Here is a 72,089-nt window from a genome sequence, read left to right as displayed (position 1 = left end):
TTGTTTTTACATTTATCAAGTCCTCTCTCTCAAAGGAGAAAGAGGGAACTTGTCCCAAGGCTACCCTTGTTACTTGATTTACCTCCTGCTTGTGATTGGCTAGGCCTGGAGGGGTCCAATGAGCTTCAAGCATGAGCTACAAGGGGTTTTTGACCAAGGAAGCTAGGGGCATGCTTGGGGGATATACTCTCCCACACACACTCACACACACTCTCATTGTGTGAAGTGCAAAGTGCAAGAGCTCCCTCTCCTTCTCCAAGCAAGTAGAGAGGTTGAGATCCTACACCAAGACTCTTGGCTATGGAATGCAAATCCAACCAAGAGCCATGCTTCAATGCTTAAGCTTGCCATCGTCTCCATCTTCATTACTATGCTATTATGTATGCTAGCAAGAAGAGTGATGATAAGTGAGGAACTAATTCTTTCTTCTATAAAATGTTTCTTCCTCCTCTTCCCTACTCTCATTCTCTGCTAGCACTCTCCACCTTCGAAGGTGTTTGAGGTCTTACGACCAAGGCTTGAGATAGTTAAAGATTTCCACAAAGATTATGTTATGTTTGTGATGCATGAATCTTTCCATCTTCATTGCATCACCTAGGTCAGAAAGGAACACAAAGATTGTAGTGTAACAAGTCTCTCTTGATGGGAGAAATCATATTACAAATGTCTATTGGAGAGGGGACCGCCATCTCCACATAAATCTGGTCCTCAATTGTTTTCACATTCTCTAAATTCTCTCTCTTGCAAAAGTATTATTCATGCCAAGTTAACTAAATGCTATGTTTATGTTGCTACAATCAATTATGTTCACCATTACATTCCACTTCTTGTTCAGCTTGGCCTTGAGCCCTTCATCAAATTAAGGTAGATGGAAGACCTTGTTGTAGGCCTCCTTTGCAAAAATGAGAAGAAAATCCATTTTGCTCTTTCTATTGTTGACCAAAATGTAGCTTTGGGAAAAATTTGGATCCTGCAGACAACTTCAAGCAACAGACAAACTAAAAGTGCTAGGAATTTCTTGAAGAGCCATGAACACTTTATTCTTGTGGACATCATGCCAGGATCTTTTCCTTTTTTGTAACACTTATGTGCCCTTATGTGGATCTTGGCTCATTGTCTATATTGTAAGTGTCCAAACCAGATGTAGTCATGAAGCAAAAATTCTATTTTAATATAATAGTGTCTATGCATCTTCCACTTAGCTCTCACTTCAAACCACCTGGTCCACATTGAGATAGAAATGGTTTTTTTGAATCCTTTGATCTACTTTGGTGAAGTGATAAGGTCCCATTGGGTCAGGTTTTTGTTTTTCCATGCTTTGTACTCCTACAAACTAAATTGGTTAGTGTCTCTTGTACGGAGGCCCAGTTTAGTCAATGAAATTAATGGACCTTTCGATCTATTTTAGCTGCCAACTTCATACCTAAGTTCTCTACACTGAGGATACCTTGACCCGCCTGGATTTGTTCTTGCAACATATAGACAAAGCCACTTTTGGTATGTTTGCCCCAATCTCATTACCTCCCCACAAGAACCTTCTTTCCAACTGTTAACCCTCACGGCACACGGACACCCTTTGATCTATAAACATTGTATTGTTTAGAGTCAAGTACCGGGCTTGTCGGACCAATAGGAACAGGGTAAGGGTGATCGCCGATGACAGGCGCACTCTAACTGGAATATTCAAGGAGTTAGTTGGCTAAGTATGGGCGCCCAAGTGTGAATGGGGTGAGCTCATATAAAAGCCACTAAACCTAATTTTTCCTCATTCTCTCATTGTGCAATAGAAGCCGCTCTTGCTCCATCTCCACCTTCTCCTTCACCATCTCCTTGTGTGTGTGTGTGTGTACGTGTGTGTGTGAGAGAGAGAGAGAGTGTGTGAGAGTGTGTGTGTGATCGAGCGTTGCAGCGGCACGACGGCGGCAAGGCGGTTGAGCGCGGTGTAGCGGTGTCTCCCTCTTCTTCGCGGCGCGAGAATCCTTCATTCGCAACTACGCAGGAAGGTGAGTGACACACCATTCTTCCTTGTGAGCTTGTCTGTTGTATGACTGTGTGCTAGGAGCCTTTGTGGCTCGCACACGGCGCATAGCAAGTCCCTAGCCGTGACATTTTTTGCACCGCTGTCGGGGAGCTGCTGCGCGTGAAGCTCCAATGGCGACCTGTAAATTGTATTGAAGCTATTTTTTATGTAGGGAAGGCGCGGCTTAAGTTTGATTATTGTTGTTATGCAAAAACAGTAGAGAAAGACACAATGTTGTTGACTGCATTCAAGTTTTCTGTGTTCTGTTAAGCTCAGATTTCAGCTTACACAGTTAGAATTTCTTGCGTTTCTGCGTTTTCTGCATTTTCTGGTTTGCACTGCACAGTTCTGTCAAGTTTCAATTTTCTGCATTTTCTGTGTTTTTTGGTTTGTGCACAGTTAGGCGCACAGTTAGTTAATTAAGTAGGTTAGTAATTAGGTGAACCACTGATTAGCAGGTCAGTAGGTAGGTGAGACAGTAAATAGTTAGGTGAGGTCAACGCGCACCAAAACGCGTACCAAATAATATCCCAAAAAAAAAAATTATATTTAAAAAAAAATCAAAAAATAAAAACGTGAGTGAGGGGGAGGTTATAAAAACGGACGGGTTGGTTTGTATAAAAGTGAGATCGGGATGGGGATCATTTGACCCAATCCCAATCCCAATCCCAATCCCAAGCCCAAACCCCAAGCCCAGGCTCTGTCTCTGCCTTATGATATAGGGTAGTCTCACTCCTATATATATAGGCTAGACTCACAACGAGGGAGTGAGGAATGTGGGATAAGTCCTACACTCTCCTCTCCTTCATTGCACACTAGGACTTGCTATTTGGAGCCTAGTTTCCCAGCTAGGAAAAGACTGTTTCGGGCTTTTCTGGAGCAAAATAGAACCAAACGGTGGGCTGTAAAGCACAACGCGTCCCTTCTAACAATACGCTCGTTTCGAGCTATCACACGCCCATTCCACGACACGCTCTAAAAAATCTAGCAAGAAAAACAAACAAAAAACACGCAAAAAACAAGTCACAAGGCCTCCTAGAGCAGCTTTTTGACACCTTAGGGTATCAAAAGCACATGCACTTATGCTCTGAGCAGGTGCTAGAGCACGAGCATATTGAGGGTGCCTCTGTTCATACGGACACCCATTACCCATCCACGATAGGCTCTAGACCCTCAGCGGGGACACAAGGTAGCACCACCCAAGACCCTAAAATAGCCGCTAGTGATTCCTCCTCCGACTCAGAAATCATGGAAGCATACCCTACCCAAAACACTGAGAGAGAAGGCCATGCACCTCCCGAAGCTCCACAGCCTAGTACTAGTATGTTTAGCCGTTTCATGGAAACATTAGGTAGAGCTACTCGCTCGAAACCTGATGCAAATGAAGCACACGAAGGAGGTGGAGAAGTGGACTCTCCTTTCACATCGCACGTGGACCCCACACCCCCAAAGAGTGTCCATGTGGATATCCTGCCAACTTCTTACCAAGAAGGCCCTGTTGAGCTGCCTCCTTCAGAAGTTCCCTCTAGAGTGCCGTCGGTGACAAGTAAAACCACGGGGAGCAACATTGCTTCTACCTCACAAGAAACCGTTAACACGTCGACTCTAGAAGGATTTTTCATTAATGATCATTGGACATACGACCTCCACACTGAGGTGTTGACGGATCTACACTCTGGCCACGCCTACCATGTAGGATGGAGAGAGATTGTACGATCCACCTCTAGTGCCACGAGCATTGAAGATCAACTGAAAATGATCTGTAATGTTATCCATGGCATTATTCAATCAGAAAGGCAAAACCGAGGGGTAAATATACTCTCAACTGGCCCCATGATATTTCTGGATACGAGCAAGGCTCAACAGCCTACTCTATCACAAATGGAGACTCCTCTAATGAGTCCCATGGACCCATCTTACATCATTTCACCTGGAGTCTCTATGCAATCTGAGCCTCCGAGCGACAACTTTAGCTTCCCTAACTTGGCTCAACCCTCTATTAAGGAAAACCCAGTGCTCACTCCAGGGATAAGCCTGACAGAGAATGTACCGATGACATCTACGGTTAGCGCAGTGCCACTACCTAGTGTCGTAGTACCTAATATGGGGCCTCGACCGTATGTGCCTCTAGCCCCTTATGCACACATGGCCCCCACACCTCCAATTGTACCACTTGTTTATGCTCCTCGAGTGCCGCTCCCTAGCCCTTATCCGAGTGGACCTATGCCCGGTTATGTTCCATATCCTACATCATCCACACATATGCCAAGACCGGTACCCGTCCCTCTCCCACATATGATTCGAAGAGTACCTCCACCGGCCCTGCCTCCTCACATAGGTGACTTGGCAGCGTTTGCTCAAACCATAGGTCGATCTATCGCGGAAAATATGCGTCATGCATTTGATAGAGAGCCTAGAAGTAAGGTAGTACAAATTGCCAAACTCACGCAAAAATTCAATGGGGACGAAGATGCTAGAAAACACATTGAAGTGTTTGAAAAAGTATGTGATTCCTTAGGGGAACGCAACGAACTACATAAGTGCAATGCCTTAAGCTTGACATTAAGTGGGAAGGCTGGAGATTGGTATAGAACCCTAAGGGTGGACGAGAAAACAATCTACCCTACCCTTCGAAGGTTGTTTCTAAAGGAGTACATACGAGAAGGTGTGCTTTGGGGTGTAGCATCTTAGCTACAGAAGGCCGAACGTAAGGAAGGAGAGTCAGTAAGGGACTTCATTAGTCGTCTAAAGCACTTAAACTCTCGTTGCCCTGTAAATGAGCGCTTCAACAATAACCAACTGCTTGATCGATTCATTCGAGGGTTGAGGAATGAAGGAATCTATAATGGACTAGTGATTAGAGGTATCACAACCTGGGAAGATGTCACTGCCAATGTAATCCAATTAGAGGACAACTTGATGATAGCAGGCATGAGGGTGTCTACTGACACGAGATCCACTAGCTCACAAGCCATTGAGTATAAACCCATGACTGCAAAGCCCATTGCCAATGAGCCAAAGGTATTTGAGACATTCTTGACAGACCTCACCAAGGCAATCCAAGAGTCTCTTAAGGATAATCGACCCCCTCAAAATAGTCACATGTATCCAAGAAGGGAGCAACAAAGGTGTTCCATTTGCTTAGGTCCACATAGCACTAGTGAGTGCCCTACGTTTAGAGTAAAATTTAATGGAACTTGCAACGCATGTGGTAGGTATGGTTACCAAGCTAAGGATTGTTTAATGATCAAACGTATGATGGCAAATAGACCACCTGTAGCCTGGACGGATGCCCCTCGAGCTCCTGTATTGATGCCTCCTCCACTTGTTGAGCAACTACCGCAACACATGGTCCCTAGATCTCAAAATGTTGTACAAGCTACACCGCTACCACCTCCTGTGCTAGGACCGCAGCCCCCGCATCCAAGAGTCGCCCCTATGAACCAAGTGGGTTGCGAGCCATCTAATGCTTATGCAGATGGCTGTGAGGAGGAAATAGACACTAGTATTGCCTACGGACTTGATACATTGGAAGAGTGTCCTATATACTACATGGAAGATTGTTGGGGGCAAGTCAAGCCGGTTTATCAAGCTGCTGCTCTCGCATCCAGAGGTCAAAATATCAACACCCAGGCTAGGAGGCCACCTCTTCAATGCTACGAGTGTGGTGGACCACATCGGGTAGCGGAGTGCCCTATTAGGCTGCAAAAGAATGCTGCACAGATGCAAATGAATCAAGGGAGCATGTCTGCAATGTCAATACTCACATGTAATCGTTGTGGCATAGATCACTTGATTACCCAATGCCCCTATAACCCAAATGCGCCTAAAATCACACCCCTAAATTTGGTTGAAATTGCTAGTGTGACATCGCCAATACCACCCATCGCACCCGCTTATGCGATTACACGGTCCATGCTTCAAGGGCCAGGCCATATCCTTGAAGAGAGAGATACCGCGTCAGTTATCCAAGCAAAGAAAAAGAAGACACGAAGAAAGAGGTCGCAGAATACGGGAAATTCAAAGCCAAGTTCCAAAACAAACATAGGAACAGGAGATGACCCCGTGTATATGAATGACCTCGAGGATGATTCAGATTCAATCGAGACAATGGAGACTAGAACCAATACCAGAAAGGGAAAGACCGACAAAGAAAACCGTAACATGGAACCAAATGAAAACCGAATAAGAGAAAACCATAAAGAGCCTCTGAAAACACCACAAGTGTTTCCAAATCCAATCCAAGACCCCCAAGATAAACTGCAGGGGCAAAAAGGGAAGAATCGTAAAAAGAAGATTGGGACGTACCCAAACCCAGTAGACGAGATTGAGAAGGTGAAACATCTAAGAGGTTTAGTGGAGGAGACTCAAAGGAAACTGGAACCAGAAGCCATGCATGTCAAAATTCATGACACAGTGTTTCCCACGCAAGTTCATCCACCCCACATGAACCATAGACCGTTATCCATACCTAGTATCATCCAAGAAGGGAGTGAGGACGGGACATCAGAAAGTGAGCATACACCTTTCTTGTTGGAAAGGATGTTTAACGAAGGAATACTTGATCCCATTGAGGAATATGAGATTCCATCCTCACCAGTTCCTAGTCAAGGACCTACACCCTGCAAAATGCCAATGAATGTTGCCAAACTAGTGGACTTCATGTCTTCTGAGGTCCGAACCACGATCATAGCAAAGCTGTATGGAGATCCTGAGTTATTCTTTGCACTTCGAGCAGTCCTTAACGGAGAGCTACAAACGGGATTACTGCAGTTTGCGCAAACAAATAGGCCTGACTCGATTATGATTGATGAGGAAAATCATGTGCAATAACTTGACTTAGATGGACACGAGTCTGTGATCGAGGTACCCATTAACGAATTAGGGCAGTATTTTGAAGGCGACGAGTCTAATGCGACCCTACCCATCACTACCAAGGGATTAACTATAAAGGGAATTCTTGATGGTGGAGCGGGAGTTAGCATCGTTACAAAAGATTGTTGGGAATCCATGGGAAAACCCCGCCTCAATGTTACTAACATTGTGGTAAAGATGGCAAATGGTACCATAGCCAAACCTATGGGGATGCTCAAGGATCTTAAGATCAAAGTTCTAGGACACAAGGTACGACATACGTTCATTGTAATGGATTTCTCTAAACACCTTATGTCATATGAAATGATTTTAGGACGACCATTCATGAGGGAAGCACAAATGGTTCATGATTGGTCTAAGAATCATGTCTATTTGCAATTCCAAGACTCTGTCCTTAGAGTGGATTTGGTGACTGGTAAGGTACACCCCTTAGGGAGTAAAACCATTATTGATCATCGCTCTGACACCACAGTTCACTCGGCCCCACTACAATATTGTTACACTTGTAAGAAGGATACAGACATTCGCCAAGATTCTCCTTACATGGATGTGTTACCGGGTATGACGGAATCAGACAACGTGGATTGGGTACACCTAGCTGCAACCATAGATACCTGGGGAAATAGAGGAACCACTTGGGTCACACCAAAGGGGGAAGAGGTACCACAAATTGCACCTCTGAACATGATAAGTTCCATACATGCATCTTCTAAGGGCAAGGCAATTGTAGACCAATCTGACAGTGACACCGATAGCTCAATAGAAGACTTTGACCAACAGGACTCAGACACGGACTCCCAGAGTGAAACGGATTCTGAATCTCATGAATTAGAGAGTGGAGCAAGTTAAGAGTCAAAACATTCGGAAGGACCGAGCACATCAACCGATGATAGCTCCTCCGAGAGTGAAGAGGACACCAACGAGGACTCCTTTAGTGAGCCAGATCTAAATGAAAATCAAAAGCAGGTCTCAAATAAGAAAAAGAAAAACTTTAGGAGGCGTCAATATCGAGCCAATGTATGTGCTAGGATAAAAAAGAAGAGATCCTCAGCAGAATGGCTTAGTTATATAGGAGCATGTGATGCTCATCGAAAATTGGTAGACGATTGGGGTGAATATCTCCAAAATGTTATGTGGTGTAGACCACGACCCCATGACATAGCCCAATTAGAGATCATAGACAAGCCAAAGTTGGTCGCACTGCAAGGAGGCGTCAAAACCAAGAGTTAGCTCGACAACACAAGAAAGCAGAAATAGAAGCACAGACCAAAGCACAACCAGAATCCACAGACTTGCATCCTGCACCAGAACATTTCAAATCTTACACCACAGGGGAAGCAAAGGTTGTGTACACAAAAGCCCAAAGAATACCTATCGATGGGAATAATGGAATCTATGATGGTCCGGCAATAGTTAAAGAAATAGAATTAGCCGACCCCGGTGAAGAATCAAAACCTGTTTTTATTGCCCAAGACCTCACAGAAGTTGAAGAGGCGGTCCTCAAAGAGCTTCTCAAGGAATTCAAGGACATATTCGCTTGGACATACCATGATATGAAAGGTGTTCCACCTGCTGTGGTCCAACATACAATCCCTATGATTAACACTGCGAAGCCCATACAACAAAGACCCTACCCGATGAATCCTAAGTACGCAAAGATCATTCAAGAAGAACTAGAAAAGCTTATCAAATGTGGGTTCATATATCCTATTGAACACTCTGAATGGGTGTCTCCAATAGTTATCGTGCCAAAAAAGAATGGGAAACTCAGGGTGTGCGTGGACCTCAAAAAAGTTAATGTAGCTACTAGAAGAGACCATTACCCCCTACCATATTCCGAACATGTACTCGAAAGAGTTGCAGGCAAGGAAGCTTATAGCTTTCTAGATGGGTACTCAGGCTACAACCAAATCACGATAGCGCTAGAGGACCAAGCTAAAACTGCCTTCATCACAAAATTTGGCGTGTTTGCATTTCGTGTGATGGCTTTTGGCTTAACAAATGCCCCTGCTACATTCCAACGATTAATAAACACTGCTTTTAAAGAATATTTGAGAGAGTTTTGTGAAGCTTTCTTAGACGACCTTTGTGTTTACTCTTCTTGGAAAGAACATCTATCATGTTTGCAGAAGGTGTTTGAAAAGTGTAGGTTATATCGTATCTCATTGAACCCGTTCAAATGCCAATTTTGGGTCAAGCATGGAGTTATTTTAGGGCATATAGTATCTAAGAATGGTATCTCAACCGATGAGAGCAAAATTAAAGTGATTCTAGAGTTACCACCACCAACCAATTACAAGGGAGTTCAAAGGTTCATGGGACACGTGGGTTACAAGCTTCTCATTGAATTTAAATGGACTGAAGAGTGTGACCAGGCCTATGAACAATTGAAGAAAACACTAGCAAGTGCTTCGATTTTAAGGACACCTAACTGGCATGTCATTTTCCATGTGCATATTGATGCATCAAACTTTGCTATTGGGTGTGTTCTTACTCAACCAGGAGAACATAAATTGGACTATCCCATTAGCTTTGCAAGCCGTCAATTGAACGATGCTGAAAGGAACTACACCACTACAGAGCGAGAAGGTTTAGCAATGGTTTATGCAATAAAGAAATTTCGCTACTACCTTCTGGCAAACAAGTTTGTATTTTATGTGGATCATCAAGCGTTGCTGTATCTGGTAAACAAGCCATGCTCCACAGGAAGAATCACACGATGGTTGTTAATTCTTCTGGAGTTTGATTTCACGATTGTAGTGAGACCCGGTAAAAGGCACGTCATGGCTGATCATTTGTCTCGCATACCCAATGGTGAAGCCCCTACAGGAGTTGATGATGACTTACCCGATACTTCCCTATTCATAGTTGAGACTATGCCTGAATGGAGTGAGAACATTGTTAACTTTTTAGTTAATGGTTTTCCACCCAGGGAACTTCGTAAGGATATCGCTTGAAGGCTAGTAAAAGAATGTGAACCCTATTGTTTGATTGCCGGAACTCTGTATAGACTAGGCAAGGATGATATTCTTAGGCGTTGTGCCCGCGAGGATGAATATTTGTATATCTTGCAAGAAGCACATATGGGCATAGCAGGAGGACATTTTTCAGGAGACCTGACTGCTAGAAAGGTGCTGCAATCAGGCTATTGGTGGCCAACTTTATTTAAGGATGCATCACTTTTTACAAAAGGGTGTGATGAGTGCCAACGTTACAAGACCACACAGCGCAAAGACAGAATGCCCTTACATCCTATTAAAGTAACCCAACCATTTGAAAAATGGGGCTTAGACTTTGTAGGTCCAATTAGTCCCGCAACTCGCAACACTCAATCTCCATATATTCTAGTTGCTACGGACTATGTAACAAAGTGGGCTGAAGCTAAGGCTTCACAAAAAGCTGACGCGAGGATAACAACTAAGTTTCTTTTTGAGAACATTATCACAATATTTGGTTGCGCTTTTGAAATTGTTAGTGATAATGGTATCCATTTTATAAATGAGGTAATAAGAGAGCTTACCACGACCTTTATGATATCCCACCATAAGTCTACACCTTATTACCCGCAAGCTAATGGACAAGCCGAGAGCACCAACAAGACTCTAATCTCTATTTTAACCAAGACGGTAGAAGCTCATCGCACTGATTGGGATTTGAAGTTGACATCTTCTCTATGGGCTTATCGTACTGCTTATAAAGTGGCTATTAATTGTACGCCATTCAAAATGGTATACGGCCAAGAAGCGGTTATGCCTTGGGAGTTTGTCATTCCTAGTCTTAGGGTAGCTTCGCAAGAAGGATGGAATGGTAACCCCTTAACCGAGCGTTTGTATATCTTAGAAAACTAGACGAAGAGAGACAGTTGGCTGTGCAAAATGATCTTGTGGAAAAGGATAGGAGAAAGAAGTGGTTTGATCGCCATGTGAAGGACAAGGACATCAAAGTTGGTGATAAAGTCCTTATGTATGGAGTACATAAAGAGAAGAAAAAGTTGAAATATGCTGGTAAAGGACCATATAGAGTATGTGAAATTACCCCACAAGGTACCCTTCGTATGGAAACTCTTGATGGAGTTGAAACCATTGGATTCCTCAATGGGAGTAAATTCAAAAGATATTATGATCCTTTAAGCCAAGAAGAACTACGGGCCATTCATCAAAAGAAGGCCGCCAAAGCACAAACCGAGTTAAAGAAGATACAAGCTCAAGCTGAGGCTAAGGAGCGACAACAACGTATAAGACAAAAACGAGAGGCTAACCTTGGAGTCACAAATGCATTCCACGTGGAAATCGAAGAGGATTGGTTGGACTCTGACACACCTCTATGATACCCTATTGAGTTAAATGGTGCCTATGGAAAAGTGCTATATAACGCCTTATTGGACACGGGTGCTAAATATAATCTGCTATCCTATGGGGTGTGGTGTCAGTTAGGGAAGCCACCTCTATCTGAGAGTATTATCCAAGTCAAGGGTGTCAACAAGAAAAAAACTACAGTTTTTGGAATCTGGCACACTTCTATCAGTTATGACAATGGAATTGTAGCTCAAGACTTTTTGGTCATGCCTACTAGAACTATGGAGGGTAATATAAACCTAGGACGCACGTGGATGATAGCCACCAAATGCACTATTGATTGGGGGACTGGGGGTGTCACAACGCAAAAACCAACTCTTATCCCTACCACTCAAGCCATAGTCCCTGAGATATTGCCTAAGGAAATAAAACCCAAGACATTGCATGTCCAGGAGGTTGAACCATACGTCCCCATAGCCCAACTCTCTAGATCTTCAACTGATGTAGTTGAAAGAAAGCTTGAGACACACAAGAACCATCCTAATATAACAAGGAAAGCATACAAGTGGGTCCCTAAAGCTTCTTTAGTAACCATGGCTGATGCTAAAAAACGGAAGCCTCGTAAGAAACGTCCCACTCGCTCCAAGAAATGTAAGAAAACGTGGCACTGGATTCCTAAACGGCTATTAAAAGCCCAAGGATACTATAAAGGAAATGATCAAATCTGGGTGCCCAAACGTAAATTGTACTCTTACCTGTCACGTGGCCCATGTAAACCCAATCCTGTGGCTCCGAAACAAATTGAAAATCGTGGAAAGGAAAAAATCATGGAATGCGACGCACCTGCTCCAGAGCTAGTTTGGGTACCAAAGAAAGAACGATTTGTTCCACCTAGCTCAGGAACAGGAAAAGCAAATGAAGCTTCTTGCTCTTCATGTAGTTCCTATACGGAAATAGAAGCTTCGACACAACCTCCACCTACCATTGTACATATCCATACAAGCAAGAAAGAGTTTACACCTCCCGTTGTAGATTCACCACCTCCAACAATGTTGCAAATAAAATCATGGGAGAGTACCTTACCACCCTTGCAACTAGATGAAACACATAGGGTGATCGAAAACTACTGGTTAAAGCCTTTACCCATAACAACTTGGAACAATTGGTTTCAAAAGGTGACGACATCATTCCAAAAAGTATGATCTACCCAAGGAAGGGGGGAGTGTTTGCTGACATCCGTCATTCACTTGCTTCCCTCTCAACCTTCCTCCCTGACCTCTCAATCTCCAATCTTAGGGAATGTATATATAAAGCCTTATACTCACAAAAACAAGATAAAAAAGTAAAAGAGCAAGAGTCATAACACAAAATAATAAAAACAAATTATGCACAAGAACACGACCCTTGTAATATTTGCACTCTAACCATCATCTATTTGCGTGTACAGATATGGCTAGTACGCTAGAGTCATCCACTCCTGCCTTGGGTGAGAGGTACCCTCGTTACTTTTCACAAATGTTTCACATGGTCTTTCCAGTTCTTGCATGTGAATGGGATTTGATAGGTACGCTAGCATGTGAGAGGAATTTTGAGGAGTTAGAATGGCTGATACGTCTCTTGACCACGTCTGATCCATACTTAGTAGAGAGCGTTTCTCCCATTGCACAAGCCTACCCTTTTGACCAAGATGACTATAGGCGTCTAGTGACCTTCTTAGTAAACATGGGCACCTATGATGAAGAAGAAAATTTACATGACTACACGGATGGCACATATGGTCTCATGGATGATGACTTTGTTTATCTCGATGACGAGGATAGGGGTTTAGCCTTAGGGTTTCCCCCCAACCTCTACAATATCCTATTCCCTTGACTCTTTAGGGGGAGTGCAAATAATTAGGTTAGGGTTCCTTATGTTTTTTGTTGTGTTCAATAAGTGTTGGTACCTATTCCCACTAATGTGCCTTCTGGAGGTATTCCTTTTGTTTCCTAGTGTGTACAGGAGCGTGTTGCTATTGATAGGATTTGGACCTTCATGGAACCTTTCTCTCGTTCACACTTCAAATCAAGCGCGACCATCAACACAAACAGGTGTTTTATGTCCATTAGCATTGCCCTTATCTTTTTGCATCCATGTTTGTCTGCTTTGATTGTGATTGGTAGCATAATATTCAGCGCATTTGCTTAGTATCAAACATTTAATTCAGTGTAATATTTTGTCATAATCACTTGTCTAGGTTTAAAAATCAAGCAGTCCGACTAAGCTAGTTTGACCAAGCTAGGTATTAGAAATCTTCTCTTAATACCATGGGGAATTCCTTCCTAATAAGCAATGGTTACTTAGGTTTTTAATCCGATTTAGGCAGCATTGTGTGAAATGTACTAGGGATTTCTAGTGGGCTTAACCCTATTGACCTTTAGCTTAAGTATTATAAAGGGAGTTTACTAATGTGATGAGCCTGGGGAGGGTAATAGTGTTATATGACCCCACAAAGTTACAAAATTAAAATGCTGAAAATGAACAAACAAAAAATCAAAGTGCCACAATGTAAAATTTTAAGCTGGAAGAGAAATCCCTGCTTAAATTGGTACTTCACTCACATGTATCGCCTATGGTACTAGAGCCCTAGAGGTTCCCAGTGTGGGCGTTTTTCCTTGAAAAGCAAAAAACCCAAGGCATACAAAATAAGCACACACATCAAAACTGAATCAATGTGAAAAGACTTTGGGGGGTCAAAGAAAAGGTAATCAGTCAGGCAATGATTTCATGAGAAATTCCTTTTATCGTAGCTTAACTACAAGGTCTTCTAGGTATAGCCTCTAGTCAGCCCTCGAACATCAAATACTTGGCTCTCGCGATTAAACAACTTAATTGACCAGAAAAAAATTGAGAAGTTAAGCCATGGTATTAATAGTCAAGCTCTAGTGCCTTTTGACCGTTAAATTAGCGACCCCGGACTTGTTTAATTTTTTACCTTTACATCTGTTTATGCATTTGATTATATTGCAATTTAATGTTTATTGCTGACAAATTGTCTAAAATTCTGTTACCAATCAATTTGTCTATCTAAAATTACATATGATTTTTAATTGTATATGAGAATGCAATTACTGTGGCAATGTTGTTTGATTTTGCAGTGATTGAAGAAGGCTACGCACATCCATGTCGACTGCTCTTCCATCTCGACGAACGAGCTTCGACTGGATAGCTTCCGAGGACGGAATCTACATCAGGAAGGGGGGCATGTTAACCCTCGCGGCACACGGACACCCTATAATCTATAAACGTTGTATTGTTTAGAGTCAGGTACCGGGCTTGTCGGACCAATAGGAACAGGGTAAGGGTGATCGCCGATGACAGGCGCACTCTAACTGGAGTATTCAAGGAGTTAGTTGGCTAAGTATGGGCGCCCAAGTGTGAATGGGGTGAGCTCATATAAAAGCCACTAAACCTAATTTTTACTCATTCTCTCATTGTGCAATAGAAGCCGCTCTTGCTCCATCTCCACCTTCTCCTTCACCATCTCCTTGTGTGTGTGTGTGTGTGTGTGTGTGTGTGTGTGTGTGTACGTGTGTGTGTGTGTGTGTGTGTGTGTGTGAGAGAGAGAGAGAGAGAGAGAGAGAGAGAGAGAGTGTGTATGATCGAGCGTTGCGGCGGCACGACGACGGCGAGGCGGTTGAGAGCGGCGTAGCGGCGTCTCCCTCTTCTTCGCGGCGCGGGAATCCTTCATTCGCAACTACGTAGGAAGGTGAGTGACACACCATTCTTCCTTGTGAGCTTGTCTGTTGTATGACTGTGTGCTAGGAGCCTTTGTGGCTCGCACACGGCGCATAGCAAGTCCCTAGCCGTGACACCAACCGTACAACTTGTTTAACTTGTATTTTTAAGGCTTCCAACAAGACAATAAGTAAATTAATTATGGAAGAAAGTAATGATCAAGAACAAATTATGTGGCTGCTATAGTAGGTTTGCAAACTTTTTTTCTGAATTTATCCATTATCTAAATCCTCCTTTGTTCTAGACTTACCTTGAAACACATAGAAATACTCAAAAGCATAAATATCTTTCCATCTTGCATGATCTAACAGCTTCCTAGAGAAACAACGTTTGGAGTAGTACCATTAGAGGGTGAAAGCATTTTAACCTGTCATGCTTTTTCATGTCCCAGACAATGCTAACTAGCACAATTTTGACATATGCTAACTAGTACAATAACTTGAGCTACATCTCCAAGATCTATGACATATGATATATCAATAGAAAACTCTTGAAACAAGGAATCCAAATGTACAACCTCCGATAAATTTTGATATTATTTGTAAAAAATTTACCGGATGCCCAACTTTTCGAAGATGTGCTAACTTGAAACTGCTAACTAGCACAAAAAGGACGACAGGTTAACATGCTTTCACCCTAGAAGACTTAAAACTTGTCTTATTATGGTTAATGACAAAGCCACTGGCAAGGTAGAAAAGTTGTAAACAGTTCAAGAAAGCATTTGAGTTGCATTGTCTGCACACATAATTGCATTAGTATCATCTACAAATTGTCGAAGGCACATTTGATAGATCTTTGAAGAATAATAGCATCTGAAAGCTCTCCATTAATAGCTATTTGTGCTACAACATTACCAAGCAGAATATGGATAAAGTTGATAAATCTTTTCCCCATGCCCATCTCATGAAGGGATTGCAAGATAAATTCCTACTCTATCCTAATATAAGGCTTGTCAAAGTCTACCTTGAAAAAGAAAAATTCTTGACCTGACCCAAAAGCATTCTCTATGCCTTACCATAAAGAGATGATTGTATCAAGTATAGATATTCTACCTTTGATGAAGCCCTTTTGCTCTTTCAAAATAAATTTATGCATCACAAGACAGTCTTTTAGCTAAAGTAAAAGTAAAACTTATTTTGTAGACGGAAGTCAGATAGGTGATAAGTCTCCAATTGCGTAGATCTTCCTTACTTCCTTTTTTATGAATGAGCTTAATGCCTGTGGACCTTAATAGAATGAGTTCCTCTCTTAGTAGCTTCTTCGTATATTAGGAGCAACTAGGAAACGACAAAGTCCTTATACTCCAAAAATAACTTATTATTAGAAATGCCATAATTCTAGAAGACTCTCCATTCTTCGAGCCGTTTGGACCCACGAGGACCAAGGGCTCGATTGTGGCCCAAGCGGGCCTCTAATCATGAAAACGTCCCTTTGGGGGGACTCATGAAACCATCGTGGCTCACGGGGCGACAAATCCAAAATGGTGAAAAATGGTCCGTGGGGAGGCAGGGATATATTGTAGGACGATGTGTTGAAAATTTACCGACGGCCAATTGGGATTTAGGGTACCCCCCACGCAAGAGAACCCCAACACCTTGGACCATTTAAATGGTGGTCTCACGGTGCTTTGTTATCAGTTATACTGACAAGAAACTATGCCAGCATTGTGGTCACGCACAAGAAAGGTGAGGCTTCGATGACTAAGCCCAACCTTTTGCAACCATGTCGGTTCTGGCATAGTTGCAAAACTGTGCCGATGAGTGCTCTAATGAAATTCTGACCATTGGCAAGTTGGCAAGCTTTTCTGAGACGTGGAGACAGTGCACATGCTGCAAATTGGTCCCACAACTTGGCTTGCTAACTGTTGCAGGCTAGCAATGGCAAGAAATAAATTCTCTCCCCTCTCTCTAAGACTCGTCCCGTTGTGTACTAGTGAATTTAGTGAAATTATCGAAATCTTCTTGTATAATGGTCTCACAAAGCATGTTCGCGTTTAGAAAATTTAGAAAGACAGGATCCTTTTTTATCATAAACTTGCAAATGCAAGCTTTTTCACGGGTATTAAGACCCGAGTGCCGCTATGTGCTACTAAATTTTGACAAATTATCAAAATCTCCTTGTATGGTCTCACAAAGCATGTTTGCTTTTAGAAAGTTTAGAAAGATAGGATCCTTTTTTATCGTAAACTTGCAAATGCAAGCTTTTTCACAGTTATTACCATGAGAATTAGAAGACTAACCAATGAAAATTGGTTCCAACTCCTAAAAGAGAAGAAAGGAGAAGATTTAGGAAAAGGAAAAGCGGTCACCTAAATAAGAAAAGAAACTTTTTGTGGAGATCGTGCAACCTCATCCTCTCCATATTTTGACAATAGCTCGTGCGACCCGCCTACGGCGGGTCTCGCTCGCTCTTACCATCAGTAAAACGGTAAAACTCTGGTGATGCTTAGGCATGCCAACACTATCTACATAAGCCCTACATTGAGAGAGAGAGAGAGAGAGAGAGAGAGAGAGAGAGAGAGAGAGAGAGATGTGTTTGATGCCTTCCTCTCTTGCCTATAGACAATGGTCGTGTCCTTTCTCCCAATCCGTCTATTTTATTTGTAGCCCATTTAAATATACAAAATTCTATTCCGCTATAATTTGCTCTGGTTTCTTGGCGCTGCTCTACTGATTGCATCTAGAGAGACCCTCGTTTTGCATCCGTTGAAAACAGCCCAGAGCTTCTTGGCCAATTTCGGCATATCCCACAATTAGTGCATTCCAAGAGACGACATCCCAGACAGGAAGATTTTCTAGCACTTTTTGTGCTTTATGAAAGTGCACTATATTTGTGGAACCTGGCTTTGGTGGACATATCCTGCAATCAGTGCACTCCATAAGAAAAAAATGCAGATAGGAACCTTGTTGAGGACTTGTTGCGCTTTAAGAAGTGCACCATACTTGACGTACAGATTGTCCATCTTGCAATCAATGCACTCCATGAGACAACATTGCAGACATGAAGCTTGTCAAGGACCTGTTGCGCTCTGAGAAGTGCATCACCCTCTCTTTGTATCTGTTGAAAACAGCCAAGAGCTTCCTTACCCTGACCCTATTGGACATATCCCACAATAAATGCACTCCATGAGAAAACAATTGTGGATTCGAAGCTCATCCAAGACTTGTTGTGCTCTAAGAAGTGCAGCGCTCTTTGCATACATACTGACTAACATATTGCCTAAATATGTGTTCTTTTCAAGTAACCTATTATTACGACTACCAGCATGTATCCTACTCCCTTCAAGATGCAAGGGTATGTAAATGCATCTTGGGAGACACCTCACTTCACATCCGCCAAAAACAGCCCAGAGCTTCTTGGCTCTGCCCAAGTTCGGCATATCCCGCAATCAGTGGATTCCAAGAGGAGACGACATGCAGGAATGAAAGCTTCTCAAGCACTTTTTGAGCTTTATGGAGTGCACCCCATTTGGCATATATACGTCAACCAAGGCAATCTTGGCACCTTTCAACAATACTTGACTAGCAATATCATCATAATTTCTTTTGCCCATATCAGAGTCTTAGTAATGAAAAATGCCTTCAAGGTGCAAGCATTTACATGGTTGCACTTGGAGAGATCCCCTCTCTCTGCATCAGCAGAAAACATCCCAAAATTCCTGACACTGATCCACCCTTGCCTTCAAGATGCAAGCGTATGTGATTGCATCTCGGGAGACACCCTCGCTTCACACTCGCCAAAAACAGCCTAGAGCTTCTTGGCCCAGCCCTGACCCTGGCCTTCAAGATGCAAGCATATGTGATTCCGCCAAAAACAACCCAGACCGTCTTGGCCCTTTCCAAGTTGGGCATTCTCGCGCCAAAAACAGACCACAGCTTGCCCCTGCCCGGACCCTTGCCTTCAAGATGCAAGCTTATGTAATTGCAACCCTCACGTCACATCTGCCAAAAACAACCGAGACAGTCTCCAAGTTGGGCATATCCCACAATCTCTGCACTCCGTGAGACAATAATTGCCGATTTGAAGCTCGTCCAGGACTTGTTGTGCTCTGAGAAGTGCGCTCTCAGAAGTGCAACACACTTTGCATACATACTAACTAAAATATTGCTTAAGTATGTATTCTATTCAAGTAACCTACTATTACGAATATCAACATGTATCCTACTCCCTTCAAGATGCAACGGTATGTGATTGCATCTCGGGAGACAACCCTCTCTTTGTATCTGTTGAAAACAGCCGAGAGCTTCCTTACCCTAACCCTATTGGACATATCCCGCAATAAATGCACTCCATGAGAAAAAAATTGCAGATTCGAAGCTCATCCAAGACTTGTTGTGCTCTAAGAAATGCAACGCACTTTGCATACATACTGACTAAAATATTTCCCAAGTATGTGTACTTTTCAAGTAACCTATTATTACGAATCTCAGCATGTCTCATACTCCCTTCAAGATGCAAGGGTATGTGATTGCATCTCGGGAGACACCCTCGCTTTGCATCCGCCAAAAACAGCACAGAGCTTCTCAGCTCTGCCTAAGTTTGGCATATCCCGCAATCAATGCATTCCAAGAGACGACATGCAGGAATGAAATCTTTCAAGCACTTTTGGAGCTTAAGGGAGTGCACCCCATTTGGTATATACACTTCAACCAAGGCAGTGCCAAGCTCCTTTCAACAATCACTGACTAACAATATCATCGTGATTTCTTTTGCCCATATCAGAGTCTTACTAATGCCAGATGCCTTTAAGGTGCAAGCACGTACGTGGCTGCATTTGGAGAGATGTTCTCTCTTTGCATCAGCTGAAAATATCCCAAAATTCCTAACCCTGATCCACCCTTGCCTTCAAGATGCAAGCGTATGTGATTGCATTTGGGGAGACACTCTCGCTTCGCATTCGTCAAAAACAGCCCAGAGCTTCTTGGCCCTGCCCGGACCCTTACCTTCAAGATGTAAGCATATGTGATTGCAACCCTCGCTTCGCATCCGCCAAAAACAATGGAGACCGTCTCCAAGTTGGGCATATCCCGCAATCAATTCATTCCATGAGACAGCAATTGCGGATTCCAAGCTCGTCTAGGACTCGTTATGCCGTGGAAAGTGCAACACACTTTGCATAAACAATGACTAACGTGTTGCCTAAATATGTGTATTTTTCAAGAGGCAAGCGTATGTGATTGCATCTCAGGAGACACCCTCGCTTCTCATCCCACAAAAACAGCCTAGAGCTTCTTGACCTGCCCAAGTTGGGCATATCCCGCAATTAATGCATTCCAAGAGACGACACTTAGGAATGAAATCTCCTCAAGCACTTTTTGATATTTATGGAGGGCACCACATTTGGCATACACGTCCACCAAGGTAGTGCGAAGTACCTCTCAACAATCCCTAACTAACAATATGATCGCAGAGTCTTGTGTAATGCCAATGTGGTTGCATTTGGAGAGATGCCCTGTCTCTGCATCTGCTGGAAACAGCCCAAAATTCCTGACCCTAACCCGCCCTTGCCTTCAAGATGCAAGCTTATACGATTGCATATGGGGAGAATCCCTTGCTTCGCATTCGCCGAAAACAGCCCAGAGCTTCTTGCAAGGCTACCCGGACCATTGCGTTCAAGCTGCAAGTGTAAGTGTTGCAACCCTCGCCCTTCGCATCCGCCAGAAACAGCCCAGACCGTCTCCAAGTTGGGCATATCCCACAATTAGTGCACTCCATGAGACAATAATTATAGATTTGAAGCTCATCCAGGACTCGTGGCGCTCTGAGAATTGCAAAGAACTTTGCATTCATATTGACTAACATATTGCCGAAGTAGGCATCAAAGTTGGGAGCAAATAGCATACATTGGTTTCATGCCTTTCTTGGGGATGCCACATATGAAGTAGTAAGTTTCCCTTTTTACCCAGGCTATCTCTCCAAATGCAATGACGTACACTTGCACCCCTTGAAGGCATCTGGCATTACACAACACTCTGATATGGGCAAGAGAAATCACAAAAGGTTCTTGGCACTGCCTTGGTCCATGTATGCCAAATGTTGTGCACTCCATAAAGCTCAAAATGTGATTGAGGAGCTTTCATTCCTGGATGTCGTCTCTTGGAATGCATTGATTGCGGGATATGCCCAACTTGGGCAGGGCCAAGAAGCTCTGGGTTGTTATTAATGGATGGAAAGTGAGGGTGTCTCTGAGATGCAATCACATACGCTTGCATCTTGAAGGGAGTAGGATACATGCTGATATTCGTGATAGTAGGTTAGTTGAAAAGAACACAATCTTTAAGGGCTAGGGAAGAAGGATGTAGCACACGTCAAATAGGCAACTCCTCTGATGAGTGCGCGGCGATGTGTGCAAGTGATAGAGCACACGAAGAAGTTCAAGGCTTGAGCTTTGGAGTGGGGCGAAGGCTTGCAGAGCAAGGAACGGTCGGGAACGAAGAGAGAGTGAGAGAGAGAGAGAGAGCACGATTTTGAGAAGGGGAAGATTAGAATGAGTTATTTTCTCATCTCTTCCCTTTATTATAAAGTATAGGACCAATTTTTGAAGTTAGTGGCCAAGTTCAATGTGAACTTGGCCAAAGGTTAATAACCTTTAAAACTATACACAAAGGGGGCCATTTGGGCCTTTAACCCAACAACCTCCCACTTAAAGGCATAAATGGCGCCTTTAAGCTACGTGACGCCCACCATCTGTATGCATATATGATGTTGTGCTTTGGATAAGCACTTAGTGAGAGCATCTGCTGGATTTTGTGGTGTATGGACCTTAACCAAAGTAATAAGGCCATCCTCAAGCACTTCTTGAATGAAGTGATACAACACATCAATATTCTTTGTGCGTGCATGAAACATGGCATTCTTTGCCAGACATATGGCACTCTGGCTATCACAACCAAGCATAGGTGCCTTGTCAGGCAAACCAAACTCACTACATAGACGTGACAACCAAATGGCTTCTTTGGAAGCCTCAGTGGATGAAATATATTTAGCTTCTGTAGTAGACAATGCAATGATGTTTTGCAATCTAGAACACCATGAAACAACACCTCCTGCGAGAGTAAACACATAGCCACTTGTGGATTTCCGTGTTCCACGTCACAGAGTCACAAAATCTCTTCAACTCCAATGGTCCTTTACCATAGCAGAGGCATTTTTTTTTAGTCCCTTTCAAGTACCTCATAATGGACTTCACTGCATCCCAATGCAACCTGCCTGGATTAGCCATAAACCGGCTCACAACTCCCACTGCATGGGCTATGTCGGGCCTAGTAGCGACCATAGTATACATAAGTGAGCCACAAGCTGAAGCGTAAGGCCCACTTTGCATGTCGTTGGCTTCTTCCTTTGATTTGGGACAATCATCCTTGGAGATCTTGACATATGGCTGTAATGGCACACCAAGAGGCTTTGCTTCAGCCATGTTAAATCTGTCCAGCACCTTTTCAATGTACTTTTCTTGCGACAAATACAATAGGCGCTAGTTTCTTTGCCTTCTAACATGCACTCCAAGTATATGTTCAGCTGCCTCAAGGTCTTTCATTGAAAATGCAGATTTCAACTGCCCTTTAAGAGAACCAACAGTGCTTCTTTTCTTTGCAGCTATCAACATATCATCTACATAGAGCACAAGAATGATAGGGCTGCCATCCTCATCACGTTTGGTATACAAACAATGGTCTGCATGGCTTCTTTTGTAACCATGTTTAAGCATGAAGCGATCAAACTTCTTGTACCATTGTCTACTGATTGTTTCAGCTCATACAAGCTTCTATTGAGCATACATATCAAATGTTCCTAGCCAGGAATAACAAAACCCTCGGGTTGCTTCATGTAAAGCTCTTCCTCCACATCACCATGCAAGAAAGCGGTATGTACATCCATTTGGTCCATTTCCAAATCAAGAGCAGCCACTATGGCAAACAATATACGCAAAGTGGTCATCTTCACAATAGGAGAGAACACTTCCTGAAAGTCTATGCCCTTGGTTTGAACATGTCCCTTTGCAACTAGCCTTGCCTTATACTTGGGTTTTGCATCAACTGTCTTGATTTTATACACCCATTTGTTAGGAATAGCTTTCCTTCCTTTGGGCAATTCCACCAAATCCCAAGTATGATTAGCATGCAAAGCTTTAATCTATTCCTACTGAGTAGCATTAAATGATAACCTTGCATTTGAACTACATTTCTACTCAAATGTATATATTTTTTATCAAAGTTTTAACCTAGTGTTCATTCTCTCTTTCCGTAATAGCCTTTTTCCATACAAGCACCTTACCCTTCTTAAATCTTTATGCATTTACATCATATTTCTCTCTTCATGCTAAATGTAAATAGTAAACTTAATTCTACTCTCCTAGGATTTTTACTGCATATTCTTTTAACTAATTATCTTTACTAATTTAAATATCTATCTACATCCCATAATTTGTAAATGAATAATTTATGGGCACTTATCTTACCCATCTTCTTTCACCGGTAGGGTTAACCTTGTAGGCCTTCCCTTCCCCACCACTATGTGACCCAACTCTTGGATCATTTACTTGTGTTGGTCAACAAATCTTAAATATAATGTATATCCCCAATAAATAAAACTTTATTGGAGCCTACCTCATTTGTTTAAGGTGGATTCTCTTTTGAAAAAAGCATGCTACACCTTGGATGCATGCTAAAGGGCCCCTTACAAGGAGACTTGGTTCAAAAGGTGTTTTGGATGCATCTTGAACGCCTTAGCTCGTGGGTATACTTGAGGAACACTCCAAAATCAGCTTAAACACTTTGAGAAGGTCAACTTTTCCTTTTACAGCACCCAATTCTGAGTTACAGACTGAAAGTTATGGTGAAAACAAGGTGCTGCGGACACTGTTACTGCAGGTCAAAGTTACAATCAGGTAAACCACAAAGGTGAAAAGTTTTCTTGACTTCTCCAACATTCTAAAATACCAATGGGGAGTTAAAAACCACTTGCATGTGGAGGGGTCGGCTCAAGATGCTTCCAGAGACACAACAAACAGGATGGGGACACTTTGCAGGAGCCACTGGAGGGACATCATGATGGGGCCCACATACATTATCAACCCTTATGGAGCCTCCATGACTTAAAAGGCTATTTTTAATGAAAAAATAAGTCCCTTATTTTCATAATTGAAGGAATGATCAAAAGGGAACCTAACTATGGTTAATTACCTACCCTAGTCAAGTTTAACCTAACCCAAGGTCTTGTACAGCTATAAAAAGGCCCTTTGGCAAGCACAAAAACACACACACCTACTCCATTGCTGAAAATAAGCTCCTCTAAGGTTAGGGAAGCCCTAATCTCTCTCTCCTCTTGTCTCCCTATCCATTTCCTAAGCTCGCTATCATAAGCGGCACCATAGAGAGAGCATCAATATGCTATTGCTACCATTCTCTTGCAAACATTTCGCTTACCATACTCATCCCTAAATAAGGATTATAGATTCTATATGAGAGCAAGGATATCAAGTTCAATGATCTATCTCATGGTTTGATCAACAAATTGTTTCAATTGGGGTGTCGTCGTCACACTTTTGCTCTAAACGCATGTAAAATTGGTAAGCATATCTTGGCAGCTTCTCATATTTTGTGCTCATTGGGTTGCTTGTTTGTTGAGAAAGTTTTTTGTGCACCATGGTGTCTATTTGCTTGGATTCTCTCCTTATGTTGTGTGTAAGTAAGTCTTGGGGCTGCATAGATGGAGAAGAGCTCTCTATGCATGCCGCCTTATGTGTGTAAGTAGTCTCTTCTTTTGGGAAAGGAAAGGAGTTGTCAAGTATTTGTGCATTATGGTGTTTTGAGTTTTGAGCTTTTGTGCTTGCTTTTCTTAGAAGTATATGAGCACTAATATGGTTGAAGGGCATTTTGTGTTGAAGCACATAAGGAAGGTGTGTGTGTGTGTGTGTGTGTGTGTGTGTGTGTGTGTGTGTGTGTGTGTGTTGTTTATGGTTTGTTTTTTGGTTTCTTTCTTTCTCCATAAAAGAGGGTGGTGCCCCTAAGAAATATGCGTGTGTAGGGTCTCACGGAGTGGTTGTCTGGTGGGAGCCTTGAGTTGAGCCCCATCTCAAAAAATCCGCTCTCATAAAAGTGGTGCCCCCACTGAGGAACTTTCCTAATTGCCTTCTATTCTCCTCATGAACAATAGAGTTGCACCATATGCTTTTCATTTTTCACAACGCATCAGAATTAGCATTTGTGTAGATCGCAAATTTTTTTACCAACAACGCATTGTTTTTATGTTTGGAGCAGAAAGACTTGGTGAAATCTTGGCATCTCCAAATCCCATCATTCTTCCATTCATTAATTATGATGATTCATTTGATGTCCATGTTTTTATTTTGTTTTGAGGCAGGGACAAGAGGCGCTTAGATAGCGATCCACTCAAAGGAAACTTTCTTCAAGAGAAAGAAAAAGGAGAACACATTGTCACATGAACCAACCTGGAGCTCCTTCTCCTTTTACACCCATAGCTCGTCAATCTGTGCACATCATAATTGCTACAAAATTTAGATTTCAAGCAACCGTTAGGAGAATTTTTGGACCCACTCGCCTTAATGAAATTAATGCCTCAATCAACCCTTTTATTTTGCCTATGATAAATTATGAACTAACACTTGATGTATATATTTTCATTTTGATGTGATCACTCATCGTAGTCAAAACTTTGTGGTACACAAACCTCCTTGTATTGTAAAAATGTCAAGCACTTTTCCTACCTTTCATTCTAAAAATGGTGAGGATGCACAAGAATTTCTGGATAATTTGGAGATGGCACACCTCATCTCTGGGAGAGATCAAGAAGAGGTAAAGCTCCGTGCTTTTCCACTCGTTCTCAAAGGGGAGGCTAAGGCATGGTACGAGGCCTTGCAACCTCAAAACAAAACCAATTGGGAGAGGCTACGTGCAATTTTTCTTGCCAAATTTGGGCAAGGAGATACTCCAGAGGGTCTTTGGAAGTGTCTACTTCAACATAAACAGGTATTCCTTGAAGACTACCCATCTTATGAGGTCGTTTTCCTTAACCTATGGGATAGATGGGAGGCTACCTTACAAAACCAAGGTGGTGCACCAAACTTTCTAAAGAAAGATAGGTTCATGGCTGGCTTGTATCCAATTTTGAAGACCAAGGTAGAGTTAAAATTCCCATCAACATTTGAGGAAGCACGTGAGGTGGCCATGGTCAAATTCAAGAAGTTAAATTTTCAAGCACATAGAACAAGGGACCTAAATGAAGTCATTGAGAGGGATTCTTTACCAAGCATGGGAGCACAAGTTAGGGGCTCTCTTGCCCAAACTTCACAAATAGGGGAAGGATCACAACAAGAGATCTTGCAAAGATTAACTCAACAACTAGAGAGTCTCACCTTGAATCTAGTGCAGGGCCTACCCCAACAACGACAACCAAGAGAAGGGAATCGCAATCAACGACGTCAAGCACAAGAGTTGAGATGCTGGAATTGCAACGAAGTTGGTCATGGCATGTATAATTGCCCTCACCCTCGAAGGCTTCCAGGGGACATATACCCTCCTAGACCCCCTCCGCTCATGGTGCAGCAAGAGCATGCTCAAGCCCCGCAAATTCTTCGTCGACCACCACCACCTCCAGTGGCAAACATCCCTCCTGTCCCACCAGTGGAGGAAGAGAGAGGAGTAAACGTCATAAAGCTGGAAGAGGAGATAGAGGTGAGCCCTATACATTTTGATGTTATGCCAGCAGAAAAGCGCACAAGAGCACACAACAAGGATGAAGAAACAAGGAATGAAGAGTCAGAACCTGCAAGGAAGGAGAGGAAGAAAAAGTCAAAGAAGGAGGAAGGAGACAAGAAGCAGAGGTCAAGGCGAAGGGAGATCGGCATCAACGATTTTCCATTAGGAAAGAATATGGAACCCTACAACATCTTAGAAGATTTGCAAACTCAAAAGCCCAATATTTCATGGCCTCAACTCCTACATCTATCACCCAAGGTAAGAAAGCACTGGTCCAAACTTGTAAGCACAAGACTCCCAAGAAAGAAAGAAAAGTTGACAGTAAAGGCATTGACTTCAAAGCCACAACAAGATGTGGAACCTATTGTAGATGCTTATGTAAGGGGTAGGAAGGTATCCAATGTGTATGTTGATGGTGGAGCACAAATGTGTGTGATCACGGAAAGAGCCATGAATAGACTAGGGTTTGAAATCACTAAATCCTCTAATTGTCAAGCTAGGCTGACCAACAATGCAAGTGTGAAGTGCCTAGGGATCATAGAGAATGTAAAATTTTCTGTATGTAATATAGATGCACATGTGGACATGTATGTTATGCCAGCCAAGGGGGAGGGCTATCCCATCATCCTAGGGAGGCCTTGGCTCATTGCTCTGAATGCAGATCAAAAATGGGGACGAGGACAATTGATTCTCAAAAAGGGGCAACATGTAGTATATGATTGGCATGGAGGAAAGCAACTCGACATCAACTATGAGACCACAGTTGATGAAGAAAGTGAAGAGAGTTTTGGCTCAAGCGACGAGGAAAGCTCAACCACTACATCCAATAGCGAAGAAGAATCATCTTTGGAGGTAATGGGAATCATCTTCAACACATCAAAAACTCCATCAATAGAGGTTGACCCAACAAAGGAGCAAACAAAGGATGACAAAGGTGACCACAAGCACTTTGAAGACTTTGAGAGGATGCTTGCAAAAGATCTTACCCCTGAGGAGAAGCGGTCCTACATCGATATGCTCAAGAGGTATCCCAATTTGTTTATCACTGATTACTCACAAATTAGAGGTGTGGATGTTATAGAGCATGGCATAGAATTAAAACCAGGTACTAAACCTGTACCTCAAAAGCTAAGGCGCCTAGGAAAAATACAACAAGAGGCACTTTTGACAGAGGTTAACCGACTCCTCAAAGCTAGTTTCATTTACCCTGTGTCTAACTCTGAGTGGGTGTCCCCAATTGTAGTAACCCCTAAAAAGAACGGAAAATGGAGGGTCTGTGTTGACTACAAACCGCTCAATGCTGCAACAAAGAGGGATCATTTTCCTCTTCCTTTCCAAGATGAAATCTTAAACGAAGTAGCACGCTATGAATGTTACACAGTGTGTGATGGGTATTCAGGGTATTTTCAAATCAGAATAGCAGAAGAAGATCAGTTAAAAATCACTTTCATCACACCTTGGGGTTGCTTTGCCTATAGAGTGATGCCATTTGGGCTCACAAATGCTCCTAGTACCTTTATAAGGTTTACAACTCTTGTCTTTCAGCCCTTCTTTGGAAAGTCAATTAGGGTTTTTATGGATGACTTTTGTATCTATAGTAGCCAAAGACTTCATTGCCAAAAAGTTGAGGAGGGGCTTAGGAGGCTTCATCAATTTGGGGGACAGCTTAATCCTGAGAAGTGTCACATTGCAGAGTCACAAGTGGTATTACTAGGTCATGTGGTTTCTTTGCAAGGAATTCAAGTGGATCCATCAAAAGTAAATGCTCTCTTGTCACTACAACCACCAACAACAACCAAGGAGCTCATGACTTTCAACCACAAAGTAAGGTACATGTCTCATTTCATTCACCTTCTAGCGGAATCTATTGCACCTTTGCACAAGCTAGCAAACAAACCCACATTTGAATGGAGAGAGGAACACGAATTATGCTTTACTGAAGTAAAGGGTATTCTCAACTCTCTTCCAACAATAATGCCACCAAATCCAAAGGATACATATTACATCACGCCAAGTGTAGGAATGGAGGCCATCGGTGTAGTTCTCATGCAAAAAGACCCAAAAACATGCTACATGAGGCCAGTATACTTTGCAAGCAAAGTCATGACCGCTGCAGAGAAGGGCTACACCGATATGGAGAAGGTGGTATTCACAATTATGTTTGCGGTAAGAAAGTTCCGATCATATCTCTTACCTGCACCATTTGTCATTCTCACCATGGAAAACAATTTACCATATGTTGTGCAACACATGAGCCTCTCATCTAGGATAGCCAAATGGGTTCTAGAACTTCAAGAGTTTGAATACACTTTTCTTGTGGAAGATAGCACAAGGGCAGGTCTTGCAGACATTCTCACATACAAAGTGAGAGAAAGGAAAGAGTCACCAAAGGCAGGAGACAAAGCTACACCACAAAATAATGAGGAGGAGATGGACAATGCACACATTTTGTGCTTTGATGGAGCTTACCGACGACAACACGATCAGGCAGCAGGGGGGGTTCTTATTCTAAGTCCACAAAGGGAAGTTCTTGTTAAGAAAGGTATCACCTTGGAAAATGTTCATTCTAATAATGAGGCTGAGTATGTCCCCTTAAAGTTGGGGCTTGAAGAATGCAGAAAACTTGGCATCGAAAGACTTATAATAAGAGGTGATTCCTTACTAGTTATTAGGCAAATCCAAGGGATATGGAAGTGCAAGAACCCTACTCTAGTGGAGTGGCTTAGACAGGTAAAGTCTTTGATAAAGAACTTTGAAGCTAGACAGGTACAGCATGTTGTGAGAACCCTCAACAAGGAAGCAGATTATCTCGCCAATGAGAAACTTCAGATCATGGTGGGAGGTGTGAAGCTCTACGAACCAAAGTACCAAGGCCAAGAGGAATTGAAGGACATCATATTTTTCCTCCAAATTGGTGAGTGCCCTAAACACTTGGATAAAGTGCAAAGGCATAGGTTGGTAAAAAAGGCAACTCCTTACCAACTCATAGGAGATGATCTGTATCATAAAGGGAAAGATTTGGTGCTAAGAAGGGTGCCCTCTATTCAAGAAATAGAGAGAATCCTCTTTACATGCCATGATGATGTCTGTGGGGGTCATTTTTCTCATGATATTACAAACAGGAAGATTTTGCAAGCAGGGTTTGTTTGGCCAAGTCTACACCGTGATGTCCAACATTGGTGTAAGTCATGCAAAGGTTGTCAGATTGCTGGAAATCGACGACTCACTTACGAACCTCGAGTTCCAATAATTTCGTATGGTCCTTTTGAGAAGTGGGGTGTGGATGCAATAGGCCCCTTACCTCGCACATCTACCGGGAAGGTCTTCATCATTGTGGGAGTAGATTACATGACACGATGGGTGGAGGCAGCAAGTACAACACGAATTACAGCCAAGGAGGTATCAAAATTTATCTTTGATCACATATGCAGTAGATTCGGCACACCATTAGAGATTTTGTCAGATCGTGGTCCAGGGTTTAGAGCAGAGCTCCTAGATAATCTTTTGGCAAAGTTAAAAGTCAAACATTTTCATTCTACACCTTACTACCCTCAGTGCAATGGGTTGGTTAAAAAGGTGAATGGAATGATATGTAAGATCATTTCTAAGCAGGTTGCAGATCGACCAAACAATTGGGATCGTCATTTGACCGCAGCTCTATGGGCATACATAACATCTTTCAAGGTATCCACTCAATTCACTCCTTTTCATATGTGGACAGGAGGCACTCCTTCCTATTGAGGTGGAGATTGCAAGCCTACGCATTCTCTCACGGGGAGCAAAGAGGCCAAAAGAAGCTTTGCAGGAAAGAATTTTAGATCTTCAACGACTTGAGCTTGATAGAGAAGAGTCCATCGACTATTACATTGCCCAAGCCACAAGCCAAAGGGACAAAATCAACAAGAAGCTCAAGGGGAAAGGATTGAAGGAAGGTATGTTGGTTCTTCGCTATGATAACCGACTTGATACTCGACTTGACAAAAAGTTTCTGCAAAGATGGGAGGGACCTTTTATGATAAAAACAAAGTTTGGGAATGGTAGTTAGAGATTAGCAGATTTATCAGGAAAACTCCACAAGACCAGAGTCAATGGATGGAGATTAAAGCCCTACTTTCAACGTATCAATCCGTTGATAGGAAGTCATCTACCTACATCGTCTAAGCTCCAAATTGGCATGGCTCCCTTCGGCTTGGCAAATGCTCCACCTATTTTTAAAGCTTTGATGTGCAAAGAAGAACCAGCCTTGGAATCTCAACATACCCAAGGCAACCCTCCCATCTCCGATTTATGGGATTGAGGTAATGAAAAGCAGGTCTAATGGAGTAAAAGAGTGTATATCACTCCTCCTGTTTTTAGAAAAAAAAAGAGAAAAAAAAAAGAAGAAAAGAAGAGAAAAAAAAGGAAAAAACTCTTTTGTTTCATCTAGGAGCATGAATGATCCTAGATGAAGGGGGAGGGCTAATATGAGTAGCGTTAAATGGTAACCTTGCAATTGAACTACATTTCTACTCAAATGTATATATTTTTTATCAAAGTTTTAACCTAGTGTTCATTCGATCTTTCCGTAATAGCCTTTTTCCATACAAGCACCTTACCCTTCTTAGATCTTTATGCATTTACATCATATTTCTCTCTTCATGCTAAATGTAAAAAGTAAACTTAATTCTACTCTCCTAGTTTTTTTACTGCATATTCTTTTAAATAATTACCTTTACTAATTTAAATAGCTATTTACATCCCATAATTTGTAAATAAATAATTTATGGGCACTTATCTTACCCATCTTCTCTCACGGGTAGGGTTAACCTTGTAGGCCTTCCCTTCCCCACCACTATGTGACCCAACTCTTGGATCATTTACTTGTGTTGGTCAACAAATCTTAAATATAATGTATATCCCCAATAAATCAAACTTTATTGGAGCCTACCTCATTTGTTTAAGGTGGATTCTCTTTTGAAAAAAGCATGCTACACCTTGGATGCATGCTAAAGGGCCCCCTACAAGGAGACTTGGTTCAAAAGGTGTTTTGGATGCATCTTGAACGCCTTAGCTCGTGGGTATACTTGAGGAACACTCCAAAATCAGCTTAAACACTTTGAGAAGGTCAACTTTGCCTTTTACAGCACCCAATTCTGAGTTACAGACTGAAAGTTATGGTGAAAACAAGGTGCTGCGGACACTGTTACTGCAGGTCAAAGTTACAATCAGGTAAACCACAAAGGTGAAAAGTTTTCTTGACTTCTCCAACATTCTAAAATACCAATGGGGAGTTAAAAACCACTTGCATGTGGAGGGGTCGGCTCAAGATGCTTCCAGAGACACAACAAACAGGATGGGGACACTCTGCAGGAGCCACTGGAGGGACATCATGATGGGGCCCACATACATTATCAACCCTTATGGAGCCTCCATGACTTAAAAGGCTATTTTTAATGAAAAAATAAGTCCCTTATTTTCATAATTGAAGGAATGGTCAAAAGGGAACCTAACTATGGTTAATTACCTACCATAGTCAAGTTTAACCTAACCCAAGGTCTTGTACAACTATAAAAAGGCCCTTTGGCAAGCACAAAAACACACACACCTACTCCATTGCTGTAAATAAGCTCCTCTAAGGTTAGGGAAGCCCTAATCTCTCTCTCCTCTTGTCTCCCTATCCATTTCCTAAGCTCGTTATCATAAGCGGCACCATAGAGAGAGTATCAATATGCTATTGCTACCATTCTCTTGCAAACATTTCTCTTACCATACTCATCCCTAAATAAGGATTATAGATTCTATATGAGAGCAAGGATATCAAGTTCAATGATCTATCTCATGGTTTGATCAACAAATTGTTGCAATTGGGGGGTCGTCTTCACACTTTTGCTCTAAACGCATGTAAAATTGGTAAGCATATCTTGGCAGCTTCTCATATTTTGTGCTCATTGGGTTGCTTGTTTGTTGAGAAAGTTTTTTGTGCAGCATGGTGTCTATTTGCTTGGATTCTCTCCTTATGTTGTGTGTAAGTAAGTCTTGGGGCTGCATAGATGGAGAAGAGCTCTCTATGCATGCCGCCTTATGTGTGTAAGTAGTCTCTTCTTTTGGGAAAGGAAAGGAGTTGTCAAGTATTTGTGCATTATGGTGTTTTGAGTTTTGAGCTTTTGTGCTTGCTTTTCTTAGAAGTATATGAGCACTAATATGGTGAAGGTCAATCTTTGCATGTGAGTTTGTGCAGTGTTCAAAGGGATTGCTTAAGGAGTGTGTGTTGAATGGTTGAAGGGCATTTTGTGTTGAAGCACATAAGGAAGGTGTGAGTGTGTGTGTGTGTTGTATATGGTTTGTTTTTTGGTTTCCTTCTTTCTCCATAAAAGAGGGTGGTGCCGCTAAGAAATATGCGTGTGTAGGGTCTCACGGAGTGGTTGTCTGGTGGGAGCCTTGAGTTGAGCCCCATCTCAAAAAATCCGCTCTCACTACATAGCAAGCTCCCACTTGTCGATGTGCTCACATGTCTTTGCCTCTTTATACGTAAGAGGTTCTCCTTCATCTGTCAACATAATGTAATGCAAAGAGGGATCATATTTGCTCACAGGCCGTCTTTGGCGAGTAGATTGCCTCACCCAATGATACACATTATCCGGAAATGGGTTTACATTAGGTGGCATGATAAAATCATCAACAATGGGCTGTTGTACATCATTTTCAGCACCATTTTCAGCATTGTTTCGCGGCTGCAAATGCCCTTCAGGAGCCTCAATTTAGTGCCCAGCATCTTCTAGCTCAAACACCACTGGATCATCTACATTTTCAGCAGCCACATGTGGTGCATCTTGAGGGTCAATAATAGGCCTAATAGGTGGCTGGTCATGCTGAAATTTGACCCTTTTATGGTCATGCTTTGAGGCACAATTGTTTTGAAGCAGCCTTGCCTCATTAAAAACAACATCCTGGCTGCGTACAACCCTTTTGAGCTGAGGTAACCAAATTCTGTAACCCATTTCACCTTCTTCACCATATCCCATGAAAAGGCCTTTAATAGACTTCGCATCTAGTTTACTCCTCAACTCAGGTCTAACATGCACAAAAGCCTCGCAACCAAATATGCGTAAGTGATCATATAAAGCAGGCTTGCCAGACCAAACCTCTTCAGGGATGTCACCTTTCAAAGACATGTGAGAGGACTGATTGCATATATGGACTTCAGTTTTCAAAGCTTCTCCCCAAAATCCATGAGAGAGATTAACTGTGGACAACATGCATCTCACCCTCTCACAAAGTGTCCTATTGAATCTTTCAGCCACACCATTAGAAGAGGGGATGTATGACACAGTAAGCTCACTCTTAATGTCCAAATTTTCACAAAATTTGTTAAATTCAACACTTTTGAACTCCCCCCATTGTCCATACGCAAGCATTTTAGCTTTCTACCTGTTTGGGTGGTCCTCAAATGCATGAAATTTCTTAAACGCAGCAAAGGCTTCATCCTTAGATTTAAGCAAATAAACCCAAATTTTCCTAGAATGATCATCAACAAAGGAGACAAAATAGCATGCACCTCCCATAGATTTAGTAGGCATGCTACATACATCAGAATGTACAAGATCAAGCACACAAGATTTACGAGAGACACCGCAGTAATAAGAACGCTTTACTTGCTTGCCATATTGACATTTATTACAAAAGTCAAGCTTTGTGCCTGTAGCATCAAGCTTATTCAAAGTACAAAGCTTAGAAAGGCCCTTTTGGCTCATATGGCCAAGCCTCAATGCAATAAACTTGCCCAACACGGCCTTTCCATGCATGCAGTCCCTTTCTTTGTGCCCTTTACAATCAGCCTTGCGCCTTTAGTCATTTTCCATGATCCTCTCTCAAACAAGATGTTGTAACCATGCATATCCATTTGACCAACAGAAAGCAGACTCTTCTTGATTCCCGGCACATATCTAACATCATGCAAGACAAGCTCATTTGTGCCATCTATGGAAAGATGCACAGTGCCAATACCTTAAATGGAACATGCATGATTGTTTCCAAGGTATACATGGCCATGCTTGCCTGCATCAAAAGTAGAGAAACACTCCTTGATAGGAGTCACATGAAATGAAGCACCGAAATCAACTATCCAAGTCTGGAATAATGCATCATTGACTGTCAACAAAGCATAAGATCACTCTTGGTGATCTCCATGTCCTATGAATGAACATTAAGAGAGGTATCAAGGTCATAAGCATCATCATCTGACAAAGTGGCACACAAGATGTCCTCTACATCTGACAGCTCCTCAATCACAACACTAGAAGCCACATTGGCCTTCTCTTTGTCCTTTGAGCTATCCTGTGTATCTGTCTTGACTTCCTTCTTCTCTTTCGTTTTGTCTCCGCCATTCTTTTTCCGTTCTAACTCGGCTTTATAGTACCTGCAATCGGGTTTCTTGTGACCTTTCCTATCACATTGATAGCAAGTCACATCACCCTTGCCTTTGCTAGCATTTGCCCTTTCCTTACTCTTACTCTTACTCCTTTGTGCATAGACATTCTTCTTCACTGTCCTGCTTCTAACCATGTTGGTAGAGCTGCCTTCCTCTCCACTTGCTTTCCTCCTGATTTCCTCATTCAACATAGAACCCCTAACACCATCAAAGGTCAAATTGGGATTATTGGACAATGTAACCACCAATGTTTCCCATGACTCAGGTAAGGTCATAAGCAAGAAGACAGCTTTCAACTTATCATCAAAAGGAGGCAAGCCTAAATCCTGTAACTGCGACAAAATACCTGCGAACAACGACAAGTGCTCTGCAGCGCTCTTGGACTCATCTAGTTGCATGCCAACAAGTTTTCGCATCAAATGCACTTGGTTGACAGGCATTGTATTCTCATACATTCCCTTTAACTTCTCGCACATATCAAAAGCACTTGTGAGACCTTTCACATTAATGACTGTCTCATCGGTCATGGTTTAATGTATGTAATAGCCTTCTTGTTCAGGCTAACCCGTGCTTTATCCGTCATATTCTGTGGCTTTACTTGTTCAAGTGCCTCTTCACAATCCTTAAGAAATAGGATTCTCTGGATCCTGTCTTTCCAAAGGTCGAAACCTGTTCCATCGAACCTCCTAATCTCGAAGAGATTCTTCACATCCGAAGAAGATGAGGCCATAGTTGCACGAATAAGAGGGCTAATACGCTGAACCGGAGTATAGCCTCACAGAGGTGTGCACTACAGCTCCAAATAGTCACAGGAGCAATTTGGAGCAAAATAGATCGATTTAGGCACAAAAAACAATTTCTGAAATTTATACGCAAGAAATTTCAGCGAGTGAATTTGTGCTCAAAAACAACAATTTTAGTTGTTTTTAGCATCACAGAACATACATAAGACTAATGCACAGCCTTTAGAAGCATGTATGAGCAAAAGCCCCAATTTGTAGCATCAAATTGCATAAAAATGAGCCACAAATGGTCATACATAGCCAAAACTTGTCAAATGCGCGTAGATTGCATCAATTTGCACTTTCCCCAATGTAGTCGCATCATAAAAACACTTGCAAAAACCTGCGTAAATCTGAAATTTGCTGAAAACACCTGTTTTGGGACCTGTTTTTCGGCAATTTCAGTGTTTTCGGGTAGCGGGGACCTAGCAAAGATGTTCCCACACATTAATACATGATTTGCAAAACCTGTATTTTGCTGTCATAACCTGTAATTTGCTGATTCTGACCTAATTTCAGCCTGTTTTAGATCAATTTGAATTGTTGGGAGCTCTCTAGTGTCTGGGGACGAGTCCTTTGGGGATGAAATTGCAAAATCTCACGTGAAAGTTGACCTCCTTGGCTGTAAATCAGTGTTTGCAGGTTTGGGAGCAAACCCTAATTTGGCTCTGATACCAGTTGATGAGTGCGCGACGGTGTGTGCAAGTGATAGAGCATGCGAAGAAGTGCAGGGCTTGAGCTTTGGAGTGGGGCAAAGGCTTGCAGAGCAGGGAACGCTAGGGAACGAAGAGAGAGTGAGACAGAGTGAGCGCACGATTTTGAGAAGGAGAAGATTAGAAAGAGTTATTTTCTAATCTCTTCCCTTTATTATAAAGTATAGGACCAATTTTAAAGTTAGTGGCCAAGTTCAATGTGAACTTGGCCAAAGGTTAATAACCTTTAAAACTATACACAAAGGGGGCCATTTGGGCCTTTATCCCAACATCCTCTAGGGCTGCGTGAAGTCAGCATGGCACATCCTCTAGCTTCATGACAATATCAGACTTCTAGTTGTGAGCGTGGCCAAAACTTTAGGGGTCGACAATCGACCGTGGCAACATGGATATGCATCTTAACCTGCAATTGAGGCGTGCGCACTTAAACCAAGTGCATCTCGAGGCGTGCACACTCAGGCCTGCATGTGCCATGGATGCTTGCTGGTTGCGCCATGTCGAAGGCAACTTGAGTCTACTTGCATGCTTGTTCGTGCCTACTTTGATTTACTGCATCTCTCTCTCTCTCTCTCTCTCTCTCTCTCTCTCTCTCTCTCTCTCTCTCTCTTTCAAAGAACTTATCAAATTAAGAATTTATCTGAACGCTCGATTTACAGCAACTCTGCATGTAGCAATGAATTCCTAAATGATTTACAACCTAGATGGTATACCACCACTAACTGGTAGAACTTCCCCAGTAATATACGCCCCATCATCCGAAACTAAGAAGGGTACAACTGCAGCCATATCATCAGCCTTATCAAATCTATCTATCGAAGTATGCGATTTCATTTCCTCTTTAATCACTTTGTGTTGAAATATGAAATCCGAGAGGTGTGTGCGCACAAAGCCAGGAGCGACACAATTCACTCCGACATTGGGTGCAAGCTTTGAGGTGAGGGCCTTGGTTAGAACCAAATAAGGCAGTCTTTGTGACACCACACATTGCAAGATGTCCTTGAGAATTGTAGCCAGTTATAGAAGAGATAAGAATTACCGACCCGCCTTCTGCTAAGTGTGAAGCTGCCTCCTATCTCAGAAGAATGATTGCCTTACCATTGATATTCCATAACTTGTCCAATGCTCCCTCTGAGGATCTGTTGAGGACTCACTACTGCATTTGTCACAAAGATATCCAATCGTCCAAATTTACTTGATAAGATTCTTCCTGTGATCAGCATTCTTGACATGACATGCCATCCCCAACACATGAATACCCAACTCTTTTGTGATTGTACAGCCTCATCAACATTTTTCTGCCTTCGAGAGGAGATGACAACAAAAGCTCTTTCAAGACCGAGCCGGCGGGCAATGGCGTAGGCAATGCTCTGCGTGGAGGTAGTCACCACAACCACCTTTCCCTTGAGCTCTCTCGCATAGCCATGGATTGCAAAATAGAACTCGACTCTGCACCTCATTGCCACTCTCTCTCTCTCTCTCTCTCTCTCCCCCCAATGTTTCTGACAAAGTTGTGTTTATTCAGTAGTTTTGAATATGATCGGACTCATGCAATGAGAGGTTGGTGACATGGAGGTGGTCCATGCACGCGGAGGACACACAAACACATTTGATTAAAAATGGCATACATGAGATCATAGAGGTCGGTTGCATACAGTAGTCTTGGGGCCAGCTTCGTAATCAGGGATGTATTTGCCCTCGGCACCATTTGGGCGTTTTGACTCTTGAGGGGCTTTTTCAAGTAACATAAACCAGCCTCATTCTTTTAGATAGAGAGAGAGAGAGAGAGAGAGAGAGAGAGAGAGCAGCTTGCATCATAGCTTGGAGCCAACCTTATCCTTCTTCCTCTTTGCATCTACCATAGCCATGCATCGACTGTTGACCTTTTAGTGGATGTGAGCTTCATGCACATTGTTGAGTTCAAGCTCTCTCTCTCTCTCTCTCTCTCTCTCTCTCTCTCTCAGCTCGCAGTGCAGCACGCCACAGAGCTCTCTCTAATGGCTCTCTTATTCAGCTCACAACGCAGGAGGCCACAGAGCTAACAAAGCTCACAGAGCTTTCTCTATAACTCTCTCATTCGGCTCACAAAGCTCTAATCTCTAGTCAGATCGCAGAGCTCTTTGCATGCCTCTCTCTCTACCTCTCGCATCCGCCAAAAACAGCCCAGACCTTCTTGGCTCTGCCCAAGTTCGGCATATCCCGCAATTAGTGCATTCCAAGAGGAGACGACATGCAGGAATGAAAGCTTCTCAAGCATTTTTTGAGCTTTATGGAGTGCACCCAATTTGGCATATATACGTCAACCAAGGCAGTGCGAAGCACCTTTCAACAATCCCTGACTAACAATATCATCGTGATTTCTTTTGCCCATATAAGAGTCTTAGTAATGACAGATGCCTTCAAGGTGCAAGGATGTACATGGTTGCACTTGGAGAGATACCCTTCAGCTGAAAACATCCCAAAATTCCTGACCCTGATCCACCCTTGCCTTCAAGATGCAAGCGTATGTGATTGCATCTGGGGAGACACCCTCGCTTCAAACACGCCAAAAACAGCCCAAAGCTTCTTGGCCCTGCCCTGACCCTTGCCTTCACGATGCAAGCGTATGTCATTCCGCTAAAAACAACCTAGACCGTCTGGGCCCTTTCCAAGTTGGGCATATCCCGCGCCGAAAACAGACCACAGCTTCTTGCCCCTGCGCGGACCCTTGCCTTCAAGGATGCAAGCGTATGTGATTGCAACCCTCGCATCACATCCACCAAAAACAGCCGAGACAGTCTCCAAGTTGGGCATATCCCACAATTTGTGCACTCCGTGAGATAGCAATTGCGGATTTGAAGCTCGTCCAGCACTTGTTGTGCTCTGAGAAGTGCAACGCACTTTGCATACATACTAAATAAAATATTGCCTAAGTATGTATTCTGTTCAAGTAACCTACTATTACGAATATCAGCATGTATCCTACTCCCTTCAAGATGCAAGGTTATGTGATTGCATCTCGGGAGACACCCTCTCTTTGTATCTGTTAAAAACAGCCAAGAGCTTCCTTATCCTAACCATATTGGACATATCCCGCAATAAATGCACTCCATGAGAAAACAATAGCAGATTCGAAGCTCATCGAAGACTTTGTTGTGCTCTAAGAAGTGCAACGCACTTGGCATACATAATGACTAAAATATTGCCAAAGTATTTGTTCTTTTCAAGTAACCCACTATTACGAATATCCTCGCTTTGCATCCGCCAAAAACAGCCCAGAGCTTCTAGGCTCTGCCTAAGTTTGGCATATCCCGCAATGAGTGCATTCCAAGAGACGACATGCAGGAATGAAAGCTTCTCAAGCACTTTTTGAGCTTTATGGAGTGCACCCCATTTGGCATATACACATCAACGAAGGCAGTGCCAAGCAACTTTCAACAATCCCTGACTAACAATATTATCGTGATTTCTTTTGCCTATATTAGAGTCTTACTAATGCCAGATGCCTTCAAGGTGCAAGCACGTACGTGGCTGCATTTGGAGAGATGCCCTCTCTCTGCATCAGCTGAAAACATCCCAAAATTCCTGACCCTGATCCACCCTTGCCTTCAAGATGCAAGCGTATGTGATTGCATATGGGAAGAGACCCTCGCTTCGCATTCGTCAAAAATAGCCCAGAGCTTCTTGGCCCAACCCGGACCCTTACCTTCAAGATGTAAGCATATGTGATTGCAACCCTTGCTTCGCATCCGCCAAAAACAATCTAGACTGTCTGCAAGTTGGGAATATCCCGCAATCACTTCATTCCATGAGACAACAATTGCAGATTCCAAGCTCATCCAAGAGTTGTTATGCTCTGAAACGTGCAACACACTTTGCATAAACAATGACTAACGTGTTGCCTAAGTATGTGTTCTTTTCAAGAGGCAAGCGTATGTGATTACTTCTCAGGAGACACCCTCACTTCGCATCCCGCGAAAACAGCGTAGAGCTTCTTGAACCTGCCCAAGTTGGGCATATCCCGCGATAATGCATTGCAAGAGACGACACTTAGGAATGAAATCTTCTCAAGCGCCTTTTGAGGTTTATGGAGTGCACCACATTTGGCATACACGTCGACCAAGGTAGTGCCAAGCAACTTTCAACAATCCCTAACTAACAATATCATCGTGATTTCTTTTGACCAAATCAGAGTCTTGTGTAATGCCAAATGCGTTCAAGCGGTGTAAGTGTATGTGGTTTCACTTGGAGAGATGCCCTCTCTTCTCTGCATCTGCTGGAAACAGCCCAAAATTTCTGACCGTAACCCACCCTTGCCTTCAAGATGCAAGCTTATACGATTGCATATGGGGAGAATCCCTTGCTTCGCATTTGCCGAAAACAGCCCAGAGCTTCTTGCCAGGCTACCCGGACCGTTGCCTTCAAGATGCAAGTGTATGTGATTGCAACCCTCACTTCACATCCACCAAAAACAGCCTAGACCATCTCCAAGTTGGGCATATCCCACAATTAGTGCACTCCATAAGACAACAATTGTAGATTTGAAGCTCATCCAGGACTTCTTGCGCTTTGAGAATTGCAGAGAACTTTGCGTTCATACTGACTAACATATTGCCTAAGTTAGGCATCAAAGTTGGGAGCAAATAGCATACATATAGCACAAGCATTGGTTTCATGCCTTGCTTGGGGATGCCACACATGAAGTAGTAAGTTTCCCTTTTTACCCAGGTTATCTCTCCAAATGCAATGACGTACACTTGCACCCCTTGAAGGCATCTGGCATTACACAAGACTTTGCTTTGTGCAAATGTTGTGCACTCCAGAAAGCTCAAAAAGTGATTGAGGAGCTTTCATTCCTGGATGTCGTCTCTTGGAATGCACTGATTACGGGATATGCCCAACTTGGGCAGGGCCAAGAAGCTCTGGGTTGTTATTAATGGATGGAAAGTGAGGGTATCTCTGAGATGCAATCACATACACTTGCATCTTGAAGGGAGTAAGATACATGCTGATATTCGTGATAGTAGGTTAGTTGAAAAGAACACAATCTTTAAGGGCAAGGGAAGAAGGATGCAGCACACGTCAAATAGGCAACTCCTCTTGGGCTGCATGAAGTGAGCATGGCACATCCTCTAGCTTCAGGACAGTATTGGGCTTCTAGTTTTAGGCATGGCCAAAACTTGAGGGGTCGACAATTGACCGTGGCAGCATGGATATGCATCTAAACCTGCAATTGAGGCATGCGCAGTTAAACCAACTGCATCTCGAGGCATGCACACTCAGGCCTGCATGTGCCATGGATGCTTACTGGTTGCTCCATGTCGAAGGCGACTTGAGTCTACTTGCATGCTTGTTCGTGCCTACTTTGATCTCTCTCTCTCTCTCTCTCTCTCTAAAAAAAAAAAAAAAAACTTATCAAATTGAGAATTTATATGAACACTTGATTTACAGAAAATCTGCATGTTGCAATGAATTCCTTAACGATTTACAACCTAGATGGTATACCGCCACTGGCTGGTAGAACTTCCCGAGTAATATACGCCCCATCATCCGAAACTAAGAAGGCTACAACTGCAGCCATAGCATAAGCCTTATCAAATCTATCTATCGAAGTGTGGCGTTTTATTTCCTCTTTCATCTCTTCGTGTTGAAATATGAAATCCGAGAGGTGTGTGCGCACAAAGCCAGGAGCGACACAATTGACTCGGACATTGGGTGCAAGCTTTGAGGTCAGGGCCTTGGTTAGAACCAAATAAGGCAGTCTTTGTGACACCATACATTGCAAGATGTCCTTGACGATTGTAGCCAGTTATAAAAGAGATAAGAATTACCGACCCGCCTTCTGCTAAGTGTGAAGCTGCCTCCTATCTGAAAAGAATGATCCCCTTACCATTGATATCCCATAACTTGTCCAATGCTCTCTCTGAGATGCTCAGAACAGGATCTCTTGAAGGACTCACTACTGCATTTGACACAAGGATATCCAATCACCCAAATTTACTTGATAAGATTCTTCCTGTGATCGGCATTCTTGACATGGCATGCCATCCCCAACACATCAATACCCAACTCTTTCTGTGATTGTACAGCCTCATCAACATTTTTCTGCCGTCGAGAGGAGATAACAACAAAAGCTCTTTCAAGACCAAGCCGGCGGGCAATGGCATAGACAATGCTCTGCGTGGAGGTAGTCACCACAACCACCTTGCCCTTGAGCTCTTTGGCATAGCCATGGATTGAAAAATAGAACTCGACTCTGCACCTCATTGCCTCTCTCTCTCTCTCTCTCTCTCTCTCTCTCTCTCTCTCTCTCTCTCTCTCTCTCTCCCCCCCCCCCCCCCCCCCCCCCCCCCGTGTTTCTGACAAAGCTGTGTTAATTCATGAATATGATCGGACTCATGCGGTAAGAGGTTGGTGACATGGAGGTGGTCCATGCACGTGGAGCGCGCACACACACACAACATGATAGGAAAATGGCATACCTGAGGTCATAGAGGTCGGTTGAATACAATCGTCTTCGAGCCAGCTTCGTAATCAAGGATGTATTTGCCCTCGGCACCATTTCGGCGTTTTGACTCTTGAGGGGATTTTTTAAGTAACAAAAATCAGCCTCCTTCTTTTGGAGAGAGAGAGAGAGAGAGAGAGAGAGAGAGAGAGAGAGAGAGAGAGTAGCTTGCATCATAGCTTGGAGCCAAGCTTATCCTTCTTTCTCTTTGCATCTACCATAGCCATGCATCGACTGTTGACCTTGCAGTGGATGTGACCTTCATGCACACTGTTGAGTTCAAGATCTCTCTCTCTCTCTCTCTCTCTCTCTCTCTCTCTCTCTCTCTCTCTGTTAGGAAATAAGACGTAGCTAAATAGATAATTGAGTAGATTACTTAATGGAGAGAGACAGATTTACATACACGAGATTATAGAGTAGAGAGAGAGAGAGAGTACACACGATATACGTGGTTCACCCAATGTGGGCTACGTCCACGGGAAAGCAGCCACTCAATGGCTTTAGTACTTCAAAACAAGAAGTAATTTACAAAGGGATTATACCCTTAATGGATCTCCCTCCTTGCTTCACTCTCACCACCTCACACTCACCTTGTTGCATCAACTTCACACTATGAAATGTGTGTAGAAATGGCCTCCTTTTATAGGCCAAAAGGGCTGCCCTCTCTTATGAGAGACAGCCATGTGTAGCCGCCCTTGTGCGAATAAGTCCAAATCGGACCCTCCAATCCGCCCATGTGTGGCCGCCCTTGAGAAGACAAGTCCGCTTTTGAATTCGGCCACCGGCCATTGAATTCGGCCACCGGCCACCGGCCATTGACTTCCGACCACCGGCCATCGGCCATTGACTACCGGCCACCGGCCAACTGACCGGTTGTTTTCCGACCACTTTCCGGCCGCCGTCCGGCCATAATATTTCGGCGAAAAAGAATAAAGTTGCCCCTGATTCTTGTCTGTGAAAATTTTGGTTTCCGGTGAGTGATTTTCCTTCACGCACGATGGCTTCTCCTCATAACGGGGGCCTTACAAATGTGCGCTTTTACCACAGAAAATTACAAGGGTAAATCAGGCTCCATACTTAACACTCTCTCTCTCTCTCTCTCTCTCTCTCTCTCTCTCTCTCTCTCTCTCTCTCTCTCTCTCAGCTCGCAACGCAGCAGGCCACAAAGCTCTCTCTACCAGCTCTCTTATTCAGCTCGCAACGCAGCAAGCCACAGAGCTCACAGAGCTTTCTCTCTACCTCTCTCATTCGGCTCACAGACCTCTACTCTCTAGTTAGATCGCAGAGCTCTCTGCATGCCTCTCTCTTTTCCTCTCTCCCTCTTTATCGTGTGCACATGAGCTTCTCTCACTTTTGGCATTTACCCTTCATCTCGCAGCTTGCACCACCTGTAAAGGGCACTCCTCTCCGCCCTCTCTCTGCATCAGCTGAAAACATCCCAAAATTCCTGACCGTGATCCACCCTTGCCTTCAAAATGCAAGTGTATGTGATTGCATCTGGGGAGACACCCTCGCTTCACACTCGCCAAAAACAGCCCAGAGCTTCTTGGCGCTGCCCTGGCCCTTGCCTTCAAGATGCAAGCGTATGTGATTCCGCCATAAACAACCCAGACCATCTTGGCCCTTTCCAAGTTGGGCATATCCCGCGCCAAAAACAGACCACCGCTTCTTGCCCCTGCCCAGACCCTTGCCTTGAAGATGCAAGCGTATGTGATTGCAACCCTCGCGTTACATGCGCCAAAAACAGTCGAGACAGTCTCCAAGTTGGGCATATCCCACAATCTATGCACTCCGTGAGACAACAATTGCGGATTTGAAGCTCGTCCAGGACTTGTTGTGCTATGAGAAGTGCAACGCACTTTGCATACATACTAAATAAAATATTGCCTAAGTATGTATTCTTTTCAAGTAACCTACTATAACGAATATCAGCATGTATCCTACTCCCTTCAAGATGCAAGGGTATGTGATTGCATCTCGGGAGAGACCCTCTCCTTGTATCTATTGAAAACAGCCAAGAGCTTCCTCACCCTAACCCTATTGGACATATCCCGCAACAAATGCACTCCATGAGAAAACAATTGCAGATTCGAAGCTCATCCAAGACTTGTTGTGCTCCAAAAAGAGCAACGCACTTTCCATACATACTGACAAAAATATTGCCCAAGTATATGTTCTTTTCAAGTAACCTATTATTATGAATATCAGAATGTATCCTAGTCCCTTCAAGATGCAAGGGTATGTGATTGCATCTCATGAGACACCCTCGCTTTGCATCCGCCAAAACCAGCCCAGAGCTTCTGGGCTCTGCCTAAGTTTCCCCGCAATCAATGCATTCCGAGAGACGACATGCAGGAATGAAAGCTTCTCAAGCACTTTTTGAGCTTTATGGAGTGCACCCCATTTGGCAAATACACGTCAACCAAGGCAGTGCCAAGCACCTTTCAACAATCCCAGATTACCAATATCATCGTGATTTCTTTTGCCCATATTAGAGTCTTACTAATGCCAGATGCCTTCAAGGTGCAAGCAGATACCTAGATGGTTTACCGCCACTGACTGGTAGAACTTTGCGAGTAATATACGCCCCATCATCCGAAACTAAGAAGGGTACAACTGCAGCCATGTCATCAGACTTATCAAATCTATCTATCGAAGTGTGAGATTTTATTTCCTCTTTGATCACTTCGTGCTGAAATATGGAATGCGAGAGGCATGTGCGCACAAAGCCAGGAGCGTCACATTGAGTGAAATCTTTGAGGTGAGGGCCTTGGTTAGAACCAAATAAGGCAGTCTTTGTGACACCATAGATTGCAAGATGTCCTTGAGGATTGTAGCCAATTATAGAAGAGATAAGAATTACCGACCCGCCTTCTGCTAAGTGTGAAGCTGCCTCCTATCTGAGAAGAATGATCGCCTTACCATTCATATTCCATAACTTGTCCAATGCTCCCTCTGAGATGCTCAGAAAAGGATCTGTTGAGTATTCACTACTGCATTTGAGAAATAGATATCCAATCGCCCAAATTTACTTGATAAGATTCTTCGTGTGATCGGCATTCTTGACATGGCATGCCATCCCCAACACATCAATACCCAACTATTTCTGTGATTGTACAGCCTCATCAACATTTTTCTGCCTTTGAGAGGAGATGACAACAAAAGCTCTTTCAAGACCAAGCCGGCGGGCAAAGGCGTAGCCAATGCTCTGCGTGGAGGTAGTCGCCACAACCACCTTGCCATGGATTGCAAAATAGAACTCGACTTTGCACCTCATTGCCTCTCTCTCTCTCTCTCTCTCTCTCTCTCTCTCTCTCTCTCTCTCTCTCTCTCTCTCTCAGCTCCCAGCGCAGCAGGCCACAGAGCTCTCTCTACCGGCTCTCTTATTCAGCTCGCAATGCAGGAGGCCACAGAGCTCACAGAGCTTTCTCTCTACCTCTCTCATTCAGCTCACAGAGCTCTAATCTCTAGTCAGAGAGATCTCTGCATGCCTCTCTCTCTACCTCTCCCATTTGCCAAAAACAGCCCAGACCTTCTTGGCTCTGCCCAAGTTCGGCATATCTCGCAATCAGTGCATTCTAAGAGGAGATGACATGCAGGAATGAAAGCTTCTCGAGCACTTTTTGAGCTTTATGGAGTGCACCCCATTTGGAATATATACGTCAACCAAGGCAGTGCCAAGCACCTTTCAACAATCCCTGACTAACAATACCATCGTGATTTATTTTGCCCATATAAGAGTCTTAGTAATGACAGATGCTTCAAGGGGCAAGGATGTACGTGGTTGCACTTAGAGAGATGCCCTCTCTGTGCATCAGCTGAAAAAATCCCAAAATTCCTGACCCTGATCCACCCTTGCATTCAAGATGCAAGCGTATGTGATTGCATATGGGGAGACACCCTCTCTTCACACTCGCCAAAAACAGCCCAAAGCTTCTTGGCCTTGCCTTGACCCTTGCCTTCAAGCGCTTCTAGTTGTGCACGTGGCCAAAACTTGAGGGGTCGACAATCGACCGTGGCAACATGGATATGCATCTCAACCTGCAATTGGGGCGTGCGCACTTAAACCAATTGCAGCTCGAGGCGTGCACACTTAGGCGTGCATGTGCCATGGATGCTTGTTGGTTGCGCCATGTCGAAGGCGACTTGAGTCTACTTGCATGCCTGCTCATGCCTACTTTGATTTACTGCATCTCTCTCTCTCTCTCTCTCTCTCTCTCTCTCTCTCTCTCTCTCTCTCTCTCTCTCTCTCTCTCTCTTTTTAAAAGACCTTATCAAATTGAGAAATTATTTGAATACTCGATTTACAGCAACGCTGCATGTAGAAATGAATTCCTAGACAATTTACAACCTACATGGTATACTGCCACTGGCGGGTAGAACTTCGCCAGTAATATACGCCCCATCATTGGAAACTAAGAAGGCTACAACTGCAGCCATAGCATAAGCCTTATCAAATGTATCTATCAAAGTGTGCAATTTTATTTCCTCTATCATCGCTTCGTGTTGAAATATGAAATCCGAGAGGTGTGTGCGCACAAAGCCAGGAGCAACACAATTGACTCCGACATTGGGTGCAAGCTTTGAGGTGAGAGCCTTGGTTAGAACCAAATAAGGCAGTCTTTGTGACACCATACATTGCACGATGTCCTTGAGGATTGTAGCGAGTAATGGAAGAGATAAGAATTACTGACCCGCCTTCTGCTAAGTGTGAAGCTGCCTCCTATCAGAGAAGAATGATCGCCTTACCATTGATATCCCATAACTTGTCCAATGATCCCTCTGAAATGCTCCGAACAGGATCTGTTGAAGGACTCACAACTGCATTTGACACAAAGATATCCAATCGCCCAAATTTACTTGATAAGATTCTTCCTGTGATCGGCATTCTTGACATGGCATGCCATCCCCAACACATCAATACCCAACTCTTTCTGTGATTGTACAGCCTCATCATCTGCCTTCGAGAGAAGATGACAACAAAAGCTCTTTCAAGACCAAGCCGGCAGGCAATGGCGTACACAATGCTCTGCGTGGAGGTAGTCATCACAACCACCTTGCCCTTGAGCTCTCTGGCATAGCCATGGATTGCAAAACAGAACTCGACTATGCACCTCATTGCCACTCACTCACTCTCTCTCTCTCTCTCTCCCCGTGTTTCTGACAAAGCTGTGTTTATTCAATAGTTATGAATATGATCGGACTCATGCGGTAAGAGGTTGGTGACGTGGAGGTGGTCCATGCACGCGGAGCGCACACACACACACACAACATGATAGGAAAATGGCATACCTGAGGTCATAGAGGTCGGTTAAATACAGTCGTCTTTGAGGCAGCTTCGTAATCAGGGATGTATTTTCCCTCGGCACCATTTTAGTGTTTTGACTCTTGAGGGGCTTTTTTACGTAACAAAAATCAGCTTCGTTCTTTTGGGGAGAGAGAGAGAGAGAGAGAGAGAGAGAGAGAGAGAGAGCAGCTTGCATCATAGCTTGGAGCCAAGCTTATCCTTCTTCCTCTTTGCATCTACCATAGCCATGCATCGACTGCTGACGTTGCAGTGAATGTGAGCTTCATGCACATTGTTGAGTTCAAGCGCTCTCTCTCTCTCTCTCTCTCTCTCTCTCTCTCTCTCTCTCTCTCAGCTCGCGTGTAGCAGGCCATAGAGCGCTCTCTACCGGCTCTCTTATTCAGCTCGCAACGCAGGAGACCACAGAGCTCACAGAGCTTTCTCTCTACCTCTTTCATTCGGCTCATAGAGCTTTCTCTCTAACTCTCTCATTCGGCTCACAGAGCTCTAGTCTCTGGTTAGATCCTAGAGCTCTCTGCTTGCGTCTCTCTCTTTCTCTCTCTGCCTCTTTATCCCGTGCACATGAGCTTCTCTCACTTTGGGCATTTAGCCTTCATCTCGCAGCTTGCACAACTTGTAAAGGGCACTCCTCTCCGCCCTCTCTCTGCATCAGCTGAAAACATCCCAAATTCCTGACCCAGATCCACCCTTGCCTTCAAGACGCAAGCGTATGTGATTGCATCTAGGGAGACACCCTCGCTTCAGCCCAAAGCTTCTTTGCACTGCCCTGACCCTTGCCTTCAAGATGCAAGCGTACGTGATTCCGCCAAAAACAACCTAGACCGTCTTGGCCCTTTCCAAGTTGGGCATATACACCACGCCAAAAACAGACCACCGCTTCTTGCCCCTGCCCAGACACTTTCCTTCAAGATGCAAGCGTATGTGATTGCAACCCTCCCGTTACATCAGCCAAAAACAGTCGAGACAGTCTTCAAGTTGGGCATATACCACAATCTGTGCACTCCGTGAGACAACAATTGCGAATTTGAAGCTCGTCTAGGACTTGTTGTGCTCTGAGAAGTGCAACGCACTTTGCATACATATTAACTAAAATATTGCCTAAGTATGTATTCTTTTCAAGTAACCTACTATTACGAATATCAGCATGTATCCTACTCCCTTTAAGATACAAGGGTTTGTGATTGCATCTCGGGAGACACCCTCTCTTTGTATCTGTTGAAAACAGCCAAGAGCTTCCTCACCCTAACCGTATTCGAAATATCCCGCAATAAATGCACTCTATGAGAAAACAATTGCAGATTCGAAGCTCATCCAAGACTTGTTGTGCTCTAAGAAGTGCAACGCACTTTGCATACATACTGACTAAAATATTTCCCAAGTATGTGTTCTTTTCAAGTAACCTATTATTAAGAATATCACCATGTATCCTACTCCCTTCAAGATGCAAGGGTACGTGATTGCATCTAGGGAGACACCCTCAATTTGCATCCGCCAAAAACAGCCCAGAGCTTCTCCGCTCTGCCTAAGTTTGGCATATCCCGCAATCAATGCATTCCAAGAGACGACATGCAGGAATGAAAGCTTCTCAAGCACTTTTTGAGCTTTATGGAGTGCACCCCATTTGGGATATACACGTCAACGAAGGCAGTGCCAAGCACCTTTCAACAATCCCTGACAAACAATATCATCGTGATTTATTTTGCCCATATCAAAGTCTTACTAATGCCAGATGCCTTCAAGGTGCAAGCACGTATGTGGCTGCATTTGGAGAGATGTCCTCTCTCTGCATCAGCTGAAAACATCCCAAAATTCCTGACCCTGATCCACCCTTGCCTTCAAGATGCAAGCGTATGTGATTTCATCTAGGGAGACACCCTCGCTTCCCATTTGTCAAAAACAATCCAGAGCTTCTTGGCCCTGCCCGGACCGTTACCTTCAAGATGTAAGCATATGTGATTGCAGCCCTCGCTTCGCATCTGCCAAAAACAATCTAGACCGTCTCCAAGTTGGGCATATCCCGCAATCACTTCAATCCATGAGAAAACAATTGGGCATCCGCAAAAACAGCCCAGAGGTTCTTGACCTGCCCAAGTTGGGCATATCACGCAATTATTGCATTCCAAGAGACAACACCTAGGAATGAAATCTCCTCAAGCACCTGAGTTTTATGGAGTGCACCACATTTGGCATACACGTCCACCAAGGTAGTGCCAAGCACCTTTTAACAATCCCTGACTAACAATATCATCGTGATTTCTTTTGCCCAAATCAGAGTCTTGTGTAATGCCAAATGTGGTTTCACTTGGAGAGATTCCCTCTCTCTACATCTGCTGGAAACACCCCAAAATTCCAGACCCTAACCCACCCTTGCCTTCAAGATGCAAGCTTATACGATTGCATATGGGGAGAATCCCTTGCTTCGCATTCGCCGAAAACAGCCCAGAGCTTCTTGCCAGGCTACCCGGACCCTTGCCTTCAAGATGCAAGTGTATGTGATTGCAACCCTCGCTTCGCATCCACCAAAAACAGCCCAGACTGTCTCCAAGTTGGGCATATCCCACAATTAGTGCACTCCTTGAGACAACAATTGTAGGTTTGAAGCTCATCCAGGACTTGTTGTGCTTTGAGATTGCAGAGAACTTTGCATTCAAACTGACTAACATATTGCCTAAGTAGGCGTCAAAGTTGGGAGCAAATAGCATACATATAGCATAAGCATTGGTTTCATGCCTTTCTTGGGGATGCCACATATAAAGTAGTAAGTTTCCCTTTTTACCCAGGTTATCTCTCCAAATGCAATGACGTACACTTGCACCCCTTGAAGGCATCTAGCATGACACAAGAGTCTCATATAGGCAAGAGAAATCACAAAAGGTGCTTAGCAATGCCTTGGTCCATGTATGCCAAATGTTGTGCACTCCATAAAGCTCAAAAAGTGATTGAGGAGCTTTCATTCCTGGATGTCGTCTCTTGGAATGCACTAATTGCAGGATATGCCCAACTTGGGAAGGGCCAAGAAGCTCTGGGTTGTTAATAATGGATGGAAAGTGAGGGTGTCTCTGAGATGCAATCACATATGCTTGCATCTTGAAGGGAGTAGGATACATGCTGATATTCGTGATAGTAGGTTAGTTGAAAAGAACACAATCGTTAAGGGCAAGGGAAGAAGGATGCAACACACGTCAAATAGGCAACTCCTCTTCGGCTGCGTGAAGTGAGCATGGCACATCCTCTAGCTTCTAGACAATATTGGGCTTCTAGTTGTGGGCGTGGCCAAAACTTGAGGGGTCGACAATCGACCGTGGCAGCATGGATATGCATCTCAACCTGCAATTGTGGCGTGCGCAATTAAACCAAATGTATCTCGAGGCATGCACACTCAGGCCTGCATGTGCCATGGATGCTAGCTGGTTGCACCATGTCGAAGGCGACTTGAGTCTACTTGAATGCATGTTCGTGCCTACTTTGATTTACTGCATCTCTCTCTCTCTCTCTCTCTCTCTCTCTCTCTCTCTCTCTCTCTCTCTCTCTCTCTCTCTCTCTCTCTCTCTCTCTCTCAAAGAACTTATCAAATTGAGAATTTATCTCAACACTCGATTTACAGCAACTCTGCATGTAGAAATGAATTCCTAAACGATTTACAACCTAGATGGTATACCGCCACTGACTGGTAGAACTTCGCCAGTAAAATACGCCCTATCATCCGAAGCTAAGAAGGCTACAGCTGCAGCCATATCATCAGCCTTATCAAATCTATCTATAGAAGTGTGCGATTTCATTTCCTCTTTCATCGCTTCGTGTTGAAATATGAAATCCGAGAGGTGTGTGTGCACAAAGCCAGGAGCGACACAATTCACTCAGACATAGGGTGCAAGCTTTGAGGTGAGGGCCTTGGTTAGAACCAAATAAGGCTGTCTTTGTGACACCATACATTGCAAGATGTCCTTGAGGATTGTAGCCAGTTATAGTAGAATACCGACCCGCCTGCTGCTAAGTGTGAAGCTGCCTCTTATCCGAGAAGAATGATCGCCTTACCATTGATATTCCATAACTTGTCCAATGCTCCCTCTAAGATGCTCAAAACAGGATCTGTTGAGGATTCACTACTGCATTTGACACAAAGATATCCAATCGCCCAAATTTACTTGATAACAATCCTCCTCTGATCAACATTCTTGACATGACATGCCATCCCCAACACATCAATACCCAACTCTTTCTGTGATTGTGCAACCTCATCAACATTTTTCTGCCTTCGAGAGGAGATAATAACAAAAGCTCTTTCATGACCAAGCCGGTGGGCAATGGCGTAGCCAATGCTCTGCGTGGAGGTAGTCACCACAACCACCTTGCCCTTGAACTCTCTGGCATAGCCATGGATTGCAAAATAGAACTCTACTCTGCAACTAATTGCCTCTCTCTCTCTCTCTCTCTCTCTCTCTCTCTCTCTCTCTCTCTCTCTCTCTCTCTCTCTCTCTCTCTCTCTCTCTCTCTCTCTCTCTCTCTCTCCCCCCAATGTTTCTGACAAAGTTGTGTTTATTCAGTAGTTTTGAATATGATCGGACTCATCCGGTGGGAGTTTGGTGACGTGGAGATGGTCCATGCACGCGGAGCGCGCACACACACACACAACATGATAGAAAAATGTCATACGTGAGGTCATAGAGGTCAGTTGAATACAGTAGTCTCCGGGCCAGCTTCGTAAACAGGGATGTATTTGCCCTCGGCACCATTTGGGCGTTTTGACTCTTGAGGGGCTTTTTTAGGTAACAGAAATCAGCCTCCTTCTTTTGGGGAGAGAGAGAGAGAGAGAGAGTAGCTTGCATCATAGGTTGGAGCCAACCGTATCCTTCTGCCCAGGGCTGCTTGAAAAAGCGATAGTCAATTTCTAAGGACTTGAATATCAACACACTTTTGCCATAGTAGACTTTGGAAAAAAACTCAATTATGAAATCATATTGGGAAGACCTTTCATGCGACAGGTATAGCTTATCCAAGATTAAGGGAACAATTATCTGTACTTGAAGCAAGTGGGATCTATAACAAGGGTAGATTTAAAAGATCACACTTATAGAGATGTCTTGAAAACACCCATACAGAAGTTTGATTCAGTCTCTTCGGCTGAAACTAAGCTTCCATCCTCGTTAAACAAAGACACTCCTATTTGGATGTGCGAAACTTCAGAAAATGGAAGCTTAAAACAAGAAGAATGTATCTTAGAAAGGGATTACACAGATGAAGCCTATGTACCTAAACCCTTTCCAGAGCATTTGTTTGAGCCATTTGAGTGGACTCAAGTTTTAGCTACAATGGATGTATATGTGAATACGTGTATCCCTAATCAATTTTGCAATGAGAATGGCTACGACGTAATTCCCATCCAAATGATTCAACCCTCAACATTGAAGATGAAGATGAGGAACCCAAGGACTTGATGAAAGCTCAAAACATCTTTTCAGACCTCTACTACGATGCAACAGATGAGTTAGATGAACACTCAGCTACCTCATAAGACTTGGGGTGAGAAAAAGAACATATGAGAGCTAAGCTACTCTTGAAAGGAGGGGAGGAAAAGTTTTTTTACTTTCCCAACTAGAAATTAAGAAGACAAAAATGGTATAGATGAAAAAGAGACACCAGAAACGCGAAAACATGACCTATGCCATCATCTCAAGTAGAACACAATTCTTGATGCAGATAGATGCAAATGATTGTGTCAAGGAAAAAATCACTGGCAGATATCCTTCAAACAAAAATCCATAGATGTCTAAAACATCCAGAAACTCAAGCAAACCAACAAGATAAGAAGCCAATCATGACACGAATTTAGCGAAAAAAGAAATGTCAAGAGTTGAAAAAAGCTCTAAAGGAGATATACGACCGAAATGGAAACCACGGAAGAGGATGGTAAGGATGTAATGAGTGTTCCATCCCATTACAAAAAGTATACTCTCCAAGATCGAGAAATCATAGTCGAACAACCTGTTAGGGAACTACGAAAATAGGGCGAGTCCTACGAAGGGCCTGAAAACGCTAAAAGATAAACCTAGATGAACCAGGAGAAGAGCCTAGACCTGCTTACATTGCAAACGACCTAACAGAGAAAGAAGAAGAGATCTTGCTAAGCTTGCTAGAATTATATCGAGATATCTTTACTTGGTTTTACAAGGATCTCAAGGGTGTTGATCCAAAAATTTGTCAACATAACATACCCATGAGAGATGATGCAGAACCAAGTAGACAAATGCCATACATGTATAACAAAACATTTGCCAAGAAGATAAAAGAAGAGATTGAAAAACTAAAGGAAGCCAAATTTATTTACAAAATTGAACACACAGATTGGGTGTCTGCAATTGTGGTAGTACCCAAGAAGAATGGAAAATTACGAGTGTGTGTTAATCTCAAAAAAGTGAATGCAACTACCATTAGAGACAATTTTTCTCTTCCAATCACTGAGCATGTTTTAGAACGAGTAGCAGGAAAAGAATCTTACAACTTCTTAGATGGATTTTTGGGATAGAATCAACTTTTGGTTGACCCAAAAGATCATCATAAAACTGCTTTCGCAACAGAATGGGGTATTTTTGCCTATCAGGTTATGCTGTTTGGGTTAACTAATGCTCCAACCACATTTCAAAGGTTGATGAGCCATGCTTTTAAAGAATATCTTGGGAAATTCTTAGAAGTATATATGGATGATCTATGCGTACATTCATCAATCCGGGCTGATCATTGAACATCTCAAAAAGGTATTCGAAAAATGTAGACTTGATAGGATTTGCTTAAATCCTGAAAAGTGCACATTCATGGGTAGACAAGGAAAAATTCTTGGACATATAGTGTCTAAAAATGGCATAGCTACTGATATTGAAAAAATTCATGTCATTGTTGATTTGCCTAGACCAACAACAGTCAAGGGGGTACAAGCCTTCATGGGACACTGTGGATATTAACAATGGTTCATCTACATATACACTATAACTGCAAAACCCATGTTTAGTTTGATTACACACTTTGAGTGGACCGAGGCATGTGAAGAATCCTTCATGAAGCTTAAGCAAGCTCTCACCTCAGCTCCAATATTGAAAGCACCAGATTGGAATAAAATATTCCACATACATGTAGATGCTTCCAATTTTGCTATTGGTTGTATACTAGCTCAACCAGGAGATCACAAGAAAATTGACTTTCCTATTTCTTATGCTAGCTGAAAATTGAACATGGCGGAAAATAATTACACCACCACCGAAAGGGAAGGATTAGGAATGATCTATACCGTTAAAAAATATAGACATTACCTATTAGCCAACAAGTTTGTGTTCTTTGTGGACCACCAAGCTTTGTTATACTTGGTCAACAAGCCATGCATCACGGGAAGAATACTGAGATGGTTCATCATTCTTCTGGAATTTGATTTCACTGTGGTTGTAAAAAAGGGCACTACACATCAACGAGCTGATCAAGGATTGTTTCAAGAGAATCACCCAAAGGGGTAGACGATGATCTACCAGATGCCTATTTATTCTCTGTGGAAATGATACCTCGATGGTCGGAAAACATGGTATAATTGATGACAATAGCTCAATTGGATTCACAAATACCACTTCCTATTACCATCGGATTAATCGAGCAATCGGCTATGTATCAATTACTAGCTGGCAGGCTATACAAAAGGAATCGAGATGGAATATTTCTCTTATGCATTAATCCTGAAGAAAAAAATAGTACTTGAGTCAAGCACATGTTACCATAGTGGGAATTCACTTTGCTGAAGACCAAACTATGCAACAAATCTTGAGACTTGGAGTATTTTGGCCGACTATGAGGAGTGATGTTCGATCTTTTATAAAGAATTGTCCTCAGTGTCAAAAACAAACACCCATACCTCATGTAACATTGTTTCAAATGTCACGTGTTCCTAAGTGGAGTGACTTTTTGTTTACTTACTTATCAAGCCGAACATTTCCTGAGGATATGAGTAAACGCCGTCAAAGAGCAATTGAAACTGAAGCAAGAGATTATGCTCTTATTGGGAACCAATTGTATTGGAGAGGTAAAGATCAACATTTGTGTCTTTGTGCAAATGAAGATGAATACATTTTGATTATAGAACAAGCACAGGATGGATTAGCTGGAGGTCACTTTTCTAGTGAGACCACCACAAAAGCAATCTTGATGGCAGGGATATGGTGGCCAACGCTTTTTGTAGATGCCAAAGAATATGTTCGAAGGTGTGCTGCTTGTCAATGAGCAAAAATCCCAACACGTGTAGATAGCATGCCCTTAAGACCAATGATGGGGGCTAGAGCTTTTGCAAAATGGGTTATAGATTTTGTTGGGCCAATACAACCACCTGCTTATAGAACCCAAGCTCAATATGTCATTGTAGCTATGGACGATTGACCAAGTGGGCCGAGGCTAAAGCAACCCAAAAGAATGATGCTAGAACCACTACCTCATTCTTAAATGAGTATGTATTCACGAGATATGGACTGCCAATAGAAATTGTCAGCGATCGAGGAACTCATTTCCTCAATGAGGTAATCGAGTATTTGCTTAAGGATTTTATGGTCATCCATAACAAATCAACTCCCTATCACCCACAAGCAAACGAACAAGCTGAGCATACAAACAAAATTCTTAGCTTGGTGTGGACTAAAGTTGTTAGTTTAGGGAGGACAGACTGGGAAATATTAATGAATCTCCATGCTGCTCTATGGGCTTATCGAGTTTCATTCAAAACAGCTTTAAATGCTACAGCCTTTAACCTTGTTTATGGTCTTGATACCATACTGCCAATAGAATTTCTATTTCCAACATTAATGGTAGCAAGGATCTTGAGTGGATTGGACATGAATTTTCAGAAAGACTTGAAGATTTGGAAAAGCTAGATGAACAAAGGCTAACTACTGTAGCTCACATCTATGCACAAAAGCAGAAACAAAAATAGTTTTTTGATTACCACTTAATCACAAAAATCTTCAAGAAAGGGAACTTAGTTTTGGTCTATTCCCTTAAGCAGCACATTCCCAAGTTTAAGAGAAAGGGAAACGGACCGTTTATCATTGAAGATGTATATCCAAGTGGAGCAGTAAAATTTTCCACCCTAGATGGTGATCCAATGGATAATTGGATTAGTGGATGACGTTTAAAGAGATATAATTTTCCGCTAACCAATGAATTGCTAGAAAGAATGCATGCAACCATGCAAAGGATGATTAAACAACAGTAGGTTATTGATGAAGCCCAAGAGGAAGTTCGGCTTTGGGTACTCAAACGAAAAGCTGCTCTTAGGAATCAACAGATATCGATTCCCATCAATACTCTGGAAATAGATGACCAACAATGGGAATTACCTAAAGATGCAATTTCAACAGATGACTGGTTAGAATGAATGGATTTACGCATCAAAGTACAACTCAACAATCATAGCACCAATTCTTTAATTAACACAGAAGCTAGAGTAAATGCAGTCACTTATTCCATGTACAAGAAGGAAAAAAGTCAAGCATTGACAGCAGGAATAGCGACAACCAAAGGATGCAACAAGAACCCAACCCCAACATTGGGAGTAGTCAACTTGAACGTGATAGTACATGGATGTTCATGTCCTCATTAGTTTGTATGCTTATTAGATGAACACATGAATGAGACGATGATTCTTGGAATTCCCTGGATGCGGACATATAAAGCAGTACCAGATTGGGATACAAATCAGCTCAAGCTATCACCTAAAGGAGGGCAACTCATTGTTCCAATTGCACCAAGCAAGGAGGAATGGAAAGGAAGCAATTAGAAGACCAAACCACAAAGTAATTAATCTTCTCCATCCCCTCGATAAGCAAATGCTACAAGTAGTATGCAAGGAGTTAGGAAAATTTGGGTACCAAAAGCACAGTTTAAGGATAAGCCGATTCAAATATGGGTGCCCAAAACATCACCATCAAAACAAAAGAAGGTTCCAAGGATAAAAACACAAAGACGAGCATCTTTGAGCAAGGAACCTAACTTGAAATGGATTTGGAAGAAAAAGGAGCACTTATCTTCTCCACAAACCGTAAAACCAATCAAGCAATGGTGAGTGAAGTCTCAAAAGACTCCGCCATACCATACAGCACCAAGCAAACCAAGCTACCAATGGCGAGAAAAAGCTCGACAACAGTCAAAAGTGCGACCACAACAGCTCAAGCAATCAGTGTGCTGAAGCATCCTAATGGTACAATCAAGCAGAGAGAACACAAGCTACAAGATTTTCTCTTTGGAAGACAGCATCAGAAAGCCTCGACATCAGAAACCCTTGAGTTAATTACTCAAGACCCAGCTCTTGCAGAGCATAGTGGTTTGAATTACATTGATCTTCAAAGCATGGTAGAGCCAACCACAGCTATGCATAGACATGATTGTTCAACCCATGCACACAGTCATCCCGGAGTACGCCATCTAGGAGGGGTGGAAGGGCACTAAGTAATTAAGGCCAATGTTTGAAGAAGAGGGAGGAAAAAGTTCGATGTTAACGTGTGATCTTTTGCAAAATTACATAGTAATACCCTTATAATTCATCATCAAGGAAAAATTCACTGATAATATCTTCACGATGAGTGTAAATAGTGTATATACTATCAGAAAATCATAAAAAATAGTCCTTTTTGGTTCTTTTTCATTATTTTTATTGATAATGAGACTTCAAAATAGAGAAATCCAACAAAAAACAATAAAGCTATGTTTTTTAATGATTTTTCTTAATTATTGGATTTTCACTTTACTTTTTTAGAGCATTTTGTTATTTTTCTTTATTTTTTCAATAAACAGGTCAAAAATTGATAATAAATAGCAAAGAAGCTCAGATGGAAAAACGGAAGAAATGATGGTGATAAAAAAGACAAGACGGATAAGCACAAAAATTTTCAATGAAATCAAAAGATGGAAGGGGGAAGCCTAAATTAGGTGGTCAAACCTACTTTTGCAAAATTCTTGCAGAATGAGCTACTCGAATCCAATCAAGGAAATTTTTGAGTCTAATATAGATTTCACGGCCTAATAGAACTAATGGGGGAATCTTGGGAAAAATGGTTCGGGAAGTCCAGGTATAGATATCCAAGGTAGGCTAAAACCACCTCATTTCCACTTGTGGCCTTTGTAGAGAGAGCTTTTCGACCTCTTTCGCGCGTCTTTTCCGGACTCTACAATTGCTCGTTTTCAGCGCCGTCTCACACGAGACACGAGGGGTAAGTTCTTTACTAATCAATGATCCATTTTGTACGATGGGTAGCTAGTATAAACCCCTAGAAAAAACCCTAGAAACCGAGCAGTGGATGAAGACCTACGACCAAAAACTGACCATAGCGGCGTGTCAGCTCGACCAAATCGGATGAGATTTGAACTGTAGCATGCCCTAACATAATAGAACTCTCTATATCATCAGTTGACCATTCAGCAGGGGTCGAGGGGATCCCCAGTAGAAAAGCTAGGTTTTTGACAAATGCCAGAATTTGGATCTGACTCCACAGACAGCTTGTCTACAAGGTTCACTATACAATATATATGATTGGTTTAGTGAAATCAATCAAGCAAATCCCTTGAAAAGCAGAAAGCGGCTTGGAGGCTACAAAGCGTCAAATTCGACATACGGGATCAAACTGACTCCAATTCTGACTCTAAATGAGCCAGAATTGGAGGAGTTGCTTCACGACTATGTTGCGGACAAGTCCAACGCCTCAAAATTGACTGACCAACTCAACCGGCAGTATAGTCACAAAAATTAGAGATTTCAGAGTCGACAAAGAACAAAGTGATGCGGACAAGACCAAAATTGACCAAATTCAATTTAGGACTTGTTTTAGGTGTATAGAATGTGTTTAGGTCAAAATTTTTAAGTTTTGTAAAAAAATTGTGACTGCTGTAAATAATTGTGATTATTTACTTTTGCACTATTTTTGCTTGGAAATTGTATCATCACCTCACCTATCATGTGTACACACCTATTACATGCCAAAAATCAAGTATGAGCCATAGTGAGCACTTATAACTTGGAAAATTGCCAGAAAACGCAAAGAAGTCTTTGCAAGCCAATTTTTGGGTTATGGACCACATTTCTTGATTCAAATCACCTCATATATCATACACAGAGTCTATACAATGCCTAGAACCAATTTGTACCAAAAAATGTTAATTTTGGTAGAAATGTTAATAATCGTGATTATTTACTTTCTAGCCAAAATGGAAAAATTTTGATATTTTGCCATCATACATCCAAAATACATGATGTGTTAAGCCCACTATCCAAGTTTGAACCAATTTGGAGCTCAAAATCTCAAATTTCCATTATATCTACTATTTCAGAGACCTAAAGCCAAAATCTGTACCATTTTCACCCTATGCCCATAATTCACTCAGAGTATGTATTTGGTATATACTTCAAGCCTATGATATCAAGTTTGCAAAATCTTGAAAAAAATACTCAACTATAAATAATCGCGATTATTTACTTTGGTTGCAAAATTTTTTTTAGACTTTACAATTTTGTTCCTTGCAAGTTTTTATGCATCTATGCTTGTTTAAAAATTGATTGGAAGCAAATTGGACCAAAATTGTCAGCATTTCAGACTAAAGGACATTTCAGAGAAAAATCCGTCAAATCTGCTAACTTTGACACTCCATTCATTGCACAGGAGCCATGTAAGCAGTAGAGAGGGCCAAGAAGAAGCTCAACCAGAAAGAAAAGTTGCAAGAGCTACCCGCATACCAACTAGATCCAGATTCAGTCAAAGCCGCCAAGGCAGCCTATCTTTCAAATGAACAACTCAAAGAGCATCACACCACAGTGTTCACCGGCAGATTCAAGAGTGAGGAAGGATATCAGGTAGAATTGCAACTCCTACCAAAAGAAGCGTATAATGTCACCGCGAAGCCTGAGACCAAAGAAGCCAACCACAGGCTAGGACTCAGAGATTTCTATGAACATGAGCCGTGCGGTGTGGATTTCCAAAAATCTTACGAGCTTTTATCCACGATCAAGGAAGATGGAACTCCCCAGATTTTTGACCCACAAGGAAACAAAGTTGAAGTGGTGATCACCAAGGAAATAGTGGCAGAAGCACTTAGACTGCCCATAGAAGGAATGACAATGAGGGCAAGGAACAGGAAAACCGGTAGGTACTTTCACCAAAGAAACCACCGCAGCCACCTTTGCGGACCTTATTCACAAGCAGATGGAAGAACCAGGCAAGTTATACCACCAATACTTCCATTTCCTGGCTAAGAGGCCACCAAGGTATACCACGCCAAATCATGCGGTTGCCACCACCTTCACCCAAGTCCTCAAGTCAACAACCAGGCAACTGGTGGACCACGCACAATATGTCTTAACCACTCTGAAAGGAACAAAGAAAGAAGGACAGATTACTTAGCTGGGTGAACCAAAGGTGTTGACAAGGATTGCATACCATGCCATCGGCATGGCCGACAACCTACCACCTGCCCAGACCAAAACACTTGGATACTGTCAGCTCAACCATCCCCTCGAGCTACAAGATCGGCCAAGAGATCCTACAAATCTGATGAAGAATCGGCTGAACGTTCGCCAGAAAGGCACAGTAATGAAAGCTTGGATGATGAAGAAAAGAGAGCACGAAGGGAGGAAATGAAGAGAAAAGCCGTGGCAGCACACCAAGAAGAGCCTGTGCAAAAGCCCTGTTCATGAGAGTAGATGTGGCCCTGCAAAAAGATCCGACTTTCTGTCCTGTACCAAGAGTAAGGAGCTAGATAGCAAAGGGACTACTCAAGAAGCGGTCAACTTGGCTAAACTACCCTAGATTGACTACTCCAGAAAAGGGACCAGCGATTGAAGAATACATGGTGAAAACCTTAAAGGGTGCCATGTCATTCTTTACAAGTCTACCAAACTTGTCATGTGCTATGCTATATAAGATCTGCCGAATGCTGCTCACATGCATCAAAGTGTTCAATGAGCTAGAGAAAGCAGGTGCCGCTTGGATATCGAGGGTAATAAAGGTTTGTGCTATGATTTCAGTGGCCAACCTTCCGAAGAAGTCCTCTATGGCTTCTAAGCCAGATGCATGTTTCTACCTTCACACAATATACTGGATTTCGAAGAAGCGTTCTATATTGGATTCTTCACTTAGCGAACAAAGACATATCCGCCAGTGATCAGCAACCTCATATCAAGGTTTGTAGGCTACTCAGCAGTGGAGCTGAAGAACAGAGTAACTATGCAGTTTTTGCAGGTGCCAGATAAAGGAAGGAAGATCAGATACCAAAAGGCACTAAGTGTGCTTAAAGACCGCCTCGCCAGTCGATCGCTAATGCAAAGACTACTTCAGCCCATAAAGCTGTGTCAAGGGACGACATAGGCGAGGAGGGAGGAATGTTAGCAGCAAGCTAACACGAATACCATATTTCGGAGTTCTCATTGGAGAGCATTTATTATTTTGATAAATCGGGAATATTGTAACTCCTATTTTCTTGGATAAACTCTGTAATTAATGAGCTGGGCCTACAAGCTTCCAGATTGTATCAACCTGTCATTACCCATCTTTGGTAGAACTCCAAGATTATTAGTTTTGACCACCAAAAACCTTGGCTAAGGTATAAAAGCCAATTTTTGTAAGTTATTCTTAAGTTTTGGATAATGAAATACACAGTGTGAGCTAATGACGCTCACTCCTCTCCTTCTTGCGCTTCCTACTCCCTCCCCGATTGTCACATTGCAGTCGTGTTTGTTGCATTGCAACCGCAGGTAAGAGCTCTACGCATCACAGTATTTTGTAGTTTTTGGCGTCGTCGACCCACGACCTAATTTCATTATAACTAGGAATTTTACACTTTCAAATAAAAAACTAAGCATAGGCGGGGTATTGGGGCATCATTGCTAAGCATTTAGATGCATTCTAGGTCGAAAACGACTAGGTCAAAAATCCAGTGCTGTTAATAATCGCGATTTTGGAACTTGATCTAAAGTGGGGTTCAAGACCATAAGCATGTGTGCTTAGGTCTTATAAACATTTCCTAGAAGTTTCGTTACGTTTGGATGTCATTTGATGTTGTAACGGATGTGATTTGTTTGCCGATGAGCGATTGGCTTTTGATGATTTTAGTCACTTGAGTTAGATGCGCGTTGTTAGTTGTTTCCTGAGAGATTGACACACTCTTGTAGCCTCTATGCACTAGTCGAGTCAGCTTCATCCCATGGATTGACAATTTAATCGTGGTTCTCGCTAATACTGCAATAAGATAGGATGGTGATATTAGACATGCGTCCCACATTGGAAAATTCCAAAAATCTTAGAAAATCATTGACATTCACAACCAAACAGTTTCGACACGCAAAAGCACACCAAAAAAGCAATTTTTATCGAAAACGCCAAGTTCGACAATATCGTCAACCCGGCCCCGAAAATAGGCAAAAGCTCAAAATTTGGTGAATGAAGGCCCAAATGCACTCGAAATCAAGCCGTAAACTCACATTCAAAATAGCTCATAAAGATCACAAAATATCAAATTTTTGTAGAATTAAACAAAAATTTGTGCAAAAATTAACAAAAAAATATCAAAAATTGCAAAAACTATCCGGAGAATATCCAATTTTGTTTTTAAAAATTCTCCACACATAGGGGATTAGTGCAGCCAAATAAAGTTTCAAAAATCACATCAAATTAATTGCTAAATAATTTCATCAATAAAATCAAGACTAAGCAATTAAACCGGCAAAATAAGGTCAAAATTGATGCAATTGTATTGTGTAAATCCCTTTTTGAACACAAAAATGCAACATTAACCATTACACACGTCAATCATGCAATGAAAAATTGAATCAATCATGCAATTTAAATGCTTTTTAGGCACACACACACACTAATAATTGGCAGTTTTTGCCAAGCTTTAGGTGCGCACACAAAAGGGTTAAACTTGTCGATATTGCAATGTGACTTCACAAATATTTAGTTGGGCATGACCACAATACAAATCAATCACCACAATTGAGAAATCATTAAGCATACATTGATTTTTAGGTGCACAAACATGGGCAAAATAGTGCACACACACCTAAAATTAAGCATACACACTCAATTAGAATGCACACACACTTGATTTTAGTGCACACACACACTTGCAATTGACCATCCAAGCATGCAATTAACTCAATTAGACACACGATTAGGAACTCACATTCACCAATTAGCAATTGAAACTTGTCAAATTCATACGCCACCAAATCTTAAAATTTTTGGCATTACGACGGCATGAAAACGAACAATCCAAAAATTTTCAATCCAACATAGCATCAACATTGCATTGCATCAACATTACCTTGCATCATGGTGGGATCTCTACACAATTTTACACATCCTTATATTCTAGGGAGGATGAGAATACCACCTTGATTACCTTTCCATTGAAGATCGATTGAACGATTGAATGCTCCAATCCTTCATAGCAAATTGGTAAGCTAGCAAAAATTAGTGAAACTACCAAGGGGTTAGTGTGAAATTAGAGTGTGTAAACACACAATTGGTAAGATACGGTGACACATTAGAGAATTATGAACACATTGCTTCATGCACACACATCCAAAATCCACAAAAACATAAACACACAAGTGAAATTAATAGTGAAATTAATGAGGGAACGCATTCGATTATGCCAGAATTACATTAGCGTAGGCCATCCTTCACGCCCTTATAGTTGCGTATAATATGGGGCAGGCCGACAAAGCACAAGGCCGTGAAGTCACGAGATAGAAATCCAGGAAAAAGGGTTGCCCCCGTCAAGCTCACCTATGCATGGTCACAGGCAACTAGCATTTTCATTGTCAAGAGAAGTGCGTAGTGCGACTAGGAAAGCGTTGGGCCTCTGACTGTGAAGATTTGTAGCAAAATCAAGCAAGGTGTAGACGATTTGAGACCAAAAACCCACTAGAAAACAAAAAAACTCCAGTCATGAAAGCTCCACTTTGAAAAAGAACCAATAATAACTCAAAACTCTTGTGTGTGTGAAGATTAGGTGTAGCCTCGCTCCCAATTGCACAGATGCAGTGCTCATTCAACCTGTTAAAAACCCTAAATATACGCTTAGATTCTTCGTCATGACCATTTCATGGAAGATTTAGTATTTCATTGGATAAGCACAAGTAGTTATTTGAGGAGGGGAAATCCTAATTGGAGGCCTCACAGCCTCAACCATGTACTTGAAGCACCACGGGACTGCACTACCACCCTTTAAAGGAATGGCTGTATCTCCTTGCTCATATGCCCCAAATGAGCTCATTCTTGTCTCTAAAACTTACCACACAACTTGAGCAACGATGGCAATATCATTGATGTGGAATTTTGAGCTAGTTTTAGGCTATTTTTGACCATTTTAAGGCCCTTTTTTGCCTATTTTGGCCCAAAAATGCTCCTTTCTGTCCATAAAAAGCCCAAACGAGTTGGGAAAAATCCCTTAAATTGTGGAAAAATACCATTGGGCTCAAATTTTGTGTTGAATTTCATTTTTCCACTTGGTAAGCACTTTGTACACGTCTTTTATGCCCGCACATGAAACCTCTAACTTTCTAGGCAAAACGAGCGTGCCACTTACTTGACATTTTGTACATTCCTAAAGAAAAACCAGTGTAATACAAAGAATGTTAGTCGTCCAGCCAGAGCCGGAGTGGCAATTCTCACATCAATAAATCTAGCTTCCACTATAGGTTGGAGTCTAGGTAACCCATTGTCAACATAGGCGTTGATAAAGACCTCCGTCCCTTTTTGTAATCATCTTTTCGGAATCCTCTTTTTGAAATCATTACAAAGTCCCCGTTCGGGGGTTTTCTCAAAATCGTATCCATGGTGTCTTTCTACATTGTCCCTCAAGTTCTTGTTCGGTTGGCTAACCCGTTTCATTGAAAGATTGTCAAACGTCCGTGGCTCTAAGTCAGGTTGAAGGTCCCACATCCAAGCCCCATAACATAAGGCTCGAAGAAAGTCTTTTGGGGGGGCCTCCACGAGAGGGGGAACTGTTTTGGAGTTACCTCTTGTTCCACAAAGAGGTGGAGTTAGATTTCAAAAGTTACTCCCCTCCCTACCTTGAGTGTGTGTGAGTTGGATTCTTTATTAAGTAAGAGCTAAGATCTAAGAGAAGAGTGATGATACGAGGTATAATTATGTTACCATATACATGTGATAGTGATGTGTGTGAACACACTTAGGACCGTCAGGGCATTTTTTCCCTCACTAGGAAGTTTATTCCCCTTGCATTGTATATATGCCCATCACTACCATACTATCTTAATCTTTCCATTGCACACTAAGTATCACTCTCTTTAATGTGTGCCTTGAGCTTCCTCCGTCTTCTTCAAGCTGTGTCTGTTTTCCTACAACCCTAATTCCAACAAATTCTTCAACTAGAAAAAGAAATATTTAGTCTAGATCCTCCTTCTAAGCATCTTATATGGCTTAGAGAGACCCTTAGACAAGAAGAGGTCCTTGAAGCAAGTAGCCTTGCCTATAGGGCTTGTAGAGACCCTTAGACATGAAGACCTGCTTGAAGCAAGTAGCCTTGTGTATAGGGATTAGAAAGGCCCTTCAGCTCCTTGAAGCACTTAGCCTTGTCTATACTAGGGAGTTTTGGGTTGGAAAGATAGATAGACCCACTAAAAATGTGTTTGACTTGCTCAAAAGGAAGAAAGCCAAAGACTTCACTCCTCTGCCCAAAAGGAAAGATGGCACTTTAGCTTCTAACCACAAAGAAAATTTGAGTGTTACTCATGAATTCTATTTAGAGATCTTCTCTGGTTGCCCAACAAGGACATACAGGAGCCAAGGGAAAAAATACCATGTGCACGAAGAAGAGTATGAACAAAACTATGGCTACAATGTTGGATGCTCCTTCTTCTTGCCGGGGGGGCATTTGTAAGTTAAAGAATGGAAAGTCTCCTAGAATTCATGGCATTTCTAATAATAAGTTATTTGGAGTACAAGGACCTCTTTCTATTAAGGTCCATAGGTGTCATTAAGCTCATTCATAAAAAAGGAAGTAAGGAGGATCTAAGCAATTGGAGACTTATCACCTATCTTACTTCCGTCTACAAAATAAGTTTTACTCTTACTTTAGCTAAAAGACTCAGACTTGTGATGCATAAACTTATTTTTAAAGAGCAAAAGGGCTTCATTAAAGGAAAATTTATACTTGATGCAATCATCTCTTTATGGTAAGGCATAGAGAATGCGTTTGCGTCGGGTCAAGAATTTTTGTTTTTCAAGGTAGACTTTGACAAGCATTATATTAGGATAGAATAGGAATTTATCTTGCAATCCCTTCATGATCTAGGCATGGGGAAAAGATTTATCAACTTTATTTCTATTTGGTAATGTTGTAGCACAAATATCTATTAATATAGAGCTTTCAGGTGCTATTATTCTTTAAAGATCTATCAGACTTGCCTTCGACAATTTGCAAATAGTACTAATGTAATTATGTGTGCAGACAATGCAGCTCAAATGATTTCTTGAACTATTTGCAACTTTTCTACCTTGCCAGTGTAGTTTTGTCGTTAACCATAGTAAGACAAGTTTGAAGTCGTCTAATGGTACTACTCCAAACATTGTTTCTCCATCAGGCTGTTAGATCATACAAGATGGACAAATATTTAGGCTTTCTGGATATCCCTATGGGTTTCAAGGTACGTCTAGAACAAAGGTGGATTTAGATAATGGATTTAGAGAGAGTACTTTTGTGAAATTACTTTGTGAGCATAGCGGGTGAACATAATTGTAGCAACATAAACATAGCATTTAGTTAACTTGGCATGAACAATACTTTTTCAACAGAGTGATTTTAGAGAACGTGACAACAATTGACGACCGGATTTATGTGGAGCCGGTGGTCCTCCCTCCAATAGGCATTTGTAGTATGATTTCTCCCATCAAGAGAGACTTGGTACAATACAATGTTTGTGTTCCTTTGTGACCTAGGTGATGCAATGAAGATGGAAAGCTTCATGCATCACAAATATAACATAATCTTTGTGGAAAGCTTTGACTATCCCAAGCCTCAGTCCCAAGACCTCAAACACCTTCAAAGGTGGAGAGAGCTAGTAGGGAATGGGGGTAGGAAAGAGGAAGAAGAAACATTTCATAGGAGAAAGAACTAGTTCATCACTTATCATCACTATTCTTGCTATCATACATAATAGTATAATAATGAAGATGGAGAAGATGGAAAGCTTAAAAATTAAATCATGGCTCTTGGTTGGATTTGCATTCCATAGCCAAGAGTGTTGGTGTAGGCTCTCAACCTCTCTACTTGCTTGGAGAAGGAGAGGGAGCTCTTGCACTTTGCACTTCACACAATGAGAGAGTGTGTGTGGAAGAGTATACCCCCCAAGCATGCCCCTAGCTTCCTTGGTTGACCCCCCCTTGTAGCCCATGCTTGAATCTCATTCGCCCCCTCCAGGCCTAGCCAATCACAAGCAGGAGGTAAATCAAGTAACAAGGTCGACCCCCGCTTGTAGACGATGCTTGAAGCTCATTGGACCCCTCCAGGCCTAGCTAACCACAAGTAGGAGGTAAATCAAGTAACAAGGGTAGCCTTGGGACAAGTGTCCCTCTTTCCCCTTTGAGAGAGAAGACTTGATAAATGTAAAAACTATTAATTAAATCTTCTAAGTTATCATTGGACCCCTTGGGTGGCCAACCAATAGGCTTCAGGAACACCATGAGGGCAACATGAGGAGGAACTTGACAAGTGTCCCTTTTTCTTTCTTTGTACCAAGCATGCCTTGTGTGAGTGTGTGAGTGTGTTCTCTCTCATCCCCCCTCTTGAAGGGATTAATGTTGACTTTTACACACCTTAAGCCATTCAACTTTGGACCCGGTTCCCACCACAAGCTTGGTCCTTAATCCCCTCAAGCTTGGACCGGATTCCTAACTCAAGTACAACCCTAGCATCTCAAGCATGACAAGCACCTCAAGCATCTAAGTCATCAAGCACCTCAAGCATATCGGTCATCAAGCACGTCAAGCACCTAAAACACCTTAAGCTTGGGCCGGGTTCCCACCTCAAGCTCAGCCATAGCTTACCTAAGGTCAAATGACTTTTACACTAACTATTGGAGGTCTTCGATGAAGGTAACCCTAAGTTCTTTATACTCCATTGGTTAGCCTTGCTCTTTGCTTTGATAGACCATCTCTCATTTAGTCCCCTTTACCATTGGCCCCGTGTTGACATAGGTCTACAAGCATATGTCTATATATCCTAACCCTTGTTCTCGTTTATTCTCCCACATTAAATGATTAGTTTAATATGAGAAAATCATTTGAGTTGGTTAGATATTAAGCTATGCAGTTTCTAAAAGAGATTTTTGAACTCTAGGCGAACTTAGAGGAAGTTAAAGCACCTCTCTCTAGAAAGCATAGTGGTCCTTGACTATGAGGTAGAACAGATAAAGCCTTAGTCATTAGTCAATCTTACTTAGCGGGTAGAGGATCCCTATTTACTCTACGACATCTTTCCAAGATGGATGACCACTCCATTTGGTGCTTGGGAGATATAACTGCCACCAGCATGTTTGCTCTTTAGTCCATTTCATTCTCCCAAAGTAGAGTGACAAATTCTACTTGGTGTTTCAGAGACATCATCATCACAAACATGATTCTAAGCATGCATACTATTTAGAATTGTGCACAATAAAAAAGAGAACTAGTCTCATAAGACAAAAACATGGGTCATTTAAAAGAAATTTGTACATTTCTTACTCTAATGTAGCATTGTAAGCATTGACAAGGTTCATACTATCCTTAAGCTGTATTCCTTGCATCCATCTAGCATCTTCAAAAGGACAATTTTTAAACCTAATAAGATACCGTCGAATAGTCTTACCATGTCGTTGTACCTTGTCTTCATGCCAAAGAATATCTTTGGGTTGTAGCACCTCTTCTTGGTCTTTAACTTCGGGAGGGTCTTCAATAATTGGTTCACTTGGTGGCTCTCCTTTGTAGGGCTTGAGTAGGCTCACATGAAAATCATTGTGTATGAGCCAATGGTTGGGCAACTTGAGTTGGTAAGCCATCTCATTAATAGGTTTCAAGATTTGGAAAGGACCATAGTATCTTTCTGGTAGCTTAGCATAATACTTATGATGGCCCGTAGGATTTTTTCCCGTTGTTTTCCTTAATCGAGCCTTAGGAAACTTAAGTAAGACCCAATAATTTTCTTTGAACGTTAAAGCCCTTCTGTGCTTACCACAGTAGCAGGTTTTTGCCTTTGTTGAGAAATGGATATAGCCTCCATAATCTTTTGAAAAGATTATTGTAGGTCACGGCTATACTCATCGGTAGTGAAGATCTTCCCATATACTATGAGTAGCAAAGTACTTTTAGGTCTTCCCTCAATGATCTCAAAAGGTGCTTTTCCGTTAGAAGTATGTACAGTAATATTGTAGGCATACTCTACAAGAGGTAAGTACTTTTTCCATTATGAGCGTTGATCTGCTTCTGTAACATAAGTCTTTGGTAGATCTAGTAATCGTAAGATTGGATATCTCACTTTGGCGATCCATTTGTGCATGATAGGCCGAAGAGAAATTCAATCTTGTTCCTAGATTTTCAAAGAGTCCTTTCCAGAAGTTATTGGTCATTCTAGGTTCTCTATCTGACATGATGGGTGTTGGTAATCCATGGTGTTTGAAAATTTGAGATATAAAGAGAGTTGCCATTTGGTGTGTCTTAATGGTCTTTTTGACAAGAATAAAGTGTTCTTGCTTGCTAAACCCGTCGACTCTTGTCCATATTTCCATATTCCCATGGATAGACTTGGGAAATCCAAAGATGAAATCCATGGATATACTCTCCCATGGTAAATTTGGGATACGCAATTGCTGGAGTAATCCAAGTTGCTTCCCTCTATCATACTTGGTCTTTTGGCATACTACACATTTTGAAACATACTCTTGTATGTCCACTTTCATGGTAGGCCAATAGAAATATGTCTCTACTTCTTGAAGAGTAGGTCGAATACCTCTATGCCCCACATAGGGAAGAGCATGGTATTCATACATAACCTTCCCTCACGAAGGGAATGGGTAACACATAACCTATTGCCGTGGAGAAGATAACCATACTGCAACGTGAATGGTTCATCTTTCTTTCCCAAAGCAAGGGTAGACATTATGTCTCTAAAGTCAGGGTCAATAGCATACTCATCTATCATAGAGGATAGATCATTGTGCGTAGCTATAGACACCGCATTAACTTTTGGTAGTCGTGAAAGTGCATTGGCCACTTGATTGTGCTTACCAGGTGCATTAGTCAAGCCAAAAGGCATGAATAGATATTCATAAATACCAAACATTGTGTGAAACGTCTTTAGAATATCTTCATCCACTATCCTTATTTGACGATAGCCACTTTTAAGGTCAATCCTACTCAAGTAGGTAGATCCTTGTAGCTTATCAAACATATCTTCTACCCGAGGTACGAGAAATATATTTTTGATAGTGATATGGTTTAGTGTTCGATAGTCCACACACGTACGGTATGTACCATATTTCTTTTGCACAAAAAGGACTGGAGAACAAAGGGGCGAGGAACTAAGCCTCACCATCCCTTTGTCTACCAATTCCTATACTTGCCTCATGATCTCCTCTTGTTGAGCTTGTGAGACTCGATAAGGAGACTTGTTAGGCGGTGAGCTTCTTGGAAGGAGCTCAATGCGAT

The 72,089-nt window shown here is 42.4% G+C and overlaps 2 protein-coding genes and 3 pseudogenes across 2 annotated transcripts; all 5 read right to left on the bottom strand.

Moving 5' to 3' along the window:
* Positions 1 to 37,276: 37,276 nt before the first annotated feature.
* Positions 37,277 to 37,877, bottom strand: LOC147442075 (short-chain dehydrogenase/reductase SDRA-like). Its single transcript, XM_086529579.1, has 3 exons — positions 37,843 to 37,877; positions 37,682 to 37,739; positions 37,277 to 37,582 (listed from the first exon to the last, which is right to left on the bottom strand). Exons 1-3 carry the CDS (start codon positions 37,875 to 37,877, stop codon positions 37,277 to 37,279), a joined length of 399 nt encoding a protein of 132 aa, XP_086385705.1.
* A 4,170-nt stretch (positions 37,878 to 42,047) lies between these two features.
* LOC147442074 (tropinone reductase-like 3) lies at positions 42,048 to 42,829 on the bottom strand. Its single transcript, XM_086529578.1, has 2 exons — positions 42,564 to 42,829; positions 42,048 to 42,324 (listed from the first exon to the last, which is right to left on the bottom strand). Exons 1-2 carry the CDS (start codon positions 42,827 to 42,829, stop codon positions 42,048 to 42,050), a joined length of 543 nt encoding a protein of 180 aa, XP_086385704.1.
* A 2,756-nt stretch (positions 42,830 to 45,585) lies between these two features.
* Positions 45,586 to 46,344, bottom strand: LOC147442073 (tropinone reductase-like 3; annotated as a pseudogene).
* Positions 46,345 to 47,411: 1,067 nt separating this feature from the next.
* LOC147442072 (tropinone reductase-like 3) lies at positions 47,412 to 48,186 on the bottom strand (annotated as a pseudogene).
* Positions 48,187 to 52,013: 3,827 nt separating this feature from the next.
* LOC147442071 (tropinone reductase-like 3 pseudogene) lies at positions 52,014 to 52,792 on the bottom strand (annotated as a pseudogene).
* Between the last annotated feature and the right edge of the window lie 19,297 nt (positions 52,793 to 72,089).

This window comes from Adiantum capillus-veneris, chromosome 14 (genome assembly GCF_014529385.1).
Source record: "Adiantum capillus-veneris isolate H3 chromosome 14, ASM1452938v2, whole genome shotgun sequence".
Lineage (NCBI taxonomy): Eukaryota > Viridiplantae > Streptophyta > Polypodiopsida > Polypodiales > Pteridaceae > Adiantum > Adiantum capillus-veneris.
Note: the sequence above shows the minus strand (reverse complement) of the source record. Positions and strands in the feature narration are given on the sequence as shown.

Coding starts and splice junctions, on each gene's coding strand:
- LOC147442074 (XM_086529578.1), bottom strand. CDS start 42,829: ATGAGGTGCAGAGTCGAGTTCTATTTTTCAATCCATGGCTATGCCAAA. Junction 42,325..42,563: donor CACAGGAAGAATCTTATCAA/GTAAATTTGGGT, acceptor GGTGTCACAAAG/ACTGCCTTATTTGGTTCTAA.
- LOC147442075 (XM_086529579.1), bottom strand. CDS start 37,877: ATGTTGATGAGGCTGTACAATCACAAAAGAGTTGG. Junction 37,740..37,842: donor TACAATCACAAAAGAGTTGG/GTATTCATGTGT, acceptor TGACAAATGCAG/TAGTGAGTCCTCAACAGATC. Junction 37,583..37,681: donor CAAGTTATGGAATATCAATG/GTAAGGCAATCA, acceptor ACAATTCTCAAG/GACATCTTGCAATGTGTGGT.